This window comes from Mesoplodon mirus, assembly GCF_964341445.2.
Source record: "Mesoplodon mirus genome assembly, chromosome: X".
Lineage (NCBI taxonomy): Eukaryota > Metazoa > Chordata > Mammalia > Artiodactyla > Ziphiidae > Mesoplodon > Mesoplodon mirus.
Window position 1 is genome coordinate 102,628,814 of NC_138981.1, and position 60,948 is coordinate 102,689,761.

The 60,948-nt window shown below is 44.3% G+C and overlaps 2 protein-coding genes across 2 annotated transcripts; both read left to right on the top strand.

Moving 5' to 3' along the window:
* The first annotated feature begins 7,644 nt into the window (after positions 1-7,644).
* SLC25A43 (solute carrier family 25 member 43) lies at positions 7,645-49,755 on the top strand. Its single transcript, XM_082609666.1, has 5 exons — positions 7,645-7,969; positions 14,842-15,083; positions 18,568-18,740; positions 41,380-41,514; positions 42,354-49,755. The coding sequence occupies exons 1-5, from the start codon at positions 7,695-7,697 to the stop codon at positions 42,552-42,554; spliced, it is 1,026 nt and encodes a 341-aa protein (XP_082465792.1). The 5' UTR covers positions 7,645-7,694; the 3' UTR covers positions 42,555-49,755.
* Positions 49,756-57,032: 7,277 nt separating this feature from the next.
* Positions 57,033-59,919, top strand: SLC25A5 (solute carrier family 25 member 5). Its single transcript, XM_082610476.1, has 4 exons — positions 57,033-57,232; positions 58,269-58,755; positions 58,987-59,127; positions 59,501-59,919. The coding sequence occupies exons 1-4, from the start codon at positions 57,122-57,124 to the stop codon at positions 59,656-59,658; spliced, it is 897 nt and encodes a 298-aa protein (XP_082466602.1). The 5' UTR covers positions 57,033-57,121; the 3' UTR covers positions 59,659-59,919.
* Positions 59,920-60,948: the final 1,029 nt, after the last annotated feature.

Sequence of the window (60,948 nt, forward strand, 5' to 3'; positions counted from 1 at the left end):
GTGAAATCTGGCTGATTAGTCAGTCAGCTTTTCCCTTTGCCATCTTCAAAATGCAACAAACCTCATGCAAATTATATGCAAAATAGCAGCAGCATGGCAATATTGTGGGAGATATGGCTAGTCTCTGGTTGAGGATACTAAACACCAGAACCGTGCATGCCACACTTGCAGGAGGAGCTCAGCCCTGTGACACTCCAACCAGGCTCTCAGGCCCAATCTTGAAGAGCTTCCAGAAGACACGATGAAAACCACTCCCAGTGCCCCAATGGCAAAGGGCTACACAGCTCATTGCAGCCAGCTGCTGCTACTTTCATTGCTGCTGCCAACACCAGCTGATCTAGAAGGAACACTTTCCATGACAACAGCTGGACCTTACCAGCAGGTTAGGGTGAGGATGAGGGTTAAGTTAGTGTTCGGGTTGGATTAAGGTTAGAACTTCCTGTCTGTGATGGGCTAAGTCCCAGTGGCCTTGAGCCTCTCCTCGGGATGTTCCCTCCACATCCCACTGTAACTGAAACCTTGGCTGTCTGCTGACCCCTCTGAAGTGCAGGTTGTTTATTCTCTCATCTCCCCACAGCTAAATGCCTTAGAGAGTGTCAAGAGGCGGAGCTGGAGCTCTCCTTCCTCCCCAAGGCCACTTCCTGATCTTCGTTCCTCCCCACTCTTGAGAAGTCTCTGGCTCCTCCTTGACTCACACCATCCTGTTATTTCACCCTCTCCCCATCCTGCTGGTAGTCTTCTGTCACCTTCCTGGTCACTGCCCTCATTCATAAAGGCTTTAGTTCTTGACTATCTGTCCTCTTTGTCCCAACTTCTCTCATAATTCTCAGTGATTTCGACATTCACACGGTCAACCACCCAGCACCCTGGCCTCTTGTTTCCTCAATCTGCCCATTGCCAGTGCGTTTCACAATCTGGAGCCGCAGTATGGGGCCCTGTATCTTGAAGGTCCATGTACATCAATGCATTTTTTTCATTTACACATCCACACATGATTTCCAGAAGCTGACAAACCTTTAGTACAGGAATTATGTAAAGGCGCATATAATTTACTAGGAATTAGGCCTGTGCTTCACTCTTTTCTGTTTTGTTTTCCATTGAACTCACCATGGGTCAGCGTTTACAAATGGGATTTTAAAGTTTAACAGTGGATGAAAATAAACCCCCAACAATACAAAAATACACATGCAAAAGGTCATTGATTGTAACATTGTTTATAATTGCAAAATACTGGAAACCACCTAAATGTTCATTCCTAGGAGCATGGCTAAATAAACTATGGTACATCCATACAATAGAATACTATGTGGTTATAAATCAGAGTGACAACAAACCTATGAACTGAGTTGGAGTAACCCCTAGGATATAGTATACAGTGAAAAAAGCAAAGTACCAAAGTTATATCTATAGAATGTTACCTTTCATGTAATAAAAGGAGATATTTTCATGCAAGCACCTGTACACAAATGTTCATAGATGCTTTATTCATAATAGCCAAAAACTGGAATCAGCCCAAATGTCTACCAGTGGATAAGTGGATGACCAAATTGTGGTACATCCACACAATGGAATATGACTCAGCAATAAAAAGGAAGAAACTATTGATGAACACAACAACATGTGTGAATCTCAAAGACATTGTGCTGAGTGAAAGAAGCCGGTCTCAAAAGGTTACATGCTGTATGTTTCCATTTATATGACATTCTCAAAGGGCAAAACTATGAGAACAGAGAACAGATCAATGGCTGCCAGAGCTGGGGGTGGAGGAGGCCTTGACTACAGACAGGCAACACAGGAGAATTCTGGGGGCTGATGGAGCAATTCTGTATTCTGATTGTGAGGGTGGTCACGCAGATCTATACATGTGTTAAAACTCATATAACTAACTCTACACCGAAACAAGGTAATTTTACTGTACATAAATGGCAAAAAGTGTAGAGGTGGAGCTGGTGATTAAAATGTGATGAGTTTAGGGAATTCCCTGGAAGTCCAGTGGTTAGGGCTCCACGCTTCCACTGCAGGGGGCACGGGTTCAATCCCTGGTCAGGGAACTAAGACCCCACATGCCATGTGGCCAAAATAAAAAAAAATGTGATGAGTTTAGCCCTAGGTCTTCAGATAGATATTAAAGGTGTATCATTTCATCACCTGGACCATCTCTTAGTGCTTTAAAAATACCAGCTGCAAAGAAACTAAAAGTATTAGGTGACTACCATAAAAAACCATTGAAATTTGGATTACCATAGCCTGGTAATGGGAGCAAATTAAATTCCATTATGTGAAATATGTATCCCCAACATAGTTCCTGATACAGAGTAAGTATTCAATAAACATTTGTGGAATGAATAAATGAGTGAGAGAATGAAAGAAGGAAAAGGCTCACACATTTTGATATGAACCCTTCCTGCCTCAACATCATCACAAATTTTGAAGCCGAATGGAAGGAAATTCAAGCATTGCTTAAAGTTAAGTACAGTGTGCCAAGGGAGAGAAATGCAAAAGCTATGGAAGCCACACTTTATAGTGTTATATTTAACTGTAAAGGTCAGAGCTGCTGAAGTCATTGTTGACACACTTGCCAAAACTGCTGCTCAAGACATGGTGAAAATGATGACTGGGGACAAAGAGTCTCTGTCAAATATCACAGTTCACTTTAGAATTACAGATGTGGCTGGAAATTTAAAATGGCAAACATCCAATTTCTGACAAAGCTGATATTATTCACTGGGAATTGATAAATCTACCAATCTTGTGAATCTAGTTAATCTTTTGCTATTTGTCACATATGACCTAAATAAATAATTTCATGAAGACATTATGTTCTGCTAGTCTTTTCCAACTTGTAGAACTGAAGAAGATTTCCTTCCTTCTTTCCTTTCTTTCTTCCTTCCTTCCTTCCATCCTTCATTCATCTAACTAATGTTTACTGAGCACTAACTATGTGCCAGCCAGTGTTCCAGGCACAGGGGACACAGCTGTGAACAAGAGACAACATCCCTTCCCTCATGGATCTTACATTCTGATAGCTGGAAACAGACGATAAACCAAGAAAAGAAAAAGAGCAGATAGGGATAAATGCTCTACAGAGAATTGAAATGGGGCGATGTGGCAGAGTGAATGGGGGCTGTATAGACTGGGTGGTCAGGCGAGCCCTCTAACAGGAGATAACATTTAAGCTGAGCTTGGAATGACAAGGAACCAGCTCTGCAAATATCTGAGGAAAGAAATTTCCAGAGAGAGCAGCTAGAGCAGTGGTTCTCAAAAGGAATGGCACTATCTCCTAGAGGGCATTTTGGACACTGGGGAGAGGGAAGCCAGAGTGATTGGGGTACCCTACTGGCATTTAATGGGCAGGGCAAGGATGTTGCATATCTGCAATGCACCAGACTGTTCTGCGTCCTTCATGGCTTTCAAAGATCCCACCAGGCATCCATGTAGGTGGAAAAGCTGTTTCTAATTGTCAGAGTTGAAAACTTAACTCTGCTTAACTCTAAAATACAAATCATTTTTCTCACAGTGTTTATGTATACAGAATTTCCCAAGAATTCAATTACCATGTAAATAGAAAGCAGATTGTATTTTGTTTCATTCAGAACCTCACCAAGAGTTGTTCAACATTTCAAAACCAACACCTCCCTCATGGCAAGGCAAATATCACCAGAAACACTGCAGCTAATGGGAATGTTTCAGGGAAAATTGATGATGGCGGAGAGATTTTTTTTTAAATGGATAATACATACCCGTGGTAAAAAGAAAAGAGGGGAAAAAGCAAACAGTACAAAAGGGCACATAGTCAAAAGTCAATCTCCCTTCCACCTCTGTTCCTACCTCTCCCATTTTTCTTCCCTAGAGATAATCTGATTATCAGATTATCAGGGGTTTTTTTTATATCCTTCCAATGGAATTATCTTTTTTCTTTAGAAGGGAGGAAGGGAGGGAGAGATGAGGAAAATCCATACAAATGAATATTTGTCTGAGCATTAAAAAAAAAGATGAGGAAAGATGCACACAGCAGAGGGGGTATAGTTCAGTGGAAGAGCATTTGACTGCAGGAAAGATGTAGGCACACACACACACACACACACACACACACACACACACACACACACCAAGCTCTTAAGGTTGGTTGCTCTAACGTTACCTCAGAGGATGCGCAAGGGGACTTAATTTTCTTTAATATACTTCTATACTGTTTTTCTTGGTATGACAGGTATATTCTACTTTTGCAATTTACAAAATTCCATAAGGTTAAAGAATAAAATACAAATTAACAGAGCAGGAATCAACCAACATTGGCATAAATATAGCAAGATAAACTATAATCTTAGACACATCAGCAAGTTAAACTAAGGTAATGTACTAACAGAAGATTTAACTCAGTGAGAAGAGAAACAAAAAGTGAAAGTTGGAGAATCAAAAACTGTGAGCATCAGGCTTCCCTGGTGGCGCAGTGGTTGAGAGTCTGCCTGCCAATGCAGGGGACATGGTTTCGAGCCCTGGTCTGGGAGGATCCCACATGCCGCGGAGCAACTAGGCCCGTGAGCCACAACTACTGAGCCTGCACGTCTGGAGCCTGTGCTCCGCAACAACAGAGGCCGCAATAGTGAGAGGCCCGTGCACCGCAATGAAGAGTGGCCCCCGCTTGCCACAACTGGAGAAAGCCCTCGCATAGAAACGAAGACCCAACACAGCAAAAATAATAATAATAATAAATAAACTGTGAGCATCTCCCAAGGCCTGATGAGGAAGACAGGAGGCTGCCTACTGGCCTGAATCAGCCAGCCACCCTTTTTCCTCATATTACAATACTACTTCTAAGGTTACTTTACTTACTGCCTTTCCTGTTTTTCTTTTTTCTTTTTTTTAGTTATCATAAATTTATTTTTAACACAGCAGTCCAGTTTCACATTGTGTGCCTTTTCCAAAGTTGGAGGTCCTTAACTTACTAGGTTCTTCACAGACTTTTCAACAAGTATGAAAAAGAGGCAATGAGATTAGCTTGAGTCTACAAATCACAATCCAAATATAGGACACCCTCAAGGACTGATTTATGTTTAAGATCAATCTACATAATGTTCCCAATGCTTAGCAAATGAATGAGACTCTGGCTGAGTAAAATATGAACAAACCGTGTTACGTTAGCACATTATCATGAAAAGACAGAAGGCAGCAAATAAATACTTTGCTGTTACTCATTTTACTGTGCAAGGTTTCTGTTGTGAAAAATTACTTTCGAGGTTAAAATATACCATCAATTCACGATCTCTCCTGGCCCACAGCTGTGAAGACTAAACTGGTTCTTCCTGCCTCTGGCTCACTTGAACATCTTATTCCTGCTGAAGACAAAAAGAACAGCAGTGCTAAAGAAAAGGGTATACCTGGTTCCCAAGGTGGATGCAATTGAAAGCTTACACAAGTTGCCTTAAAACCAAACAAAACCAATACAACCCAGTTCAGCCAATCTCCATACAATGGGGTTATTGCATCAACTGTTCCATTCCCAGGGCAGAGCTCTCTTAAGGACCTTTAGGATCTAGTCCTGTTGTCCAACGGAGTGCTTTAGGACAGAACTGGTAACTGAAGTTTCCCTTACCGTAGTCCCCAAATTCCAATTCAAACCCTCTTTAAAGTCCAGTGTCCTCTGGTCTTTAGAGTCATCAACCTACTTTCTCCAACCTCCCACAGCCATGAAATTAGCTTACAGCAAGACAGGTGGGGGCTTCCCTGGTGGCGCAGTGGTTAAGAATCCGCCTGCCAGTGCAGGGGACACTGGTTTGAGCCCTGGTTCAGGAAGATCCCACATGCCGTGGAGCAACTAAGCCCATGTGCCATAACTACTGAACCTGCGCTTTAGAGCCCACGAGCCACAACTACTGAAGCCCGTGCACCTAGAGCCTGTGTTCTGCAACAGGAGAGGCCACCGCAATGAGAAGCCTGTGCACTGCAACGAAGAGTAGCCCCCGGCTCACCGCAACTAGAGAAAGCCCATATGCAACAACGAAGACCCAACACAGCCAAAAATAAATAAAAACTTAAAAAAAAAAAAAAAGACAGGTGAATTCACAAAACAAGAAAAATAAGCATCCCCAGTGGTTGAGAGCAGAGCTAGGCTTCTGTAACTAGAACAAGTCCTCTTTTTCCATTTCTTTTTTATTTTATTGAAGTATAGTTGATATAGTGTTGTGTTAATTTCTGCTGTACAGCAAAGTGATTCAGTTATATACATATATACATTCTTTTTCATATTCTTTTCCATTATGGGCTATCACAGGATACTGAATATAGTTCCCTGTGCTATACAGTAGGAACTTATTGTTTATCCATTCTATATATGATAGCTTGCATCTGCTAATCCCAGTCTCCCAAACCCATCCCTCCCCCACTCCCCATACCCCTTGGCAACCACAAGTATATTCTCTGCCTGTTTGTTTCATAAATAGGTAGAACAAGTCCTCTTGATCTAAACCCTGCAATGCCGTTTAGAAAAGGATCCTTTATCATCATGTGTGTTAGTAAATGTAGAATATAACTATACAAGCCTAAAAGCAACTGAGTACCTGGGATGTCTTCTACTGATGGACTGCTAGACTGCCTTTTCACCATTATTACTGATATGGCTTTTTAAGAAGAGAAAACACGGAGAAATTTGGAATTTTTTAACTTATCAAAATCCTTCTTAGACTCTGGCCAAGTCACTCCTAACCCTTCTTTGCCTCTGTTGTCCCCTTAGCTCGCAGAACCACTGAAAATGGTTGAGAGACAATCTGCAGTCGCCGTGGATGTGTTAGTGTAGCTGGTAGTGGATGTTGGCATAAAATCGACCTAGATTTGAATCCTGATGGCGTCTAGCAGCTGTGCCTAGAGCAAGTCAATCTCTCTGTCTTGGTCTCCTCTTCTGTAAAATAACATCTAATGGTGGCTAGCACATCTGTAGTGTTACCTGCATCATTTTTCATTTAATACTTACAACAACCCCTAGAGGAAGAAACTATAGATGAAGCAACTGTGGCACAGAGAGGCTGAGTGACTTCCCCACCAGTCACACAGCTGGTAAACTGCAGAGCCAAGATTCTAACGCATGTTGGAGTCCAGGCCCTAACCGCCACACCCACAGCCTCTCCAACTGAGAGCAATAAATGAGGGCACACCTACTAAGGGCTGTTTTGAGGATTAAAGGAGTAAATGTATGAAAAGCCTAATTCAAGTGTCTGATATCGTGTGTATGTTAAAGGTTTTTTTCCTTCTGCACTGGGAAATCCGTAAGGCTTTTTCCTGGGGCAGAAAAAAAGGTTGGAGGGATGAGAACAGAGGCGAGGGGAGGAAGGGGGCGAAGTGGAACGTGGAAAGAAAAAAGGGTGTTAAACAAGGCGGTGGGGGGGCACTGAATATTCAGGATGCAAGAAGTGGAGCGGGCTAGGCCCTGAGAGAACGCGGTGACTCCTCAACTGCAAACAGAAACGTACCGGCCGAAGAGCAGACATTAAACCGGCGCGGCCTCAGCCCCGAGCTGGCATCCTCCACCCCGCCCGGGCCCCAGGCCGGCTCGGCCGGGGCGCGGACCGGCTTCCCGTCCGGGCCGCGGGTCCGCCCTACGCCGGGCGGAGCCTGGCCCGCCCCCCGCACCGGAGCCCAGGAGCCCCAGGCTCGAGCCACGCGATCTGCCGGCCGCCTGGGGCGCGGGCCGGGGACGCGCGATGGCGACTTGGCGGCGGGACGGCCGGCTGACGGGCAGCCAGCGGCTGCTGTGCGCGGGGCTGGCGGGGGCGCTCAGCCTCAGCCTCACCGCGCCGCTGGAGCTCGCCACCGTGCTGGCCCAGGTCGGCGTCGTGCGCGGCCGCGCCCGGGGGCCGTGGGGCGCGGGGCTCCGCGTCTGGCGGGCCGAGGGGCCCCGCGCCCTGTGGAAGGGGAACGCGGTGGCCTGCCTGCGCCTCTTCCCCTGCAGCGCCGTTCAACTGGCCGCCTACCGCAAGTAAGAGCCGGGCACGGGCGGCGTGGGCGGGGCCCGGGAGGCCGCCGCCGGGGGTCCCGCGGCCCGACGCCACCCCGGTGCCCGGGATCCGGCCAGCGGCGCGCCACAGCCCCCTTCCGGAGCGCATGGGAGCCCCTCGGGCCAGAAGGCAACCTCTCCGGCCTCCAAAGCGCAGTCCCCACCTTTTCCTTTTCACCTTTTCTTGGGATTCCTGCCCCGCCGGGTGCAGTTTTGTGGGGACGCTGCTCTGGCCCAGAGAGGCTGACCGGGTTGGTCGGGCGAGGAGGTGGAAGGGGGCGAAAGGAGATTTGGGGGGAAAGAGTGAAGAGATCTCCGGAGAGATGGCCCCTAATCCTTCCCACCATCCGCCAACTTGGAAATTTTGCTTTGGCTGGCCTGGGAGAGAGACCCTTTTGAAGATGCATGTATGGAAGTGTGTCAGAGCCCCCAGAAGAACGTGCTTGGTAGGGGCACAGGGCCCAATCCACTGCGACAAAAAGGCCACGGAGTTCGGCGCTCCCCACCCCCAAGAAACTGGACTTTAGGGTCCTACAGAGGCTGCAGCTTCCCCTCCCCAAACTGCAAGCAGCTCCAGCCTCGCTGCTCCCTGGACTCCTTCTTTGGGCTTTTAACACCTCCCCCCAAAACAGCTGCATTTTAGGAAAACATCTAAAGAGGTAATGCCAGATGACTCTTAAAGCTTCCTCAAGAGCTCAGAGATATTTGCATTTTAACTGGAAACAAAGTCTAAAAGAATGAAGTGGTAATGATGCAATTTCAGGTAGTTCTGCAGCTGGGGGGATGTTCCCCGTGTTCCTCTTTCGCTGGGCACACTGCCAACTCCGAAGACTGGCCTTGGCTCAGAATTAGAGAAACACAGCCCACAGCCTTGACCACGTAGGTCGGCCTTGGAGGCTAACAGTCAAAGCATTTTGCCTTTGGCTCTGGGAGGCCAGAGCTGGCAGTCTCACCTGACAGCTGACAAACAAGCCCGATGGGCCTCCCTGGTGGCGCAGTGGTTGAGAGTCCGCCTGCCGATGCAGGGGATACGGGTTCGTGCCCCGGTCTGGGAGGATCCCATATGCCGCGGAGCGGCTGGGCCCGTGAGCCATGGCCGCTGGGCCTGCGCATCCGGAGCCTGTGCTCCGCAATGGGAGAGGCCACAGCAGTGAGAGGCCCGCATACCGCAAAAAGAAAAAAAAAAAAAAAAAAACAAGCCCGATGGAATCTTCCTTATCACTGAGTCCTCGAGGCCAATGCTCATTTCACCTGTGCCTGGGAATAGAGTTGCCTTCTCTTTCTCTAGGAAGGGAGGGTAGTGAGATCGTGGGGCATTTCTGTCAAGGCTCTCTTTCTTCCCCAGCCCCCTTTCCCTCAGCAACATCTGGCTTGCAGTCTGTAAACAGTTCTCCTCTGAATTTTAATGACTCAGTTTCTCCCCACTTCACTCTGCTCTCCACAAAGTATGGAACTCCTCCTTTGGAATGTGTACCAAGGGGAGGGAAGCAGAACTTCAAAGGCTGGTTTAAGTACTGTGGCTTTGCTGCTAACCATCTAGAATATATACAGTCATCCCTCCGTATCCGGAAGGGCATTGGTTCCAGGACACGGCCCCCCAACCAAAATCCCCAGATGCTCAAGTCTCTTACAGGAAATGGAGTAGTATTTGCATGTAACCTATACAGTCATCCTGTACACTTTAAATCATCTCTAGATTGCTTATAATACCTAATGCAATGTAAGTACTATGTAAATCACTGTAAATACAATCTAAATGCTATGTAAATAGTTGCTGATGTGCAGCAAATTCAAATTTTGCTGTTTGGAACTTTCTGGAATTTTTTTTCCTGAATATTTTCAATCCACAGTTAGTTGTGGAACCCACAGATACGGAGGGCTGACTTCATATCGTTGGATTTTTAACAGCTTTACTGAGATATCATCGACATAAAAATTGTGTATGTTTAAGGTGTACAACTTGATGTTTTGATATATGTATACATTGTGAAATGATCACCACAATCAAGCTAATTAACATATCCATCACCTCTACCTAGTTACCATTTCGCATGCATGTGTGTGTGTAAATCGTTGGATTTTTTTTTTTTTTTTTTTGCTGTACGTGGGCCTCTCACTGTCGTGGCCTCTCCTGTTGCAGAGCAGAGGCTCCGGACGCGCAGGCTCAGCGGCCATGGCTCACGGGCCCAGCCGCTCTGCGGCATGTGGGATCTTCCTGGACTGGGGCACGAACCCGTGTCCCCTGTATCGGCAGGCGGACTCTCAACCACTGCGCCACCAGGGAAGCCCAATCATTGGATTTTTACAACACCTGCCTCCTGCCCTGTAAGGTCCACAGGGCACGAAGTATTATGCCCACTTTACAGATGCACAGTTGGGCTCAGATTGGCCACACCACTCGTCAGTGACAGAGCTGAGCTCCACCACCTGGCCTTCTGACTCCAATGCCCATGCCCTGTTACTTCATGCTGCCTTTCTCTCTGCCTTCATTAAGTGACCATGGTGTGCATGATGCTGGGGACAATGCAAGATGAAAGGGGCATGGTCCCTGTGCTCCAGAGCTTACAGAGAAAAAGAATAAGACTAGTGTGTCCATAGCATGTGATTGCTAACGATAAAGTGCTATAGCAATTCACACCTCTGATGATGGAGGAGGCGGAGAAGATGTGAAGATGTCACAGTGGAGAAAAACCATCGGAGTTTGGTGTTGGGAGAATGAGTAGGAGTTTTCTGGCAAAGATGGGGAGAAAGATACTGTAGATAATGCCACAAGCAAAGGCACAGAGGTGGGAAGGCATGCAGCATGACTGGAGCATAAGGTGTGTCTCTGACTGTAATGGGAAATACAGCCAGAAAAGCAGGTTGGAATGAGATCTTGGAGGGCCAGATTAAGGAGTTTGGACTTTACTTGGAATGCAAGAGTAGCTGTGGGGGATTTTTGATGGGGGAGTGCTGTGATTAAAACAATTCAACAGGAATTGTCACCTGGTAGTAGTGGAGGACAGCTAAAGAGGAGGAAGGGTGGGGGGTGGCAGGACCACCCGTCGCACTAGTCCATGTAGCGGCTGGGGGCACCTGGAATAGGCTGGTGACAGTGGGAGTGGAGAAGAGGAGATGTGTGGGAGAGGAAGAACAGATAGTTACCCAGGCTAGGTTTGCTAATAATGTTTTCCTGCAAGATTAATTTCTTTCTGGAAATTAAAAAGAAATATTTCAGTGATAGACAGCAAAGTGGTTGATTAATCATGGTGCCAGCCTTCCTACATAAAGACAATACCTTGGGTCCATCATTATACTGATTAATCTCTACCCTCCTGACCATGAATTTGCAAAACAGTTGGTTGGGGGTAATGATACAGCCTATGATTATGGGTTTGAACTAAGCATAAACCTCCAGAATGTTCAGAAAATGGAGTGGTTCAGTGACTTGTCCACAAACACAATTAATGGCAAAGCTGGAGCTTGAAACCAGGTCTTCTAGCTCCTTAGTGCAGGGCTCTGCCCAACATTGTGATGCTGAAGTGTCTCCTTACTTGGATTTACAGTTAAAAGAATCCACTCAGTAGAGTCTATTAGGAGGTAGGTCCTTGTGCTAAACAAATAAAACCTAGCACAGTGGATGGCTTTCAAATATATCAAGTAGTAGACCCTCACCCAACTTTATGCCACAACTGTTTGTCTAGCTGTATAAACATTGGTTTGGGTCCCTGAAACTCTGAAATTGCTCATAACCAACACCATTTCCTTATTGTGTAATCGATTCATGAGCTTGTGTTTACCTGCTAACTTGTATTAGGTTGAAGTGTTGGCAGTTCTACCTACATACATCCAGGGTGTGTGTCATATCCAGGTGCCTGAAAGGAAGGGGCTACTGCTGTTCACCAGCTTATCCAGTTTCGCTGGAACAAGCTGCTGTGCAGTGTGTAGGAGTGGGAGGAAGAGCAGAAAGGGGAACACTGCTGCCCCACCCAATCAGACAAGCACTTAAGATGTGGGGACCAGGATGATGTAATCGATGGCCTATCAGGGGTGCCCTGCCTTGACTCTGACTGTAAGAGGAACGATTTGTAGTCTTTGTCTCCATATAGTAAAAGTCTGAGAAGAAGGACTTGCTTTGGTTCTTCTTTTTAATTTTGTATGTTTGATAGCAAGACCCTACATTATAAAACAAACTCATAGAAGACAGAACTCCTCGTCCTCCTTCATCAAGTCATTCAGAGAACCAAGAGCCTAATGCCTCTCTTGTTGTCCCTATCAGTCACCTCTTTGGCAGGGCTGTTGAGCTCTCTTAAGATCTATGCTGAATGCTAGCGCAGTGTCTGGCACAGTGTGGATGTTCGGTGACTGGGGAATGAATGCATTAACGCCCTGGGAGTGGCGAGCGGGATGGGGTTATAAGGAGGAGGCAATGAGAATGAATGGTGTTTCTTTTGGCATTCAAACTCCTGCTTCTTCTAGATTGTTCCCGCTTCCTGCAGACCGCCCCTCCAGCCAAGCATTTCCACTTCCTGTCTCCCCTCCCCTGGCTAAGGTTCCGCTGCCACTTGATTGGCCAGGGGAGGGAGGAGGGAGGACCGAGGGAGTGTGCAGGCAGGGAAACCGAGGCAGACGGCCCACTGGTGAATGCCAGCTTAGTTACCTGCATCTTTAAAAGGTTGCTGGTTCACTCAGATGACTGTTTCAGTTGGTGCAGTTAAGCTAGGGTGACAGAATGAAGTCCAGACTTTCCTACAGCTTGAAGGAGATGTTTTTAATCGACCAGTGTTTACTTGGGAGCAAAGGAGCGGTCCTAGAACCCCTTCAGTGGTTTCACCTGAACTCTGGCTCATCTTATTTATCAGAGGGGGGGCCCTGGCCTGCTGCCAAGCTGAAAAAGCAGGAAATACACAACTTCACTGGAGCTTGGAAAGCCAAAGAACTGGGGATGCTCTCATTTTTAAAAAGATACAGTACTTTTATTTTAGCCTAGCTCTGTTCACTTTCTTTTTATTCAGATCCTTGCTATCCCTTTCCCTCTCCCCCTCCCCACCCTCCAACAGAAAATATTATTTTTCCTGGTTTCCAAGCCCTTTTTTAAAATTTTGTCCTTATCAGCAAGAATGAGTAAAATTCCTTTGCTTCCTGGCCAGGGAACGTGCACCATGTAAAAGTCCCCTGAGAACAATTTCTGCCGAGGTAGGCCCTCATGACTGGGGATGCACTTCTTCCAGAAAGAGGGATTGTAACAGAGTGGCTTTCTATTCTGCATTTAGAAAAGTCCACCCAAAGCCATTTTTTTTTACTAAATTGTGAAACTGCAGAGAAACACAAAGAATAGTCTAGCAAACATTCATATACCCACCATGCAGAATTGACAGCATGAAAGACAATTAGTTTAAAAGATACTTCAAGTATCCTTTTTGTACACAAGAAATAAAATATTACAGATAAAGCTGAAGTCCCTTTCATTCTGATTCCCAGTCCCATCCACTCTCCACCTTCCTGGGGGTCTATTTTATACTTTTTTATATGTATCTGTATCTATCCATGATTGGTATAATATATGGTTTTGTGGATGTGTTTCTTAATTTAAGTGTAGTCAGCCCTCTGCATCTTCGGGTTCTGCATCCATGGATTCAACCAACCACAGATTGGAAATATTTGGGGGAAAAAATTCCAGAAAGTTCCAAACAGCAAAACTTGAATTTGCCACACTCCAGCAACTATTTACATAGCATTTACATTGTACTAGGGATTATAAGTAATCTAGAGATGACTTAAAGTATACGAGAGGACAAATAGTATACCATTTTATATGAGCGACTTGAGCATCTGCAGATTTTGGTATCCGTAGGGGGTCCTGAAACCTGTGGATATACAGAGATGGCTGCAAATGGTTATCATACACCATAGGTCACTCTACAACTTGCTATGTTCACTCAACTTTATGCTTTTACGATTTATCTGTGTAAATACATAGTTCTAAGCACATTCATTTTAACTAAAGTATCATTGTGTCACTGTTCTACAATTTATCCATTCCCCTACAGATGGACATTTAGATGGTTCGATTTCACTTACAAACAACGCTGTATGTGTCTTCATAGGTACCCGTGCAAGAGTTTCTCTAGGATATGCACCTAGAAATGGAATTGCTGGGTTGAAAGTAGGCATTTTTCCAATTTTACTAGATACTGCAAAGTGACCTACCAATTTACACTTCTCACAGCAGTGGGTGAGCGTTCCTGTTTCCACACTTTCTCACCATCACTTGATGTTATCAGACTTTTTCATCTTTGCCAGTCTGCTGGTTGAGGAGTGGTATTGTGTTATTGTTTTTATTTGTTATTTCCCTGACAGTTGGTGGGGTGGCACATCTTCTCTTATAATTATTAAACCAATATATTTTTTAAAACTCAATTACTAGGGATGCTCAAAGTCATCGTTTCAAGCAATTTCATTTACGTTGCAACAGAATCAAAGGAGCACATTCCAGTTCCGTATTTACCAAGTATTTCTGTTCATTTACACCCCACAGGCAAGCCAGGGTTGACAGTTTTGCAGATAAAAGGAGGAAATGCTTGAAATGAAGTGAGGACTTAGGGTAGATAGAAATAAAAGGGCTAGGTATCTCTTCCTTATAGCTGTTATATAAACTATAGCAGCTAATTTTATATAATTAGAATTATATTCATTAATATGAACATAATTGAATGTGTAGAATTGAATGTGTTATTCATTAATCCTAATACATTAGTAATTTTCATTTTTTAAAGTATTTCCAAATGCAGGGAAATGTTGCAATAAGTAGCATCGAGCACTCTAGCACAATCCATGGCTGATTCCCTTGGGCTTTTCTCCCTGTTTTGTCCCAGGTTTGTTGTGCTGTTCACGGATGACCTGGGCCACATCTCCCAGTGGAGGTCCATCATGGCTGGGAGTCTTGCGGGCATGGTTTCCACCATCGTGACATATCCTACAGACCTCATCAAAACCCGGTTAATTGTGCAGAACATGCTGGAACCATCTTACAGGGGGATCCTCCATGCTTTTTCTACTATTTATCAACAGGAAGGGTTCCTGGCCCTTTATCGAGGGGTTTCCCTTACTATTTTAGGTAAGATGGAACGTTTCACCTTGTCCAAGAAAAGACTGTGTTCTTTGATACATGCAAATGACTTGTATACCTTTGTTGGTAACCAGTTAAATCCATTTTACTGAGTTCAAGGGATATATATATATATGAATGTATTGTATACCTTTGTTTGTAACCAGTTAAATCCATTTAACCGAGTTCAAGGTCATATGGATTCAATCCACACAGAGTCAGTTAGCTTCATTCTATTCCATAGCCATACACCCCACTCCTAACTCTGGTCTGTTATATCCCAGGGAGGGAGTAGGACAGAGTGCATGTGGCTCAGCACAAATTGATAGGAAGACAGTCCCACACGCTCCCCATCTGACTGCAGGAAAGAGTCTCTGCGTGCATCGGTAAACGTATGAACACAACCAGGGTAGCAACTGTAGCTTCTGTGGTCTTTGGAACCTTTGCCAGGGCTACACGTGCACAGGTCACCAGGACCCCCAATTGCCAGTCCAGTAGACTTTTGCCTTTTATCCGACCTTTGTTGCAGCATTTGATGAGATCGATCACTCTATTCTGGAAACTTGGCTTCTAGGACCCCACTGTCTCCTAGATGTCTTTCCCACCTCTCTGCAGCTCTTTCTTATCTGGCTCATCTGACGATGCCAGCCCCCTGTGTGTCACTATCCCCCAGCTCCTGCCTTAGCTTTCTTCTCACCCTCCATACCCTCCCTGGGTGGCCTCATCTAAGCTAGTGGCTTGAACAAGCATCATTATACTCTAATGACTCCCAATCTCATCTCTATAATAACAATGACTAACATCTATTGCAGTTTACTATGTGCCAGGCACTGTGCTAAATGGTTTGCATACAGTTCCTCATTTAAGCCTCATTTTACAGATGAAATAGATGCTTGAGGAAGCTAAGTGACTTGCCCAAGGTCACAGATAGAAAGTGGAAGAATCTAGCAGTATAACCCCAGAGCCCTCTCTCTTAACCACTGACTACTACCACTTCCCAATGGCAGTACAAATGCCTGCTGTTGGACACCCTCACTTGATGCTCCCTTGGCTCACTGAAGTCAAGAGTAAACCTGATAGCCTCGTTAGTCGCACACCTGCCCCCTCCTGTGTTCCTTAATGAACGAGACCGCCTTTCTTTCACCCAGTGGCCCAAGACAGAAGAAACCTAGAATCACTTCAACTCCTCCTCTCACTCCACGCCCACTTCAGCCACAAGTGTTGTCAATTTCACCTCTTTTAACTCTCAAGTCTGTCCCCTTCTCCATCCCCATCTTCTCTGCCACAGGTCACACTCTCATTATCATCTTTCCTGCAGACACTTATGAGAGGCTCCTACCTAGTCCCGGTCTTGGGTCTCTGCTGCCCTAGTCTGCCCTGTGCCATGCTGCCAGGGTGTGATGATCTTTCTAAGTGCAAGTTGATCATTTCACCAACCTCTTTCCACTGCCCTCCTTAAAAGCCTTCACTGACTCCTGTGAGCTACAGGGAAAAGCCCAGATTCCTTGTGGCATACTAGATCCTTCAGACCTGGCCCTGCCAGCCCCTCCTACCTCATCTCCTGTCACGTTCTACCTGCACTCCTGCTTTGGCCATCTAGAAATACTTGGCATTTCTTGGAAACACCACTCTCTTTGTACATGCTGTTCCCTCTGCCTGCTCTCCCAATGTCTGATGAACTCCTACTCATTCCTCAACACCCAGTTGAAAAGTTCTCTCTTCTGTGAAGTCCTTCTTGATTCCCCCAGGCAAAATTAATCCCTCTGATCCTTGTGTACCTAAAGCACTTTGTATAGCCCCCTTACTATGGCATATGTCATCTGTCTGTCTCTCCCACTAGATGGTGAGCATCTCCAGGAATTAGCCTACTTACACCTCTGTATATTCCTAGCACCTGGCATAGGGCCCATCACATAGCATAAGCTCCATAGATGTTTTCTGAATGAAGGAAAATGTAGGGTTGGTGCATCATTTTTAATGTGTTTATTAAATAAATATTACATTTTTCTAAAGATGAGCAACCCCACTAGTGTTAGCCCCTCTTTTAAATCTCATTTTGAGGGAGAAATTTAGTCCCTGCATAAACTTCACATTGCTCCCAAAGTTTCCAGAAGTTTCGAGGTGCCAACTACTGCACTACTTGCTCACCATCTTTTCCTAGAAAGGTGAGGCTGCCATACAGTGCAGGGTACCCACTGAGCCCTGATATGGCCACATCTCATACTATCTCACTCTTCAGGTTTCACAGAATGTTTCCTTCTCAGCTAGAGATCAGTTCCCCCCTAGTCTCCAAAACTTGATTAAGTACCGCCCACTAACTTTTTTTTCGTGGGAGTGATTTTTTCCCCAACACTCTATTTTTTTTTAAATTCAAACACCCAGAAAAGTTAAGAGAATTGGAAACAGCCTGGATAAACAACAAGGTCCTATTGTATAGCACAGGGAACTATATTCAATATCCTATAAAAAACCATAATGGAAATGAATATGAAAAAGAATATATATGTACCACTGAATCACTTTGCTGTACAGCAGAAACTCACACAACATTGTAAATCAACTATACTCCAATAAAATAAATTTTTTTAAAAAAGAATTGGAGGGGCTTCCCTGGTAGCGCAGTGGTTGAGAATCCGCCTGCCAATGCGGGGGACACGGATTCGAGCCCTGGTCCAGGTAGATCCCACATGCCACGGAGCAACTAAGCCCGTGCACCACAACTACTGAGCCTGCACTCTAGAGCCCGCGAGCCACAACTACTGAAGCCTGCGTGCCTAGAGCCTGTGTTCCGCAACAAGGGAAGCCACCGCAATGAGAAGCCCGCGCACCGCAATGAAGAGTAGCCCCCTCTCGCCGCAACTAGAGAAAAGCCCGTGAGCAGCAACAAAGACCCAACACTGCCAAAAATAAATAAATTAATTAATTTTTAAAAAATTTAAATTTAAAATTAAATTAAATTTAAATTTAAAAATTAAACATTCCCATGTTTAATTTTTATTAAATTTTTAATAAAACATTAAATTTTAATTAAAAATTAAACATGGGAAACACCCATGTACCCACCATATACCAGCTCCTTCAATTAATGTTTTGCTTTATCTGTCCCTCTAACCATTCATCAGTCACATATTCTTTGATGATTTCCATGTAAGTTGCAAACATCAGTACACTTCAGCCCTCAACCCTTCAACATGCATATCATTAACTAGAGTGCAATATTTGTTTATGGCTCTTTTAAAAGTAAAATCGACATAGAGTACACACATATTTAGGGAATCTTTTGATGCATGCATTTTGATCAATGACACAACCCGTATCAAAATACAGCACGTTATCATCACCCAAGAAAGTGCCTGCTGCTTCAGTTGGAGTGACTTGTTTAACAAGCCCAGAGCCGGTCCTGTTTACTTTCCCTGGATTCCCCACAGGCATTTATGTTCTCAAGCCAGTGTTTCCTGAGACATCACAGCCTCTCCCTGGCCTTGTTTTTCAGGTGCTCTCCCTTTCTCTGCTGGCTCCCTTCTAGTTTACATGAACCTGGAGAAAATCTGGAATGGACCCCGAGATCGGTTCTCTCTCCTCCAGAACTTTGCCAATGTCTGCCTGGCTGCCGCGGTGACCCAGACACTCTCCTTTCCCTTTGACACGGTGAAGAGAAAGATGCAGGTGAAGAATTATGTTTGGGGGGGTTTGTGGGTATGTGGGAGGGATGGCTTGCAGTGTTTGTGGGTAGGTAACAACAGCAAAGAACATGGAGCCTGAGCAATGCCAGGTTTCCAAGGAGCTCATGACTGCTCATGCAAACACTCTGCAAACCCTCACTGCGTGGCATTTCTGCTGCTAACCTCAGGGCAATGGACTTGAGCCCAAGCCACCTCCCCATTCCCATCCTCTGCTTTTTTAGGTCTTTTAAAAAGCACTTTTCTTTCCTCTCTTCATAGCTGCCACTGCCCATTACATCAAGGCGGCCTCCACAGTGAGGACAGGACACCCTTGCCTTCAAAGCCTGTCCATAGTTCAGTGAAACAGACTGGAAAGAACCAAAATAAGCCAAGAACTATCAATAGCAAGGGGCCAGTAGTCCCTGATTCCCCTGCTGAGGAAGTAACTGCATTTGAAATGGGCCGGTGTCTTAGTGGGATTGGCCCTGCATTTTCCTAATTGTTACCTAGGAAAACTCACAGTTTCTCTACAGACCACAGAGACAAAAGCCTGATATCTGAGGTCTCAAAGAGAGGAATTGGCTTAGCCTAGAATCAACCAATTTTGATCAAAGAAAAATCAGAGTAGTCCAAGTAAGGTTGGGGGTTACAGGCAGGTCCACACAGGGCAGGGGTGGGAGTCGGTGGACTCAGAATCAAGCAAGGCTTCGCATCTGCCCTGAACCCTGCTCACTCTCCGCCAGCCTCCCTTCAGACTCCACATCCACAGGCTTGCCTGCCTCCCTGGCCTCTTCCGGGCAAATCTTGATTTATACAATCGATGTATTCCTGAAGAGCTGCTTGGATATTAATTTGGGGGAGTTGAATCCAATTTTCAATGATCAGTCCCCACTGAGTTTGCTTTTCCCCATGTCTCTAACTTGTCCTTCTGCTATCTCAGTGGCCCCCGGCTTCCCCACATGGTTTTCTTTGCCAGGCCAGGCCAGGCCTCACTTACCTCAGCACTAAAAAGCCTGCAAGTGCCTATCTCAACCTATAAAGAAAAGCTGCCTTCAGAACAATACACATCACAATTACACCCAATTCTGCTGCTCCAATCCATCAAACTTTTCATCTGTCTGGGTTGCGTTCCTTTCCTGTCCTTTGTCCAAACACATTTATAAATTGTCACGTTATTGTAATTTTAACGTAGATTCAAGTTTAAAGCCTGCTTAGAGCATGCTTATTTAGAAAAGCCATTATTCCTAATTTTAAGAGTAATGTACATACACTTAAAAATGGTTAAAATGGTCAATTTTATGTTGTGTGTTTTACCACAATTTAAAAAAAAGAAATGCACATAGATTATAGAAAATTTGGGAAATACAGAAAAATACAAAAAAGAAAATAATAATTACCTATAAGCCCGACACCTATGCATTATGATGATTAATAGTTTTACTTCTGTGTATGTTCATATGTGTATGCATATGTGTGTGTGCATAAATATAAGTATATAATATATACATATGGAAAGTTATTTTTCACAAAATTGCATTCCTACTGTATATAAAAATTAATATCTGTTTTTTTCACTTATTTTATAATGGATAGTGCTTCAGGCCATCAAGTATTAAGAGCATCTTTTCTAATTATCACATATATTCCACCATATGGATGTGCCATAACTTAAAAAAATAAAAAACAAATTTATTCTCTCAAAGTTCCAGAGGCTAGAAGTTTAATATCAAGGTGTTGGCAGGGCCATGCCCCTTTTGAAGGCTCTGGGGGAGGATTCTTCCTTGTCTCTTCCAGCTTCTGGTAGCCCTAAGCATTCCTTGGTTTGCGGCAATACAACTTCAGTCTCTGGCTCCATCGTTCCATAAATAACAATTTCTGTTTTTTAATATTCAGGCTGTTTCTAATTCTTCAGTATGATAACACCATAGTGAAAGCCCTTGTATTTTTTCACATTTGTGATGACACCCTTTAGCTGTATTCCTAGAAATACGGGCCACAAGATAAAAATAATTCTAAGGCTCTTAATGCAGTTTGCACCCCAGAAAGGCTGTAAGTTTACGCCTGCACCAGCAGTGAGTGGGATGGTCCATCTCAACTCCCATCAACAGTAATGACTATCACTTTCTAAATCCTTGTGAACCTAATAATAGCTGAAAAATGCTGGCACATTACCTTAATTTGAATTTCATTGATTACAAGCAAATTGCATGTTTTTCATATATCAGTTTGTCCTTTGTATTTCTTTGTAAACTTTCTGTGTCCATTGCCTATTTTTCTAGGCTATTCAGCTTTTTTTACTAATTGGTAAGAAGTCTTTATATGTTAAAGATATTAACCCTTTGTCATACACTGCATGCATTTTTCCCAGTTTGACAGTTGGCTTCTAATACTGTTTATGTTGTTATTATACATATTTTTAAATTTTTATGCAAATATATATATATATATATATATTACTATTTTTTGGTTTCTAACTTTGCTCTTCTGTGTAAAAGGCCTACCCCATCCCACAATCATATGACTATTCACTTATATAGTTCTTTAAATATTTTTGTTGTAATTTTTATACTTATCACTTTATTTAGAATTTACCTGAGGTATGATGTGAGGTCATCATCTGACTTTAAAAAAAATAGTTTACCAATTGTTTAAGCACCATTTTTGGAATAATCTCTTTTCCCCACTACTCCGTGCTGCGACTTTTACCACATCCTAGATATTTGTATATGTTCTAGAGTCTGTCTTGGGGCTGTGTGTTCTGAGCTGTAGATTTGTCAGTCTGTCCTCGTGCCAGTGCCACACTATTTCAATTCCTATAGCTTTATAATACCTTGTAATGTCTGACAGGGCATCTACCCCCTTATCACTCTTCTTTTCAACATTTCCTTGATTATTCTCAGTCATTTGTTCTTCCTGATGAACTTTAGAACTACCTTGTGATTATGACTGGAGTTATGTTCAACCTATACACTTGGAATAATTTATGTAAAATATTCTATCTTTATTCAGGAATACTGTATATCTCCCCTATAGCTTCAGTCTTCTTTCTTTACATTGAACCATATAACATTGCCAACATCCTACCTTTTCGACGTACCCAAAGGGCAACTTCATATGGTTAACTCTTATAAAAGTTGATTTCTTCATATGATAATTATGCTCTTTCTAAAAAAGATAGCTTCTTAAAAAAAATCCAGGGTGAGGTTGAGTGGGAAGAAGGTATGATATACTACAAGCTTTTTATTCATTTTTTTTAACATCCTGGCCCTAGGAATTTATCTTCCTGTCAGGAGTGTGAATGGGCTCTCGCTGGTTGGCCATCAGAAGATGGATGAAACTAAGGCGGCTTATATCACTGACTTCCATGCTTTGAGGATTGCTTTTTGAAATAGTAGAGCCAGAGGCGTCTCACCAGCACTTTCTGGCACCTCTTATAATTTAGTGTTCCTTATTCAGAGTTCAAGGTTTAGTGAGCTCACTTCCTCCCCATAGCAATCCTGCTCAAACCCAGGGCTTTGAGCCTGGGGGTTGGAGCAGTCAGTGAGAAAGGGTAAGAGTCTAGGACCAACTCCGGTGTGTGGGTTTTTTCCCTACACCAAGGAAGTCTCCAACGGCAGCTGAGTGTCCTACAATTCCACTCAACTTGGACACTCTCTACTCGGAGACAGCATCAGATTCCACAGGCCAAGGGCTCAGTCCCACAAGACTGTCCCCCCATTTCAAATGCCAATGTCAAGTCCAGGTTGTCACCTGTGCTTCTGAAGTATAAATTAGAGGTTCCCACAGCCCCATCCTTGGATTCAATTAATTTGCTAGAGTGTCTCACAGAACTCAGGAAACCAGTTAACTCACTAGATTACTGGCAACGAGGCCCCATCCTTAGGTGCTTTCCAAAAGTCGCTGCATTAACATAAACTCAGACGTGGTTGAAAGGGGTTTGTTATGAATATCAAGGCACCTTTATTGCTCTCATCACTTAGGTAATGTCAAGGATTTTAGGAGCTCTATGCCAGAAATGGGGACGAAGACCAAGTATATATTTCTTAGTATACATCACAATATCACAAAGGGTTTCAGATGAAATTCAGTGACATCTAAATGTGAGGGTGGAGGTTTCAGTCTTCTCTGTAAACTTTTAGCTTTCCTTTTTCCACCTGAGAGCTAGAACAATGACCTCTTATGGGGTAATCTAGCCACCACTACATTCTACTCCAGAATGTATACCTACCACCACAATCTGCTGTACACTAGAAGTGGGTATTTGGGGGTAAATTTGATCATATTTTCCCTTGTATGGAAACCTGATGCATAATGCATACACAGAGCTTCAACAAGAAGCTTTCAACTAAGTGCAAAGTCATGATGGTTGTAAAAAAACCCCAAAAAATCCAAAGAGGCAATTGCATGGTTTTCACAAAATATGATCAGCATCCAGTTATGAATGACAACATAAATGTCATCCAAAGATACGGGAAGTGAAATCTTACGGTTGCGATCAAAGTGTTTTTTACAGGAGTTAATAAACACTAATACATTGTCCCGCCTACTTTAAAAAAATTATTAACTCCCCAAAACAGAACCACAGACTGCTTTTAAATGCAAACGTGTGTTGCTTTCTCTGGCCATTAGATGTCGCTGCAGTAACGGAGCTTATCTGAGCACGACCTGAGGGTATGGGAGCCTTGCAGCTGGCGATCACCGACTTGTTAACAACCCCCTTATCCCTGCTCAAAATACATCTTCAGTTCGGAGAGTAAGGAACTTAGAAACAACAGGCTAACCGTAAATTGTATTGTGGCTGTTGTTTGTTCCTGCAGGGCACTCAATCCAACTTCTCCAAGAAGAGAGAGCTTTAATAACAGTCTCCCCGCCACCCGCTGTGGGAGCAGGCAGGGTTCGCCCGCAGAATTTATAAGGAGAGAGCTTTGCAGGGCAGCCGGGCTGCTCTGACCTGAACACACTTAATGGTAACATTTGCATTCCATCAGCTTTCCTCCTTACACTGTCCATCAGGAAGCAAATCAATGTCAGGTGTCTGTTGGATAACAAGCTGGACAGGGAATTTCTTGAACCCGCATACCGACTGGCCACTTTGTCTGAATGTCTCATTCTCCTAATGTATGCTTCATCCAGACACACACATACACACACAAAATCTGTCCGTTTAATGCCGCATCAGGTCGGAAGTCTCTTGACCACTAATGACAGTAATCGTAAGTCTTGTTGAACCAGCTGAGCCCTTCCTTCACCGTGCTTACACTCATTTTATTCCTTTTTCTTTTTCTCACCCCGGCTCCTCGCTGGCATGCTAGAGACTGGAGAGGTAAATCAATTGTGCATGTGCATGTTTTGATGGGATGGTTTCTGGTGGGAAGGGGGTGAGTCAGCCCTGCGCACAGATAGGATGAGGTGCCCCCATACCTGGGGCGCGTTCGTGGCCCCCAAGACCACCCTGCCTGAAATGCCCTTGGCCACACTTCAGCACACTTCAGCTCAAGCTCTTCCAGGTATATACCCGGCCTTTCCACGTTTGTCTCTCCCACACCTGGCCCTGAGCTTGGGACCAAAGAAGCTGGCGGCACTTAGTGTATTGGGAGGACAAGTAGAACAGTAAAATACTGATGGAGATTCGTTTGATGAATCTGTGGGCTCTCCACAAGGACCAGGGAGTCCTGAGCAAATGGTTCTCTGGACAGTTCATGTGGAAAAAAAAAAAAAGAGGAAGATAAGCTGCCTGGAAAATCCAGGGAGCAGCTGAGAAGGTGGAGCTTTGGAATCTGGTGGGCCTTCTGAGAGGATCAGGAGGGAGGCACCAGGCACAAGCTCGGTCTCCCACAACTCTGCCTGACCCCCCTCCCTGCAGCCCGTATTAGGTGTCTCTGTTTCATTAAACATAAAACCAAGTGTTAGCCTGTTGCCTTCTACCCAGGGGACTTCGACCCCATCAGCGCTCACAAGGCAAGCAGGATTAGGCCAGGTCAGCATTTGAACTGAAAGCACATAAGATGAAGGACAGAGGTAGTATCCAAGGGGCACAGCTGACTGAGCAGAAGAGGCACGGTCCCTGAGTGAAGAGAGGGCCCCAGCTGTTCAGACAGATGCTTGAACCTGCCTGAGATGCTGAACTGGGCACTCCCTCCAGGGCGCCCCGCCCCTCTCGTGGTTTCTCCTACTCAGATCCACATCCTCAGCCCTGAGCCACATTTCCCGAGCCCTGGCCCCACACTTCTCACTGTTTGCCGGACACTGCCATTTGGCTGTTGCCTCTCCAGGGTCACCTCTAAGTACGTATCAAACTGTTTTCCCAAGGTTCTGCATTTCAGAGCTGTCATTCCCCCAGCCACCCAGGCTGCAGACCCGGAAGTTGTCTTTGACTCTTTCTCTTCCCCCTCCCCCAGTCAACCTTGAACCCAGTTGGGTCTTCATTCCTAACGCTCCCACGTTGGTCTTTCTTTTTGTCACTGTCCCTGCCCTAATCTAGGACCTTATCAGCTCATACCTAGGCTACTGCAGTAATCCTCTAATTGGTCTCAGGATTAACTCTAAAACGGATCATAAACATTGGGTACTAATGTACCAGGCACTGTGCTAAGGGCTTTATGCTCATTATCTCATTTAATCCTGGCAATAAAACTGCCAGGTGGGCACTGTGCTTATCAAGCCCATTTCACAGAGGAGAAAATCAAGGCACTGAGAGGTTCTGTAGCCTGCCCAAGTTCACACACTCAGTCACTGAGTAACCTGAGATGTAACTTATCACCAGGGCCAATATTCATTTCAGTCCCCCCCAGCCCAGGCTTCTGCCAGACGAATTTTCTTAAGATCTGCCTGCGTTGTGTCCTTTATTGCTCTGAGAGAATAAAGGCTGAGCCCCTTGGCCTGGCAGACTGCCCTTACCAACTTTGCCGCGCTCACTGCACAGAGGCCCCCTATATCAGGAGTCGCAAAATCAGATGCCGGCAGGAACTTGGAAGTAACAGGAAAAAGAGAAAGTAGGGAAACCCAGGTAACATAACACTCACCCCCTAGAGAATAAGGATTTCGGTGCAGTCTGAGCCATCCTGGCTTTCAGAAGCATTCTGGAGCGCTAACTGCACGGTGCTCACAAAATGTGACCAGCATCTAAGTATGAATTGCAACGTGGAACAAAGTGGGCCAGGGGAAGCTGCAGCAAGTTCCTCTTCTCCAAAGGATAGATGCCAATTAGAAATGTTGGCCCACTTTTCAAGGGAGCCTGAAATCCAGATTTTTATGTAGGATCCCAATTTTTCAATGTTGGCAAATAAAAATTGTTAAATCCTGCCAGGGCTAAAGAGAACATGCCTTTTTCTGACCTCTGCTCTGTTCCAGCCTCCAATTCAATCAAAATTATCTTAGCCCCCCTCCCCCATCCCCCTGAAGGATAAGTGTATTTCACATTCCTGTCCCCTCTGCCTGGGGCATCTACCTCCATCTCACCTGACATCTGCCTCGTGGTGGCTTGTCTCTTCTGACCTACAACAGCACACATCTGTTGCTTTCGTTTTATAAAGAAGTTGGCTTTTCCTGCCCCTCAAACAGCTATCCTATCGTGATGGATAAAGGCAGGTGTTTTGCCTCTGTAGAACCACAAGTGGGGGTGTTCCCCACGGCCTCGGAGGGGATCCAGGGGTAGGAGAATCCAGGTTAACTAACAGGGTGCTCTGCCGATAACCGCAGATGCTGTTTTCACTGTCACTCCCACCCCACCCCCAAGGGCATATTTTGTTCCAAAAGCTTTGTGGGTGGACAACCCCTTTTAAATAATGCTCTTAGCCTGTATGTGCGCTCTGGTCCAGCTGGTTTATTTTCCACAGCATTTCTCCGCGTGCCCCACCTTCTGCCATCTCTCCACCATTGCAGCACATCCCCACCCTGTCTGAGCCCCCTCCTGAAGGCTTCTCTCCCCTCCTCAAGAGGAAGAAGTCTCCCCATTCTGAACGCCCAAAGCTCCCTCTCGCTATAGTTCTCAGACCCATGTCACATGCTTCCTTGTATCGTAATCTTCCGTGTCCATTATTCCTTCTAGACTTTGAGCTCTTTGCCTTTGGGACATATGTCTTACACATTTGTATGTCCCCACAGCACGTAGCCTCATGTAGCAGGCACTCGATACTTGTTTAAAAATGAATGAAGTTCAGGGCCGGCTTCTGAGATCTCACTGCCTTGTGAGTACAGAATTGAACCTTAGCTGCTGCTGGGTGAGCCCCAAGTCTGTGTGCTCGTCCCTACCCCCTGCTGAAGGTAAGAACAGCCTGCCCTTTCCCCGGCCTGCTGACCTAGGGAAACCTCAACTTGTCCCCTGTCTCAGACTGCCTGCAATCCTCGCTCTGAAAGGGCACTATCTCCCACCCCCTACCTTAGCTCTCCAGTTGTGTATCGCAGCTCCAACAGCTGTTACCATGTCAAGAGAAGTAAATATGCTAAAAGGACAGAGTAAAACAGTCTTGATGTACACCTCCGTCTTCATGGCAACCTCCCACCGCTCTGTACAGTACCTGGAAGTGCCTGATGAATCAGCATCATAGCACTTGTATTCATCAGTTTGTTGACTTCAGTAAATGTGATATGAATGAACAGGTCTAAATCTGTGCCCTCCTTTGGTGGGAAGGCTTTTGTCAGGGGACAAAATATGTCTGGAGGAGGTAACAAAAGGAAAGTTTTCCCTGGGAATAAGAAATTGTAATCACGTGATAATAACTACCATTTATTGGTCATGTGATACAGACCGGGCAGTTTATCATCTCATTCCATCCTCTTTATCGACCCTATTAAGTATTGTTATTATTCCTAGTTTCTAGGTGAGGAAATGTGCCTCTAGGTGAGGCACAGAGAGGGTAACTTGCCCAACAGTCACTTAGCTAGCAAGTGGGGCCGGGGGCTGGGATTGAACCTAGGTCTCTCCTTCAGGCCCATGCTTTATCCACCAGGACAATAGGGGCTTGGTCCTAGATGCTAGGTAATCGTTTTTTGTTTTTTTTTCCAGTTCCCTTGCCCTGGGTGTGGGAGTAGAGGATGAGGGAGAGGGAAACCTAACCTTGAGATCTGGGAACACTTGGCCTCGGTTGAAAAAAACAGTAGTGCGCAAGCTCAGAAACAGGCACGAGGGTGGCTTTGGCCAGGGAATGGTTAACTCAAGTTGGAGAAAAAAAAAAAAACCTTTGGTAAACCAGGCTGTTGGGGGCTCTGGCTTTCTTTGGTCACTGGCAGCCTGACAATGGAAGGCTTGAAGCCGGCAGGTTGGAATGAGAAGCAGAGAACATTCAGCAGCCATGGACCTTTGGCTGGCGCAGACTGGCCACGCCGCTCGGACGGACTGGGAAGAAAGCCCTTCTGGCTCACCGAGCCCCTAGCAGAGCAGGTGCAAAGCCCCAGGAGGGGAAAGTAGATTGTTCTCATCACACCTGCTAGGAAGCGCTAAGCGAGTTTCAGCTGTTCCGCCTAGTTCAACATTTCTTGGTTGACATCGTGTCTATTGTCAGTAGGAATAGAGTTCTATTTCCCCAGCACAGCCAACTTGCCTGATGATCCTGAAGTACAAACACTGCTGGGTTCTAAGCTCTCGGGGTCATGGGAGAGGATGGGAATCTTACCTTTTTAGTTCGTTGCATTTTTAACTCCTTGCCATCATCTTGCTCTGGGGGCTGGCCCCTCTGGGGACTGACTTCTTCTGCCTAAGTCAGTAGCATTTCCTTGGCAATTCTGAGAAAAAAACTATGCTTTTCGGATACAGGTAGATGTCTGGACATCCCTCAGGCCAGGTGGCTTCGTTTGAGCATCATCGTTAAGGTGTAAGGAAAGGAAGTCTCCCCTTTGCTTTTTCCAAAGGTGTAGAGTGCCCTAAATACTTTAGGGATGGCAGTTGTTGATCATGGAAACGAGACCGTCCCCTGGAGGGCAGGCAAGGAGGGAGCAGGGAGGAGCCATCTTAATTCCACTCACTGTGAAATCACTCTGCCCTTTCTCTTGACCTGAGCTGGCTTACTCCTTCCAAGAGATAAAGTCTGGGTATCAAAATGGCCACCCTCGGGCTTCCCTGGTGGCGCAGTGGTTGAGAGTCCGCCTGCCGATGCAGGGGACACGGGTTCGTGCCCCGGTCCGCGAAGATCCCACATGCCGCTGAGCGGCTGGGCCCGTGAGCCATGGCCGCTGAGCCTGTGTGTCCGGAGCCTGTGCTCCGCAACGTGAGAGGCCACATCAGTGAGAGGCCCACGTACCGCAAAAAAAAAAAAAAAAGGCCACCCTCTGCCAAGCAGACTTCTTTGAGCTCCAGCTAAACAATAACAGCAGCTAAGACAGGCGTTCCCCTTCCCACTGCCTCCAGAGTGGGGGTGAAGAGAGAGGTAGGGGAAAGGGAAAGAAAGGTCCCAAAAAAGGCCTGCTGTCAGCCAAGAAAGGCCTGCAGCTCTGAGCAGTCATCTGCGGCTCCTGCTGTCAGGAGGAGATGAACACTGGGGTTTGCCCATCCCTCTGCTGGCCTCAAGCCAGCTTTCGAAATGCAGCACCAGTTTTTACCTCCTTTCCCCCACAGAGCTGATGTTCATTTGTTTTTGACAGCTGTGTTCATCTTAAAGCTTTCATGGGCAGATTAGCTCATTGGTCCAGAGTGTGGGCTTTGGGTGCCATCCCTGTCCCTTACCCTTTCCGTGAACTTGGGTAAGCCACATCGCCTCTCTGAGCCTCATCTTCCTCATCTGTAAAACACGGGGAGAAGCTTAATGCCTGGCTCATATCCCCATGGAGAAGACTGAATTGGGTTAATGCAGATACAGAGGCAGGCACAAGATAAACACTCAATATAAATACTCAATAAAACCGAGGTACTATTTTTATTGTTCTTGAAGCATCTCTTCAGAATCTACACATGGCGTTGAAGGCCTGATTAGAACCACAAAAGCCGGGCCAGGTGTGTTTATGTGTTTCCTATGATCGCTATAAACACACAAGTGAGCTAGCATCGTAAGACCTCAAAAGATCTTCCGTCTCTATAGATAATGGTGATCAGGGATGGTAGGGGAGTGAATCATTCATTCATTGGGTTAATTTAACAGGCATTTACCTAGAGGCCACCCTGTGCAGGTACTGCCTATGTCTGTATTCCCAGCCTGCAGAAAACTGGCATCTGCCAAATCTTCTCCTGCACCCTTCCTACCCAGTCTCACTCCCAATCAAGGTGACACTAGGGAATTCCCTGGCGGTACAGTGGTTAGGACTCCGCGCTTTCACTGCCGAGGGCCTGGGTTCAATCCCTGGTCGGGGAACTAAGATCCCCCAAGCCGTGGGGTGCAGCCAAAAAATAAAAATTAAAAAATTAAAAATTAAATTTTAAAAGGTGACACTAAAAGTTGGCCCTTCGGCCGCTGCTATTCAGCATGCGCTCCCACGGCCTCCCTCTGCTGCTCTCGCTTGCATGCATCTCAATTGCTTTCTGGCCCAGCTGCACTTTTGATTTCCCCGCCCCGCCCCCAATCGGCACATGAGAACTGTTTCTCTTCTCTTCCCAAGCAAAATACTAACCTGCTGTCCATTTACTCGCTTCCCCCATGTCACTGCGGGCTTTCCGAGCAGGTCCTCGGGCACCTCGGCCAGGATGGGGAGTGACTTGTAGGCTTGCCAAGCCGGGGGCAGCTGCCTGCACCCGTTTCTGTGGACGTCCCCACCACAGAGCCAGGGTGCTTCTTGGCTATATGAGGATAACTCTTGGGGACCTAGCTCTGCCAAGAGAAACTTGGGCCATGTGGCTCACAGGACGTAAAGGTCCTTTTACTTCAATACCATTGGCTTTTTTTTTTTTGGCTTGTTTGACTATTGGGGATTTGCCAAAGGACAAAAGCCTGCTACCACAACTGCCTTCCACGCATGTATGTCCTCAGATGGCTTGGGGAGTGGACCACTTGGTCTTCAGGTTGCGTTCCATATGGCTACAGAAGATAAAAGTTGTTTCCAAATAACAAGTGAAAGATTCTGAGCTCCTGTTTGCTCCAACTAGCAGACTCTTTTTTTGTTTTTGTTTTCTTTCTTTGGTCTCTCCTTTTAAATGCTTTTTTTTTTTAATTAAGACTTTGGGGGGTTTTTGGAGCAGTTTTAGATTCACAGCAAAATTGAGAGGAAGGTGCAGAGATTTCCCACGTACCCCTTCCTCACACGTGCGCGGCCTCCCCCATTACCCACAGCCCCCACCAGAGGGGTGCATTTGTTACCAAGGATGAAGCTACACTGACACATCAGAATCACCCAAAGTCTGTAGTTTACCTTAGGGTTCACTCTTGGTGGTGTACATTCTATGGGTTTGGACAAATGTATAATGATGTATATCCATCATTATAGTATACAGGGTGTTTTCACTGCCCTAAAAATCCTTTGTGCTCCGCCTATTCATCCTCTCCCCCAAACCACTGATTTTTTACTGTCTTCATATTTTACCTTTTCCAGAATGTCATATAGTTGGAATCATACAGTATGTAGCACTTTCAGATTGGCTTCTTTCACTTAATAATATGCACTTAACTTTCCTCTGTGTCTTTTTGTGGCTTGGTAGCTCATTTCTTTTTCATGCTTAATGATATTTAATTGTCTGATACCACAGTTTATTTATCCATTCACATACTGAAAGACATCTTGTTGCTTCTAAGCTTTGGCAATGATAAATAAAGCTGCTTTAAACATCCATGTGCAGGTTTTTGTGAGGACATAAGTTTTTTTTACCTCCTTTAGGTAAATACTAAGATCTAATCTAATCAGTACAATTGCTGGCTCCTATGGTAAGAATATATTTAGTTTTGTAAGAAACCACCAAACTGCCTTCCAAAGTAACTGTACCATTTTGCATTCCCACCAGCAATGAACGAGAGTTCCTGTCACTCCACATCCTCACCAGCATTTGTTACTATCAGTGTTCTGGATTTTGGCCATTCTAATTGGTGTGTAGTGGTAATTGGGTTGTTTGTTTTCTTATTGTTGAGTTTTAAGAGTTCTTTGTATGTTTTGGATAACGGTCCTTTATCAGATATGAATTTCGCCAATATTTTCTCCTAGTCTGTGGCTTGTCTTCTCATTGTCTTAATGCTCTTTTAAAATTAATATTCTACCTTTTGCATAGGTAATATATGCATATGATACAAAATCCAAAAGGTACAAAGAGTGTCCACTGAAAAGTAAGCCTTCCCCAACCTTTGTCCCTGGGACTCCCAGTTCACTGCAGAGAAAACACTGGTTGTTTCCAGTTTCTTACCTGGTCATTCCAAAGGTGGTCTGTGCAAAGATACACATAAACGTGCACATTTATGTTCTTTTTGTTTTTAGATAATCAGCAGCATGCCACATATACTCTTCTGCACTGTTTTTTTCACCTAAAAATGTATCTTGGAGATGGCACCTTATCAGTCCAGATAAGCTGCCACATATTTTTAAATGGTGACATAGTATTCCATAGTCTGATGTACTGTTTCTTTAACTAGCCCCCTACTGATGGACATTTAGATTATTTCCAATTTGCTGCTGTTACTAACAATGCTGCAACAAAAATCCTCGTAACACATCATTTCCCACAGGGGCAAATATACCTGTAGGGTAGATTCCTAGAAATAGGATTGCTTTGGTCAAGGATATATGAGTTTTACATCTTCATAAATATTGTTTAATTATTTCAGAACTCATGGAAAGAATGAACAACCTAAAATGTTGCCTCTGTTGGAAGGCCTCTATGGAGTTTATCACAGAAACAATCAAGCACATTGCTTTGAAGCATTTACCTTTCATTTCCATCAACTGCAAGTTCGTTCCTCCTTTTCTTCAGTATGTATTAAGCACAGACTGGATGCCTGGCATATTGGTAGATCTGGGGGCTAAAACCACATACAAGATAGATAGACATGGTCACTGCCCTCATGGTATTTATAGTCTGTGAAGTGGGGGAGACATGAAAGAAATAATTATACACTAAATCATTACAAACTGTGGCACGTGCCAGGAAAGAGAAGTACAGGGTGACCAAAAGTGTTTACTAGGCTCCTGACTTAGGCTGGAGATCTGGGAAGACTTCTCTGAAGAAGTGCTGTTTAGTCTGATTAGTAAGAGAGACTTAGCTAGGCAGAGGGAACGGCAGATTTGAAGTCCTAGGGGCAGGAAGGAGCCTTGAGTAGGACCAACAGCATGGATTAGAGGAGCAAGAAAGGGCCTTCAAGTTCATTTAGTTCCAGTCTCCTTACCTGACGTGTAAGGAAACTAAGGTTCAATGAACTAAAGAACTTGGTCAAGGTTATGCAGATAGTGGCAGAGCCAACTTTCTCAGACCCGGCTTTCTCAGATGATGTCTGCTGCAGAATGCTGCATGCCCATCCTGGCAGCTTCAGATCTGAACTAGACACCATGGGATAGTTGCCCGGGTTTGTGTGGAGGGAGGATTTAACTTAAGAGCCTTGTAGCTCGTAACCTGACATGTTTTGTATCTCTTTGCTAGGAAGATACGGTTCGGGCAAATGGCGGTCTAGCATTCTAGTCTACTGGGTTGGTTTAGTCTTCAGCATACTTTTCTCCAAGTTTTGGTTTTTGATTTTTTGGGGGGTTTGGGGATTTTTTTTTTTTTTTTTTTTTTTTTTGGCCATGCTGAGCAGCTTACGGGATCTTAGTTCCCTGACTAGGGATCAAACCTGCACTCTCAGCAGTGAAAGCACAGAGTCCTAACCACTGGACCACCAGGGAATTCCCTCTTCTCCAAGTTTAAATACTAAATAATAATGATAATGGTGGTTACTATATGTCAAATGCTGTTCTAAGCACCTTACATATGTTTCATTTAATCTTGACAACAATCCTATAAGGTAGGTGTTATTATTATTGTCCCATTTTAGAGATGAGGAAATTGAGGTTCAGGAAGGTCAAGGCATTTGCTCAAAGTCCCAGAGCTAGTGAGTGGCAAAATGAGGTCTCCATCTAAGCAGTCTGGCCTCAGGACCCATGTGCTTTCCCCAGGCGTTCTCACTGTCAGCAGCAGATTGATGGGCTCAGGTCTCAGCCTGAGCTGCCTTGTGCTGTGGAGGGCCTACACCAGTGATCCTCAACCTGTCTGCATATCAGACTCATGTGAGGAGCTTGCCAAAAATGCTGACGTCCAGACCTCACCCTAGGTCAGTTAAATCTCAGTCTCTGGGGGTGGATCCCAATCACTGATGGTTTTCAAAAGCTTCCCTGTTTCGTCTAACATGCAGCTAAAGGTTGAAAAGCACTGCTGTATAGCTTTACCATTCCTTCTTTCTTTGGGGGTATTTTAGTTGGAGCTGCTGTAACAGAAATCCATAGACTTGGTGGCTTAAACAACAAGCACTTATTTCTCACAGTTCTGGAGGCTGGGAAGTCCAAGATCAAGGTGCCAGCAGATTTGGTGTCTGGTGAGAACCCACTTTCAGTTTGCAAATGGCCACTTTTTTGCTGTGTTTCCCCCGTGGTGGAGTGAGAGACATTATCTCTCTTGTGTGTCTCCTTATAAGGGCACTAATCCCATTCATGACAGCTCCACCCTGATGACCTAATCACCTCCCAGAGGCCCTCACCTCCAAATACCATCACAGTGGGGGTTAGGGCTTCAACATATGAACTTTGGGGGTGCACAAACATTTAGTCCAAGGGGCAACCAGCAATATGGTTTGCCTTTGTGATCTGGGTATCTGTTTAGTATGACACTTGTAGAGGTATTTATTCATACCACACCATGAGCTCCAGTCTTAGCATAAAGAATTCATTTGGTGTGCATGCTGTGGCACCCACATTCAAGGACGATGTGTGGAAACAAGTCTGTCGAGGGCTGAGGCAGTCATCTCAGTCCTGGGCATCAGGAAACAGTGTAGCTTAGTGGGGTAGAGCTTGAATCTGAGTCAAACAGACCCAAATTCAGGTTGATGCTTTTTTTCATACAGTCTGTGATTTGGGAGATTTATCCTTTCTTGGGCTCCATTTTGCCATCTATAAACTTGGGCTAATAAGATAATACTACCCACTGCATGGGGCTTCTGTGAGGATTAAACGAGCTGGTACATGTCAAATGCTCAGTGTAATGCCTGGCACCTAACACTCTGTAAATATTGGCCATTATTTTACTTCCTGGCCATCCATGTGGCTTACTTGAGCCTGGTCACGGGTAAACAGTTGTATTTGGGAAAAACTACTAGTGACACTGATATTAAGGGGAATTTTGTTTGACATTTAATGAGTGCCCAGTATGTGCAATGAAGGGTATTGGACCCCAAAGAGCTAAGACAGTGAGGAAGGCCTAGTGCCTGCTCGCATGAGCTTGCTGGCTGCCAGCCCAGAGACTGCATCCAGATAACTCATACCAGGTAGCCTGGACCACAGCAGAGGTCTAACCAATAACTAAGGGAGCACAAAACAGGAAAAGAACTTTGATTCAAACAAAGAAGCTATAAACTAATTATAAGGCAATCAAGGAAATGTGAACACTGATTAGATACATGATGATATTAAGGAAATATCATAGGTGTGGTAATGGTATTATATATTTCTATATATGTAATATAGGTTATTTCATATTTTAGAGAAGAAGCCATTGTATTTTCGAGAAACATAACTAAATTTAAATTAAACAGATAAATTAAAATTATGTCTTGCAAGGGATAGAGATGAAAAAAAATTGTCAATACACTGCTAATTGTTGAAGCTGGGTGGTGGAACTTTGCATTCATTTTACTAGCCTCTCCACTTTTGTATATGTTTGATATTTTCCACAACAAAAAATGTTTTCTAAAAAAAACAGGGACTTCCCTGGCGGTCCAGTGGTTAGGACTCTGTGCTTCCACTGCAGGGGGCGTGGGTTTGATCCCTGGTCAGGGAACTGAGATCCTGCATACTGCATGGCGCAGCCAAAAAACAAACAAACAAACAAACACAGAAAGAGGTAAATTTCAAGAAAAGTAAGGAAGGAGACAAAGGAAGAGGAAGCAAGGAAACAAGCAGTTCTAATCACAGCATCAAGAAGTTTCAAGATGAGGTGGCATCTGACCTGGACCTGGGTGAGGAGGATTTTGCCCATCAGAAAAAGTATATGTAATATTCAGGAGGTCATGGGTGTGACTGGATGTAGGGTTCCTGGGGTGGGAGTAGGTATTAGTCAAGGTTCTCCAGAGAAACAGAACCCATAGGATGTATATATGTAGAGAGAGAGAGAGATGGATTTTAGTTACTTGGCTCATGTCTGAAACCCGCATGGTAGGCCAGCAGACTGGAGATGTTGCAGTTCAAGTCCAAAGGCAGACTGAAGGCAGAATTCCCTTTTTCTCAGGTCACCTCAGTCTTTTTGCCTCTTAAGGCCTTCAACTAACTGGATGAGGCCCACCCACATTATGAAGGGTAATTTGCTTTACTCAAAGTCTAGTGATTCTTTTTTTTAAATTGAAATATAGCTGATTTACAATGTTGTGTTAGTTTCAGGTGTACAACAAAGTGATTCTGTTTTATATATCTTCTTTTTCAGATTCTTTTTCCTTATAGGTTATTACAAAATATTGAGTATAGCTCCTTGGTGGTTATCTATTTTATATACAGTAGTATGTATATGTTAATCCCAAACTCCTAATTTATCAAATTAACAAAGTCTAGTGATTTAAATGTTAATCTCATCTACAGAATACCTTTACAGTAATATCCAGACTGGTATTTAACCAAATAGCTGGGTACTGACGGCGGCCTAGCCAAGTTGACACATGAAACTAACCATCATGGGGTGATAGTGGGAAATGATACTGGGAAGACAGGTGGGGGCCAAACTGTAGAAAGTTTCGAATTCTGTTAAGTTTTCTTTGGAAAACACTCCTTCTGGAAGTCTTTCTTTGGAAAATTGGGGGTTGGTGAAGGTTTCGAAACAAAGCAATGACAGCATCTGATGAGTTTTGAGTGGTACCTGGCTGCTGTGTGCAGGATGGATTGGAGAGGGCAGAGACTGGAGACGAAGGGATGGGTAAGCAAAGTCTGGTCCTCACTCAAGAGAGATGAGAGGTACTGGCAGTGGAACTGCAAAGTGTCTGAAGCATAGAATGTAATGCAGGAAGGAACAGGAGATCAGACTGAGAAGTAGGCAGAGACCAGGTCATGGAGGGCCTGGTAAGCCAGATGAAAGAGTCTGGACTTCATTCTGAGGGCAACAGGGGCACCCTGAAGAGTTGAAGTCAAGGAGTAACCGTATCAGCTCACCCTGGCTGCTCTGTGGGGAATAAGGGCGGGTAGATGAGCCAGCAGCGGTTGTGGTGAAGGTGAGAGATGATGTGACTTGGACAAGGGCGATGATAGTGGGAAGAAAGAAAAGTGGACAGATTTGGGATACATTTGGAGCACTGGAACTAGCTGGTGAGAGATGAGATAGCAGAAGGTGAGAGATGAAGAGAACTTAAGGGTGACTCCAGTTTTGGGCCTGATCAAATAGGTCAATGGCGGTGCCATTTCCTGACATGAGGACAACTAGAGACAGTCAGGGTTGAGGTGGAGTTCTGAGTAGGACATACAAAGTTTGAGGTGTTTGTTAGACTTTCGAGTGGAGATGTCAAGTACATAGTTGGTTACACGATCCTGTGGATCAGAGGAGAGAGGGGGGCAGAGGAGAACAGAAAGAAGGCCAGTGCAGTTGAAGTGTAGTATGTGAGCAAGAGAGTGACACAAAATGAAACTGAAAATATGTACGGGGGCAGGTCACTCAGGGCCTGAGCCTTTGAGTCTTGAGTCGTGTGCTACAGCCATCTCCTACTGGCTCAGGAGAGCTGATTATTAAATTGCAGCAAATTTGGGAGCTGGTTGACCTCACAGTTGGTAGCCTGCAATCTGCCACGGTGGGAGTATTTACACCATTGAGGTCAGCAAATGCTACAAGTCAGGGCTTCCCCCACCCACAGAACCAGTTGTTAAATATTTACTACTATATTACCGCTGCAGCTTACAGACAACAGTAAGAAATTTATATTTTATCCTAAGTGGCTTTAATAAAGCCATTAAAATATTTTAAGCAGGTGAATAAAATGAGTTGATTTTTTTAAATCACTCTAGCTGCTCTATAGAGAGGGAGGGCAAGGAGTTTCAAACTTTTTATGTCCCAAGGAGACTACTAAGGAAGCTGCTGCGGTGGTCCATGTGAGCACTGATGGTGGCTTGGCGGTGAAGGTGGAGTGAAGGAGAGACATTTGGAAGATTGTTAGGGTCCTAAGATTGACTACAGATGGCCCCCGATTCATCACAAATTGATTATAACTGACCTGTCATATAACTCATGTATATGAGTTATACATGAGTTAGACACTTGGTTAGTGTCTTCTGTTTTAGTTATGGTAGGGGGTCTCAGGTTGCAAAATTATTACCTTGACTCATGACTGGGGGCTTTTTGCAATTTTACTGGAAACCGGCAGAAAATAAATCAATAGTATTATCTCATAGCAAGAATAAGACAGTTAATTTCCTACATGAACACAATCTCCTTTTTCCAATATTTCTTACAGTAGCAGGAGGAGCTTCAAGTCTTGTGATTAGGCTGATTCTTTCTAAGGGAAAGGAGGCTTAATATCTGTTTGACAGCAGTTCCTTCTCGATGGGGTAAATGCTTTAAAATAAGACATTCGCCAAAGCCCCCTGACCATTTTGGTTCCTGTAACTCCAGGCTGGAGACTCAGCTTGTTCATTTCATATCCTGTTTCTCATACTCTGGTCTGTGCTTGGTTGTTACTGTACCTCAAAGGGAAGGCCAAACCCCAAAGTTCACCCTTCGCCCTGATGGAGGACAGAAATCCCTTTTCCTAAAGAGCTGAACTTCTAGTTGAGGGTAGGAGCAGACCAGTAAAGAAAGTAAATAATTACACCAACTATTAAAAGGCAGGGAAGAGATATAGGTCTGGTCAGAATCAGTTCAGTGAAGTCATGGAGACAGATGCCACAGTGAGTGAGTAGAGCAGTGAGTGGGGAGGTGGGAAGGGTTGTGCCTCAGCAGGTGAATGGATAACCAAACATCCATACAATGCAATACGACTCAGCAATAAAGAAGAAACTAGTGATGAACACAACATGGGTGAATCTCAAAGACATTGTGCTGAGTGAAAGAAGACCATCTCAAAAGGTTACATGCTGTCTGTTTCCATTTATATGACATTCTCGAAGGGCAAAACTGTGAGAACAGAGAACAGATCAATGGCTGCCAGAGCTGGGTGGGGGGGAGGCCTTGACTACAGACAGGCAACACAGGAGAATTCTGGGGGCTGATGGAGCAGTTCTGTATCCTGATTGTGAGGGTGGTCACACAGATCTATACATGTGTTAAAACTCATATAACTAACTCTATACCAAAACAAGGTAACTTTACTGTATGTTACTTTGGGAATGAGCTTGGGCAGTGTCTATAGGACAAAGATTGGAGGAAGGAGTTGTTTTTAATTTGGGAGGGACTTGAGTTTATTCCTCTGCGAGGGGGGAAAATCAGGTCTCTTGAGAAAGGTGCCCAAGAGGTATTCAAAGGTGTGAGATCCAGGGCACCAGTGGGAAGAAAAGATGATCTATTTTCCCTACAAACTGGGAGGCAGGGTCGCCTGTCTAGGGTGGAGGACACGGTGTGGCGTGCAGGGCGTTGAGGGATGTGGTAAGGTTGGGAAGAGCCACTGTGAGGAATGGGAAAGGATGCTTCCAGGGCTCGCTCTGCAGTATGAGGATCCAGCAGAGGTTAGAGGCCTCAAAGCTTTGGTGGCACCGACCTGCCCCTTTGTGGATTCATGTTCAGAGGCTTGGAGCAGAGAAGGGGTTGGTGGGGAGGGGGGCATGGAGATCAGCTGAAAGACAAAGGATTTCGAGACTAGGAACAAAAAGAAGTGCTGGGAGGACAAAAAAGGAGGACCGTGAAGCCAGCAGGGAAGTGGTGGCCTGGGAGACAAGGGAGAGGGCGTGTGACTAGAGGGGTTAGTGATCTGAACGATGGCGATTAAGAGGCATCAGGGAGGGCTTGCCTGGTGGCGCAGTGGTTGAGAGTCCGCCTGCCGATGCAGGGGACACGGGTTCGTGCCCCTGTCTGGGAAGATCCCACATGCTGCAGAGCGGCTGGGCCCATGAGCCATGGCCGCTGAGCCTGCGCGTCCGGAGCCTGTGCTCTGCAACGGGAGAGGCCACAGCAGTGAGAGGCCCGCGTACTGCAAAAAAAACAAAAACAAAAAAGAGGCATCAGGGAGCGGGGCAGCTGGATGGATGAGGAGACTGGTCCGAGCAGTTCTGAAGTGTAAGATTTCAGAAGTGGAGACAGAGGACTAATAGGTCAGGTAAGGGATTTGATTGATATTTAAAATAATTTCTACATAATAGTAATAGCAGCACTAGCTCATATTTATTGATCCTTTCCATGTGCCTGACACTGCTGAGTGCTTTGCATTCACATCTCATTCATTCTCACAGCAGATACTTTTCTTATTTTCCAAATAACGAAACTGAGTCTCAAAAAGGTTAGGTGAGTTGCCCAGGGTCACATGGCCAGTAAGTAAGTGGGGCAGCCATGGGCTAGAACCCAGCCTGTCCGACTCCAGAGTTTATGCTTTTCCGACTCTTATACTCTACTGCCTTTCCCACATGGAAGAGCTTGATTCCATTGCAATAAAATGCTATACTAGCCTCAGCTAGACATTTCAGAAATGAACCAAAGTAGGTGCGTAGCTTGAGGTAAACTTGTCACCATTTCTGAAAGCCAGCTATGAGGGGCTGTCCCCCTCACAGTGAACAAATAGAGTCCATTTGCATATAGATGGTATAGTGAAAAGTTATTTCATCTGATCGTAAAATTGTTTTTCTAAAGGACAAAAAAGTTACTTTCAAAGATGGGGCATTTTGGTGGTCAGTCAGGATGGTACTGGGGGTGATGATGAAATCCATGGGGTGGCCAAAGGGGTGTAAAGGTGAGGATCACTGAAGCCGAGGTCCAGAAACTAGGTATGGGAAGGCTTGTGACTACAGATGCTGAAGTTCCCTACGACGGTGGTGAGTGTGGAAGATGGGGAGCTACCAGGTGTCACAGGCCTCAGTGAATGTGGAAGAGTGGCCAGGAGGCCAGTAGCTGAGAGCATGGACCAGGAGTGTGGTTCAGTGGCACGAGCCCCAGCTGAGAGCTTTTGGCATGAGAGCAGCAGAGTCAGGGTCTGGGAGCAGAAAGAGGGAGCTGGAAGAATGCCCTGCCCTCTGCTCCCCAGCCTAGGACATCTGTGATGTGGGAAGATGAGCAGCCCCCACTTGAGAACTTCACAGAGGAGGAATTGGTTAAGACAAGGAAACAGAAGTCACTTAAAAAAAGATGAAGGGCCTGAGAGGTGTCTACCACATCCAACGGGCATAGTTAGGGAGGCAATGATAAGTGTGAAGTTGAGTCCATCCCAAATGGCTGCTTCCTTCCAAGAAAAAATAGCCACAAATATGTGAATGGGGTGTCATGGCTTTACTGCATGTTAATATTCATTCTAAGCCCACGGAACCGGTAGAGCCCCGTGGCAGCCATTCTTTATCATCATCTTTGCCAGGACATTGCATCCAGAGCCCAGACTTGAGACCTTGAGTATTTGACTAGAACCATTATTTCCCAGTGACTAAATCACCTCATCCCATCTTCCGTTTCCTGCCAGGCTCAGAGCTCCTACCTTCCCCACTGTGGAGGAGTAGATGTCCATTTCTCAGGAGCAGTGGACTGCTTCCGGCAGATAGTGAAAGCCCAAGGGGTCCTGGGGCTCTGGAATGGATTGGCAGCCAACTTACTGAAGGTGAGAGGAGTGGTGAGTCTACTGCTTATCTGCCTCTTTCACTTCTACCCTGTTCTGTGCCTTTGCTGCTCCCCCTACAGTTTGCCTGGAAACATCTCCTCTAGCACAATGCAGGCTGGTTGTCAGCCCTGGAGAGTGGGGACCCTGTGCAGTGTTGGGGCATCTGACACCCCATCCCAGAGGAGCTGAGCATTTAGTGTAAAGGTTCACAACATGTATGTTCATGGACTCCAAAGGGAACTTAACCCCCATCCTAAAATTGTATGCAAAAATGTGTCTATATGGGCATCTGTGCATCCCTCTGCAGAGAGGATCCATAACTTTCATCATTTTCCCAAATAACTCCATGACCAAAAAAAAAAAAAAAGTTAAGAACTGTGAACTAACCTTGGACTAACCTTGATGCAAAGTGATTCCTGATTCCAATCAAGCCAAGCACATGTTGGGAATTCCCCAGCTGTCCAGTGGTTAGGACTCGGTGCTTTCACTGCTGGGCCCAAGTTTGATCCTTGGTTGGGGAACTAAGATCCTGCAAGCCGCGAGGCGCAGCCAAAAAAAAAGGACAAGCATATGTTGACAGGCAGTGTCAGACTGCCTACATGCATATCAACCCAGACCCAGGCTTCCCCAGGGCGTGCCCTTCAATGGTTCTGCCATTCCTCTCCCCAACCCTCACTGGGCCAGCTTGCATTTTGCCATCTTCCCTGATTCCAAAAAAGAATGACCATGTTGTACTGTCTACAGCTTTTATCTTAGTTTACCCTGATCCAAGTCGATTGCAGACGCATTGATGTTTTCTTTTAAGATTTTAACATGATTTTCATTTTCTTTTTAAACAGATAGTTCCATATTTTGGAGTTATGTTTGGCACCTTTGAGTTCTGCAAGAGAATCTGTCTTTACCAAAATGGTTACATCGTGTCTCCTCTGAGCTATAAATTGACCCCAGGGGTGGATCAGAGTTTGAAGCCCCAGGAATTACGGGAATTAAAGAAGTTTTTCAAAACTGGACAACTAAAGTCTAAAAAACCAACTCTTTAAAACTGAATGGAGCTAAAAGTGCACTGACTGAAGGTGTGTTGCAATCAGAGAGAAATGTAGCCTCAGAATTGTGCATGCGTGGAGTGACAAGAGGGTGCTCCTGTCTGCTGCTCTTGGAAATGAGAAGATTCAGCCATACCTGAGCTCCAAACTGATGGCCCCGTAAACACCTACGCCACCGAGGGTTTCCCAACATGACCGTCGCAGGATGGCATCCCACCAGGTTTTACAACAGAACCTAGCAGTAGTGAAATGTGCAATTTACACTCTGAATGTAAGTAGGCAATTTACACAACACCAAAAAAGGGCATTGCCATGACTCCTCAGAGCAACATGTAGTTGAAGTGGCTGGGCAGATACCACGACGGGAGCTCCACCACAGGCTCACAGATTACACCAACCCACAGCAGCCTAGTTTCACCCAGGTTCACTCCAGGCTTCCTGATACAGTCCTGGAACTCATAATCTTTGCTAATTTCTGAGTGCACACACCATGGTGTAAATTATGCCTTATCAGAAACTAAATGTAAACATTTAACATTTAAAAGTTACCACTGTCGAGGAGGAAAACAAGATGGCAGAGTAGAAGGACGTGCTCTCACTCCCTCTTACAAGAACACCAGAATCACAACAAGCTGCTGGACAAACATTGACAGGAAGACACTGGAACTCACCAAAAAAGATACCCCACATCCAAAGACAAAGGAGAAGCCACAATGAGACGGAAGGAGGGGCGCAATCACAGTAAAATCAAATCCCATAACTGGTGGGTGGGTGACTCACAGACTGGCGAACACTTATACCACAGAAGTCCTCCCACTGGAGTGGAGGTTCTGAGCCCCACATCAGGCTTCCCAACCTGAGGGTCCAGCAACGGGAGGAGGAATTCCTAGAGAATCAGACTTTGAAGCCTAGTGGGAATTGATTGAAGGACTTTGACAGGACTGGGGAAAAGAGAGACTCAACTCTTGGAGGGCACACACAAAGCAGTGTGCACATCAGGACTCAGGGGAAGGAGCAGTGACTGCAGGGGAGACTGAACCAGACCTACCTGCTAGTGTTGGAGGGTCTCCTGCAGGGGAAGGGGGTGGCTCTATTTCACCATGGGGACAAGGATACTGGCAGCAGAAGTTCTGGGAAGTACTCCTTGGCTTGATCCCTCCCAGAGTCTGTCATTAGCCCCACCAAAAAGCCCAGGTAGGCTCCAGTGTTGGGTGGCCTCAGGCCAAACAACCAACAGGGAGGCGACCCAGCCCCATTGATCAACAGTCAAGTGGATTAAAGTTTTACTGAGCTCTGCCCACCAGAACAACAGTCAGCTCTACCCACCACCAGTCCCTCCCATCAAGCCCCTTAGATAGCCTCATCCACCAGAGGGCAGACAGCAGAAGCAAGAAGAACTACAATCCTGCAGCCTGTGGAACAAAAACCACATTCACAGAAAGATAGACAAGATGAAAAGGCAGAGGGCTATATACCAGATGAAGAAACAAGATAAAACCCCAGAAAAACAATGAAATGAAGTGGAGATAGGAAACCTTCCAGAAAAAGAATTCAGAATTATGATAGTGAAGATGATCCAGGACCTCAGAAAACGAATGGAGGCAAAGATCGAGAAGATGCAAGAAATGTTTAACAAAGACCTAGAAGAATTAAAGAACAAACAAACAGAGATGAACAATACAATAACTGAAATGAAAACTACACTAGAAGGAATCAATAGCAGAATAACTGAGGCAGAAGAACGGATAAGTGACCTGGAAGACAGAATGGTGGAATTCACTGCTGTGGAACAGAATAAAGAAAAAAGAATGAAAAGAAATGAAGACAGCCTAAGACACCTCTGGGACAACATTAAACACAACAACATTCGCATAATAGGGGTCCCAGAAGGAGAAGAGAGAGAGGAAAGACCCGAGACAATATTTGAAGAGACTATAGTCGAAAACTTCCTTAACATTGGAAAGGAAATAGCCACCCAAGTGCAGGAAGCACAGAGAGTCCCATACAGGATAAACCCAAGGAGAAACATGCCAAGACACATAGTAATCAACTTGGCAAAAAATTAAAGACAAAGAAAAATTATTGAAAGCAGCAAGGGGAAAATGACAAATAAAATACAAGGAAACTCCCATGAGGTTAACAGCTGATTTCTCAGCAGAAACTCTACAAGCCAGAAGGGAGTGACATGATATACTTAAAGTGATGACAGGGAAGAACCTACAACCAAGATTACTCTACCAAGCAAGGATCTCATTCAGATTCGATGGAGAAATCAAAAGCTTTACAGACAAGCAAAAGCTAAGAGAATTCAGCACCACCAAACCAGCTCTACAACAAATGCTAAAGGAACTTCTCTAAGTGGGAAACACAAGAAAAGAAAAGGACCTACAAAAACAAACCCAAAACAATTAAGAAAATGGTCATAGGAACATACATATCGATAATTACCTTAAACGTGAATGGATTAAGGGCTCCAACCAAAAGACACAGGCTTGCTGAATGGATACAAAAACAAGATGCATCTATATGCTGTCTACAAGAGACCCACTTCAGACCTAGGGACACATACAGACTGAGAGTGAGGGGATGGAAAAAGATATTCCATGCAAATGGAAATCAAAAGAAAGCTGGAGTAGCTATACTCAGATAAAGTAGACTTTAAAATAAAGAATGTTACAAGAGACAAGGAAGGACAGTACATAATGATCAATGGATCAATCCAAGAAGAAGATATAACAATTATAAATATATATGCACCCAACATAGGAGCACCTCAATACATAAGGCAACTGCTAACAGCTCTAAAAGAGGAAATCGAAAGTAACACAATAATAGTGGGGGACTTTAACACCTCACTTACACCAATGGACAGATCATCCAAAATGAAAATAAATAAGGAAACAGAAGCTTTAAATGACACAATAGCCCAGATAGATTTAATTGATATTTATAGGACATTCCATCCAAAAACAGCAGATTACACTTTCTTCTCAAGTGCCCATGGAACATTCTCCAGGATAGATCACATCTTGGGTCACAAATCAAGCCTCAGTAAATTTCAGAAAATTGAAATCATATCAAGCATCTTTTCTGACCACAATGCTATGAGATTAGAAATCAATTACAAGGAAAAAAAACATAAAAAACAAACACACGGAGGCTAAATAATACATTACTAAATAACCAAGAGATCAATGAAGAAATCAAAGAGGAAATCAAAAAATACCTAGAGAAAAATGACAACAAAAACACGATGATCCAAAACCTATGGGATGCAGCAAAAGCATTTCTAAGAGGGAAGTTTATAGCTATACAAGCCTACCTCAAGAAACAAGAAAAATCTCAAGTAAACAATCTAACCTTACACCTAAAGGAACTAGAGAAAGAAGAACAAACAAAACCCAACATTAGCAGAAGGAAAGAAATCATAAAAATCAGAGCAGAAATAAATGAAATAGAAACAAAGAAAACAATAGCAAAGATCAATAAAACTAAAAGCTGGTTCTTTGAGAAGATAAACAAAATTGATAAACCATTAGCCAGACTCATCAAGAAAAAGAGGGAGAAGACTCAAATCAATAAAATTAGAAATGAAAAAGGAGAAGTTACAACAGACACCGCAGAAATACAAAGCATCCTTAGAGACTACTACAAGCAACCCTTTGCCAATAAAATGGAAAACCTGGAAGAAATGGACAAATTCTTAAAAAGGTATAACCTTCCAAGACTGAACCAGGAAGAAACAGATAATATGAACAGACCAATCACAAGTAATGAAATTGAAACTGTCATTAAAAATCTTCCAACAAACAGAAGTCCAGGACCAGATGGCTTCACAGGTGAATTCTATCAAACATTTAGAGAAGAGCTAACACCCATCCTTCTCAAACTCTTCCAAAAAATTGTAGCAGAAGGAACACTCCCAAACTCATTCTATGAGGCCACCATCACCCTGTTACTAAAACCAGACAATGATACTACAAAAATAGAAAATTACAGACCAATATCACTGATGAATATAGATGCAAAAATCCTCAACAAAATACTAGCAAATACAATCCAGCAACACATTAAAAGGATCATACACCACGAGCAAGTGGGATTCATCTCAGGGATGCAAGGATTCTTCATTATATGCAAATCAATCAATGTGATAGACCATATTAACAAATTGAAGAATAAAAACCATATGATATCTCAATGGATGCAGAAAAAGCTTTTGACAAAGTTCAACACCCATTTATGATAAAAACTCTCCAGAAAGTGGCCATAGAGGGAACCTATCTCAACATAATAAAGGCCATATATGACAAACCCACAGCAAACATCATTGTCAATGATAAAAAACTGAAAGCATTTCCTCGAAGATCAGGAATGAGACAAGGATGTCCACTCTCACCACTATTATTCAACATAGTTTTGGAAGTCCTAGCAATGGCAATCAGAGAAGAAAAAGAAATAAAAGGAATACAAATTAGAAAAGAAGAAGTAAAACTGTCACTGTTTACAGATGACATGATACTATACATAGAGAATCTTTGAAATGCCACCAGAAAACTACTAGAGCTAATCAATGAGTTTGGTAAAGTTGCAGGATACAAAATTAATGCACAGAGATCTCTTGCATTCCTATACACTAATGATGAAAAATCTGAAAGAGAAATTATGGAAACACTCTCATTTACCATTGCAACAAAAAGAATAAAATACTTAGGAATAAACCTACCTAAGGAGAAAAAAACCCATATGCAGAAAACTATGACACTGATGAAAGAAATTAAAGATGATGCCAACAGATGAAGAGATATACCATGTTCTTGGATTGGGAGAATCAATGTTGTGAAAACAACTATACTACCCAAAGCAATCTACAGATTCAATGCAATCCCTATCAAATTACCAATGGCATTTTTTATGGAACTAGAACAAATCATCTTAAAATTTGTATGGAGACACAAAAGACCCTGAATAGCCAAAGCAGTCTTGAGGGAATAAAACGGGGCTGGAGGAATCAGACTCCCTTACTTCAGACTATAATACAAAGCTACATTAACCAAGAAAATATGGTACTGGCACAAAAACAGAAACATAGATCAATGGAACAAGATAGAAAGCCCAGAGATAAACCCATGCACCTATGGTCAACTAATCTATGACAAAGGAGGCAAAGATATACAATGGAGAAAAGACAGTCTCTTCAATAAGTGGTGCTGGGGAAACTGGACAGCTACATGTAAAAGTATGAAATTAGAACACTCCCTAACACCATACACAAAAATAAACTCAAAATGGATTCAAGACCTAAATGTAAGACCAGATACTATAAAACTCTCAGAGGAAAACATAGGAAGAACACTCTTTGACATAAATCACAGCAAGATCTTTTTTGATCCACCTCCTAGAGTAATGGAAATAAAAACAAAAATAAACAAATGGGACCTAATGAAACTTCAAAGCTTTTGCACAGCAAAGGAAACCATAAACAAGATGAAAAGACAACCCGCAGAATGGGAGAAAATATTTGCAAACGAATCAACAGAGAAAGGATTAATCTCCAAAATATATGAACAGCTCATGCAGCTCAATATTAAAGAAACAAACAACCCAATCCAAAAATGGGCAGAAGACCTAAATAGACATTTCTCCAAAGAAGACATACAGATGGCCAAGAAGCACATGAAAAGCTGCTCAACATCACTCATTATTAGAGAAATGCAAATCAAAACTACAATGAGGTATCACCTCACACCAGTTAGAAAGGGCATCAACAAAATATCTACAAACAATAAATGCTGGAGAGGGAACCCTCTTGCCCTGTTGTTGGGAATGTAAATTGATACAGCCACTATGGAGAACAGTATGGAGGTTCCTTAAAAAACTAAAAATAGAATTACATATGATCCAGCAATCCCACTACTGGGCATATACCCAGAGAAAACCATAATTCAAAAAGACACATGCACCCCAATGTTCATTGCAGCACTATTTACAATAGCCAGGTCATGGAAGCAACCTAAATGCCCATCGACAGACAAATGGTAAAGAAGTTGTGGTACATATATACAATGGAATATTACTCAGCCATAAAAAGGAACGAAACTGCATCATTTGTTGAGACGTGGATGGATCTAGAGCCTGTCATACAGAGTGAAGTAAGTCAGAAAGAGAAAAACAAATGTCGTTTATCAATGCATGTATGTGGAACCTAGAAAAATGGTACAGATGAACGGTTTGCAGGGCAGAATTTGAGACACAGATGTAGAGAACAAACGTATGGACACCAAGGGGGGAAAACCGCGGTGGGGTGGGGATGGTGGTGTGCTGAATTGGGCAATTGGGATTGACATGTATACACTGATGTGTATAAAATGGATGACTAATAAGAACCTGCAGTATAAAAAAACAAACAGACCAAAAAAACAACTAATACTAAACTTTCTTTGGGTTATTTGTATGGAAATATGTTAATATAAATGTTTCAGACATTACACGAAATTTCTAAAAATCTTATATGTTCTGGTATAATGTTATAAGTCATAATTCTAGTTATTACTTTAAAATGTGTATCTCTGAAATAACTAAATTTCCTTGTCAATTGCATTATTATGAACTTTCATCAAATCTTTAACCGTGGTCATTTTTAAGTCTTTTGTCATTTAGAGACAGTTCTGGGTGTACTCTGATGCTTTTGCAAAAATGTTCCTATAAAAGGGTTTCATCTTCAAGGAATTCATGGAAAAGACTGACAAGTACAGGTTTCTGGTAACTGACTATACTGCTGAAATGAATGAAGCATTTTCAGAACTCTAATGGAAAACTGATGAATTCATAAAAGTGCTAACAAAAGATCAAGATGAAAAAGAAATTAATTACATGGGACTGAGTGAACTGATGAGGATGATTATAATTTTTGTGACTTTCTGTTTGAATAAAAAAAAATCCCACAAGGACTCAGAGGCAGAAAATATACACATCAGTTTTCACTGCAAAGTAAAGGAGCTGTTACAGTGGAGGATTACTGGACTGAATGGCAATATTATGACATAGTATGAGTGTGTTTCGTGTTTGGTAATTGCAATCATTGTTGCTTTTGTTGTGGTCATCCATTTACAATGCTTGGTGTCAGTTTATCTCTTGTAAAAATAAAATGCAGTGTGTGTGTGTGTGTGTGTGTGTGTGTGAAAATAAAAATAAAAATGAGGAACTGAGAAAAAAAATAAATTACAAAAAAAACCCCAAAAGTTACCACTGTCATAGTAGAACCATCCTTCTTTATTTAATTTGAAGCATCCTAGGCTTAGAATCTTGTGTTTCTGGAAGGTAGTTTATACCATGACTGCTTCATCATGACCCAGAAGACCTTCTTTCAGTTGAAGTCATGTATAGTTCAAGTGGCCTGAATTCTCTGCCTTTTTAACTTGCTTTACAAGCCTACCCTGAAAATAAATTATTTAGTCAACTTATTCTCACAACATGTCCCAGTTGCCTAGAAAGGATCAAATAGAACATTGGACGTACACACACACACACACACACACACACACAATGTAACTAAACAAAAAACACTTCAGTCTAATCATCTCTACTAAATTAAAAAAAATTTTTTTAAACCTTGGTGTTCTATGCCAAGTTTATGTAACTGTACATTTTGAATAGTGCCTATCTATACATTAAAAAACTATCTAATATTAAGTTGTTAATTTATACAGAGAGAGAGAGAGACTTGCAGTATGTTGAAAGTATTTTTCCCTATTAACTTTATTTTCCAAAGAAAAATGATGTTGGTCATTTATTACTAATCTGAGTTGTAAAACTATGGCTATCCGTATATACTGGCCAAAATATTTAAACTTCAGAAACCTGTCCTTATTGAAATATATCAAAATAACTCATTTTTCCAACCGCTGGGCAGACTGCGTTTTATGGGGAAGAGCAGTTAATACACACATGAAAATCTCATCTGTAACCCAATCTGTTAGAGTTTAGAGAGTAGCAAATTCTTAACCCAGAGTGACTCGTTCATGTTAGTTACTCTTGATTTTCCTTGAGGTGAACAACTTCTTAAAAAATTCTGAAAGCTACAGAAAAGTATTTTAAAACTCTAGTTCTGTTCCTGAAATGAACTTCCAGCTCTTTGCATTTTCTCAGAGGTATGAAGGAAGTGTTCTGCTTTTCCGCCTTATGGCTGGCAGTGGGCACCACAAAACTGGGCTAAGTGCTTTAGGAGGATTGTAAAGATGTGGGATGCAATATATATATTTTTTAATTTTTAAATAAATTTATTTATTTTATTTATTTATTTTTGGCTGTGTTGGGTCTTGGTTGCTGCACGCAGGCTTTTTCTAGTTGCGGCGAGCGGGGGCTACTCTTCGTTGCAGTGCACGGGCTTCTCATTGCGGTGGCTTCTCTTGTTGTGGAGCACGGGCTCTAGGCACGCGGGCTTCAGTAGTTGTGGCTCGCAGGCTCTAGAGCACAGGCTCAGTAGTTGTAGCACACGGGCTTAGTTGCTCTGCGGCATGTGGTGTCTTCCCGGAACAGGGCTCGAACCCGTGTCCCCTGCATTGGCAGGCGGATTCTTAACCACTGTGCCACCAGGGAAGCCCAGTATTTTTCTTACTATTAATAAAATCTAACATGTATTGAATGCTTACTATGTACTAGACTGTTTATGCATATATTATCTCATTTAATTGTCCCTATAGTCCTTCAAGGTACAGGTACCATTATCATTCCCATTTTACACCAGAAGTCATGGAAATCTGGAGAGGTTAAGCAACTTACCCAAGGCCTGACAGCAAGTGGCAGAGCCAGTATCTGAACTCTAGCAGTTTGGCTGCAGAGCCCACCCTCCTGACCACTGGGCCAAATTACCTCTCTCTTACTTTGTCCCAGATTCCCAAACTCAGATGCTCAATCCATTCAATCCTATAGATACAAAGGAACAGAGCCACAGAATCTTAGAATTAGATGGGTGCAGAACTCTCTTCCCAGCCAACATAGCAATCTCGTCTACAGTGTCCCTGACAAGTGGCCATTTTACCCCAACTCTTAACATTTCCAGTGACAAGAAGTTCCCCACATCGTAAAGCAACCCATTCCACCTTTAAGTCGCTCTTTTGTTTGTTTGTTTGTTTTGTTTTGTTTTTTTGCCACACCATGCGGCTTGTGGGATCTTGGTTCCCCAACCAGGGATTGAGCCCAGGGCCCCAGCAGAGAAAGCACAGAGTCCTAACCACTGGACCACCAGGGAATTCCTAAGCAGCTCATATTTTAGAAAGTTATTTCTTGTTCAGCTGAAGTCTACCTTTGTGACACTTCTACCAGCTGGTGTTGATTCCATATAGAATGTCTTATTCTCTTCCACCTGACAGCCCTTCAATTATGAAAACAGTCATGATGGCCCTCCTTCACCCAAAGCTCTTTCCCAGTTAAATCTCTCTCATTCATTCAGCCATTTCTCATATGACATGTTTTGCAGGTACTTCACTTTCCTGACTGCATTCTTTGAATACGTTCCAGTTTGTTAACGTCCTCTTAAACATGGCATCCAGAAGTAAGCACAAAGCTCTATGGGCAGAGAATGGACTTGAGGACACGGGGAGGGGGAAGGGTAAGCTGGGACGAAGTGAGAGAGTGGCATGGACATATATACACTACCAAACGTAAAATAGATAGCTAGTGGGAAGCAGCTACACAGCACAGGGAGATCAGCTTCGTGCTTTGTGACCACCTAGAGGGGTGGGATGGGGGGTGATAGGGAGGGTGGGAGGGAGACGAAAGAGGGAAGAGATATGGGAACATATGTATATGTATAGCTGATTCACTTTGTTATAAAGCAGAAACTAACACACCATTGTAAAGCAATTATACTCCAATAAAGACGTTTAAATATATATATACAGGGGCTTCCCTGGTGGCGCAGTGGTTGAGAGTCCGCCTGCTAATGTAGGGAACACGGGTTCGTGCCCCGGTCCGGGAAGATCCCACATGCCGCGGAGCGGCTGAGCCTGTGAGCCATGGCCGCTGAGCCTGCATGTCCGGAGCCTGTGCTCCACAATGACAGCGGCCACAACAGTGAGAGGCCCGCGTACCGCAAAAAAAAAATTTTTTTTAATGTATATATACAATAAAATAAAATGGATAACCAACACGGACCTACTGTATAGCACAGGGAAGTCTGCTCAGTATTCTGTAACAACCTAACTGGGAAAAATTTTTGAAAAAGAATAGATACATGTATATGTATAACTGAATCACTTTGTTGTACACCTGAAACTAACACAACATTGTTAATCAACTGTACTCCAACATAAAATAAAAAGTTAAAAAAATTAAAACTTGGGGAAAAAAAAAAAGCTCTATGGGTGGACCAGCAGAGGCCCAAATGGGACTAAAAGTCCCCTGATCTGTTGATGACCATCATTTTGACCCAACTCAAGACTCATTAGCATTTTTTGGCATTGCCAACTCACAGTCAAGTAAGACCCTCAGTTCTTTTTCACACATGCTCTAGCTCCTTGTCCTTAAATGTCCTGCACTAAACAGAGCATTAGAAACCTTTATTGTGGTCCTTCCCATTTTATAAGCCTGGGTTTATTCTGGACTTTAGCCCTTCTGACTCAGTTCCCAGAGGTTTGTAATACTCTTTGGTCTTTGTCCTTGGAAGTCTAGCCCTCAATGTGTCATCTATATATGTACTTTAAAAATTTGAGCTCATCAGAGGATAACCTGGAAGGGCATTTAATTTATTATATATCTCTCCCTTTTTAATTTCTCATTGGAATTTTTCCAAATTGTACAGGTCTGAATTTTATCTTGGGAATCTCTCACCCTCCTGAGCTATCTTTCTGTTTGGAACTTGGCCAAGAGATCATATCTATCTTTTCTCTGATCCTTCTGAAGTCTAACACAAACACACTCCACAGGTTAGTTAACCTATCTGACTATGCCGAGCCTTCTTTTGTTTGACAGATCCAGACCAGTCAGTCTTGGTCAGTTTCCCTTAGATTCTTGTCACTTTTACTTTGCTAACCAGATCTTCCTTATTTATTATCAGGATTAAGCCTAGTTTAGCAAGTTACCTCATTGCTTCTTCAGTGTTCTGAGAACTGTAATTATCAGCAAGAGAGTAAAGAATTTGTCCAGTGTGTTGCTATCAGAATAATGAAACCTACAGCAGATATTCAGATGGTTTTTGTCTAGGTGATCAACATTTCTAGTCTAGGTGATGGCTTTATGAAGTACTATTCATAGCTTTTATCTATCTAGGCAATCTCTAGATATGCTTCCACAATGACAATCACTTTCATCTCTCCCTTTCATTTTCATGGAATGTTTTTCACCCTCCCACCAATGAATTGTTCTCCTTCTATATGGTATCTCTCTGAACCAGGTTTACCCTTCCTTTTCCTGATGCCAGTCAGAAGTCCCATTCCATCAAGTTTGAACAATACCTATAAAATTGTGTTTTCTTGCTTGTATTGACATTTTACATTCACTTTATTACTCATACTCTGGGTGTGTTAGTACATAGATAACTGAGGCCTTAAGTATCATTTCTGACCCTCTTCCTTGTTTTTTCTGAGAGTTACTAGGCACTGCCTTAGCTTTAGTTTCTCTTTCTTAATTATACATGTATTCTACACAACTTCCAGAACACAATAGTTACTAACACAGAGCTCCCACTATGTCTCATTGGAGGAATTTGTTTTTGATGAATTGACTAGCCATATATCATTATCAACATCATTATCATTGACATTAATCTCTATTTTCCTGGACTCTTGCTACTGGTTTCTTTTTTTTTTTCCTTTTGACGTTTTCATTTTTTTAACTTTCAGAAATAAAAACATTGCCCCCAAAAAACCAGTATAAAGAATTTCCATGTATCCTTCACTCAGCTGCTCTAAATGTTAACATCTTACATAACCACTATAACTAAAAGTACTATTGGTAGACTATTATTAACTAATCTACAGATATGTATCCAAATTTCAATAGTACCATCAATGTCCTTTTTCTGGTCCAGGATCCAGTCCAGGATCACACATTGCATTAACCTGTCATTCTCCTTAGTCTCCTTTAATCTGTGACAGTTCCTCAGTCTTTGTCTTTCATGACCTTGACACTTTTGAGAACATCTGACTTCTTGAGGTACTACTGGTCATTGGCAACCAGGAGAGCTCCAGCTCACAGTAGATTTAGCAAAATACCAAGTCATGACATGGACTCGCTTTTAAATGTATTTCAACTTCAGTAAAACTACACTTAAGCACCCAAAGACTGAAAAGGGACAAATTCTATGTAATTATTTGATCATCTTTTTGTGGAGAGAGAGAAATCTAACAGAACAATAAATGTGGAGGTGCTTGAAACAGTAAAAGAGCTTTGGACTAGAATATGGTAGGGACATCATGCTCAAAGGGAGTAGCAGATGTGGCCAATGAAAGGTAGAAAAAGGTACGTAAGTGGCGGTAAGGTGGGTCAGGGTAATTAATATTTGAATAAAAATACATTCATCAGAATGTCAAGAGTTCAGACTAGAAAGGTTTTGAATTGTATTTTGAAATGCATTCTAAAACCCACCTCCCTCTAAACAAAATGCTCCAGCGATTTTTTGTTTTAGCTGTTCATTCTCTCACCAGTAGAGGTAGAGGATTGGCTACCACTTTCAGAGAACACACTCTGTCACTGAAATTGCACAGCAAGGTCATTTCTGTATCCAGCTGCATTTCTATTACAATCAGCTAACAAGAGCATAGCGGCCTCTCGAGAATACAGGTCAAAGATAGCCCCCAGGATCAACAAAGCTGGAGTGAAAATTTCTTCTTTGAAAACTTGCTGTGTGTGCTCAACCCTTCGGATTGCTGGGGATCTTGGGAAGTCTAAGGAATTGCAAAGTATACTTAGAGGAAGGACCTGACATTCCTGGAGGAATCCTAGAATTGGGTCCTTTAACGGGCAGATCTGGAGAAGGTGGGAGAGGGCAAGAAAGTAAAGTGAGGGGTATGCCACCTATGTTTTCAGTGTGCTGGGTACCTAGGGCTCAGCTGCAGTTGGAGTTTTCAACAGTTATCCTTACTTTTATAAACATGGTTGTGATTACTTACATAGGATTTGTGATGACACTCTCAGCTCCTGTTCTGAATCTGAGAGTGTACTCAAGCTAACAAGTAGGTTTTTAAGGACATGTGTGGCAAATGCTCCCCCAGTGCAGAGATTAAGGGACTCAGTAAGCACTTGTCCCTTGACACAATGGGTGTCAGTCTAGTTCTACTGATTCCTCTAAACTTTTCTGGAGTTCAGGAGTCTACTCAATTCAAGAGCACTTTACCTGGGGGTCCAGGAACCCAAATACCAATCTAATTCACACAACGTCTTAACCTTAACGGTATAACCTCTATCTTTGGCTTCTGGCTAAAATAATTTCCCCACCCACTACTGAGTTCTTTGGACTCTCCTCTGCCAATTCCCGGCAAAATCTCTGTTAAACTGCATTTGCAAACCGGGGTCTGGGGCACGCTGACGGTGTCCCACCTCTGCTGTTCCCCAGTTTCCTCTAGCTTCACCCATCAAGCTCCAGGGCAGTGATAGGTCTAGGGTGAGGACAGTGAGCCACTTGCCTTGGTACCAAATGTAAGCGGGTGCTAAACAACTCAGTAATCAAGACGAATGATTATTTTAATGCACTATTTTATTTATTTATTTATTCTTTTGCGGTACGCGGGCCTCTCACTGTCGTGGCCTCTCCCGTTGCGGAGCACAGGCTCCGGACGCGCAGGCTCAGCGGCCATGGCTCACGGGCCCAGCCGCTCCGCGGCATGTGGGATCTTCCCGGACCGGGGCACGAACCCGTGTCCCCTGCATCGGCAGGCGGACTCTCAACCACTGCGCCACCAGGGAAGCCCTTAATGCACTATTTTTAAATATCAAAAGGAATACAAAAATCCATGATGAACAACGTTTCGAAATTTATAATAAAGACAGGCTCCCATCTTGCACTTGTAGGGTCCTGCCTCACTTGCCTCACCCTCATTCCAGCCCTGGGGCTGCAAGTAAACTTTATTTACAAAAACAGGCGACTGGCCAGAGCGCCATACTTTGTCTATACGTATCTTTCTTTAAAATATTGCATTAAATATTATTTATCTTGACTACCAAGTTTGGGAGGGGGGTGTTTGTCTGTTCTTTGGAGTCCCCTTAAATATCGCGCCTCACCCTTGTCCAGGCACGTCGTGACCTCCCCCTCCCTCCGCGCCTCCAGGTCTCCCCCAGGGTCCCGCGTCCAGGCCGGGTACTCTCTGGGGCCGCCCCTTCCTCGGGCCGGGTCAGGCGCTGCGGGCGAGCCGGGTAGACGCGGAGGGCTGCCGGTGCCCGACTCCACGGCTCCTCCCTCCGCGCGCTGAGCCACTCAGCGGCCCCGGCGTCCGCCTCCGACGCCGGCCGCCCGGGCGCCGGCCTCCCGTATATAAATCGGCCATTTGCTTCGCTCCGCCCCAGAGCCCCGGAGTCCAAGCCGGTTTCTTGCTGTTCCCGCAGTCGCCCGCCTCCTCTTTCCTTCCAACATGACAGATGCCGCCGTGTCCTTCGCCAAGGACTTCCTGGCAGGTGGAGTGGCCGCGGCCATCTCCAAGACCGCCGTAGCGCCCATCGAGCGGGTCAAGCTGCTGCTGCAGGTACGTCCCGGAATCCGAGAGCCCGACCAGGAAGTGGGGGGAGGGGGTCGCGCGGGAAGTGGTGCCCCAGGGCCTGGGGAGAACGAACCCTCTGGACCAGTCCAGGGAAGTGGCAGCGTGGGAGCAGGGGTGGCCGCAGGGTCGGACCAAAAGGCAGACTTGAGGGAGATGCTTTAGTGACCTGAAGTTCAGGATCTAGGAAAGGGTCAGGGTCGGAGGGTCGGGGGAGGAAGCCCAGGGCCTGGGCATCCCGGAGGCAGCGAATTTGGATGGGACAGCCCGGGGGTGACTGGCTCCCGGGCCTTGAGGTCAAGGGCTAAGCCTGAAAGCCGGCACTGAAAAGAGGGACACCTGCCCTTACCGAAGACCTCAAGGTCGCGGCAAGGAGATAGCAGCCGTGGAGGCCGTGCGGCTGGTGGAGCTGCCTCGCAGCCGGCCGCCGCGCTCTGACCTAGCCGGGCCGGAAGCCGGCGCCGGGAAGCGCGTGTCCCTTCTGCGTCCTCCCCCGCGCAGCCGCCGGCGCGTCCCCGCGGCCTGGCGTCCTCCGCGGCGCGCTCTCCCGCTCCGGCTCTAGAGGGCGCGCCTGCACGGGCGTAGGGGTGGTGGCCCACGGGTCACCTCCAGGAGAGGAGGGGAGCCAGATCGGGAGGGAAGCCGCTTCGGGGACCCTGAGGTGTAGGCCACGGTCACCAAGGTGACTGCGCCCGACGTGGGCCTCGCCCTGATGCTTCTGAACCTGGGTCTGAGGTAATGACTTTTCTCCCAGGCCTAAAGGTCACGGGTCCGCTTGAGTGTGCCTCCTCCCCATCCAAACGGATGGAGGCTTAATGCTTCTAAGGGTGCAGATCACCTCTTCCACCTGTGACAGCGTCAGAGGTTTGGGGGGGCGTCCAGCCTGTGTGATATAGAAGACTAGATTTGGGGAAAGCGGGAGCCAGCTAACCTTTAAGGGTGTCCATTGAGATGATATATTCTCTTCCCTTTTCCCTTCTCCGTGGTTATAACTCTCCCTGTTGGCCTCCTCCTTGTCTGTCAGGTGCAGCATGCCAGCAAGCAAATCACTGCAGATAAGCAATACAAGGGCATCATAGACTGCGTGGTTCGTATCCCCAAGGAGCAGGGAGTCCTGTCCTTCTGGCGTGGTAACCTGGCCAATGTCATCAGATACTTCCCCACCCAGGCTCTCAACTTTGCCTTCAAAGATAAATACAAGCAGATCTTCCTGGGTGGTGTGGACAAGAGGACCCAGTTTTGGCGCTACTTCGCAGGGAATCTGGCATCAGGTGGTGCCGCCGGGGCCACATCGTTGTGTTTTGTGTACCCTCTTGACTTTGCCCGTACTCGTCTAGCAGCCGATGTGGGCAAAGCTGGAGCTGAAAGGGAATTCAGAGGCCTTGGTGACTGCCTGGTTAAGATCTACAAATCTGATGGGATTAAGGGCCTGTACCAAGGCTTTAACGTGTCTGTGCAGGGTATTATCATCTACCGAGCTGCCTACTTCGGTATCTATGACACTGCGAAGGGTAAGTTTGCTGTGTGCTTCAGAGCTGTGTTCTCATGAGATCATTTATAAGATCGTTGTGCCATCCTAATTTTCTAGGAGCCAGAGATTTCTTTGTAATTGCTGACGGAAGCCAAGGTCACGCAGTACAGCCCTTTGTGTACAGATGAGACACTGGGGATGAGGGGATGTGGCAGACGACAAGTCAGGAAGACTCTGCTTTCTGGTAAAAGTGTCTCTTTTCTATCCTCAGGAATGCTTCCAGATCCCAAGAATACGCATATCTTCATCAGCTGGATGATCGCACAGTCCGTCACAGCGGTTGCTGGGTTGACTTCCTATCCGTTTGACACAGTGCGTCGCCGCATGATGATGCAGTCAGGGCGCAAAGGAAGTAAGTTCCGCTTGAGCAGAAGACGAAGATGTGGGCGTGGAGCATGGGCACAAACTAGCCATGGCAGTCTGTTGAGATCGTAGATGGGGTTGGTTGGTCTGTGTCTACTGCACAGTTGCCTTTGAGTGGGCCCCTTGGGTGCCCAAGAGGCATCCATGGTATTAGAGGTTAAGACCAGCGGGTAGTCTACGTATACCTGTTGTTCTCTAGTCACCAGATTAAGATTTCAGTATTGCCCACACTAATGTGTCAGTGTTGGATTTTTAAAAAACTGACATTAGCTCTTAGAGGTGGGGCTCTGGTTTAGTCTAGTCAAACCTAAGGATTTTTCATCAGCCTCAGGTCACCAGCTCCTTGTCTTTGTCCTTTGCAGCGGATATCATGTACACAGGCACACTTGACTGCTGGAGGAAGATTGCTCGTGACGAAGGAGCCAAAGCCTTTTTCAAGGGCGCGTGGTCCAATGTCCTCAGAGGCATGGGTGGTGCTTTTGTGCTTGTCTTGTATGATGAAATCAAGAAGTTCACATAAGTTATTTCCTAGTTTTTCTTCTTCTGTGAACAGGCATGTTGTATTATATAACATATCTTGAGCATTCCTGACAGACTGTTGGCTGTCTATTTATCAATGGCAACTATTTACTGGTTGAAAATGGGAAGCAATAATATTCACCTGACCAGTTTTCTCTTAAAGCCATTTCCATGACGATGATGGGACCCAATTATGTTTTTTATTTTAGTCACTCCTGATAAAATAACAGATTTGAAGAAATAAAAAATACCTGAAATATAATTTTGTTTGTGGTTTATTTTCATATAAAAGTACATTTTATAATTTAGTAAGTGCTGTGTTTGAGTAAAATGCTACATGTTTAATAAATGCTACAGTATCTCCTGAGATGAAGAGCTTTCTTCTACTTAGCAAAGAATAGCTCAGTCGTGTGACCCATCAACATTCCCAATACATTAGCAAAGTGAAATTCAGACCCAAAGCATCCAAAAAACCATTGGTCCATTGCCTGCAGACAGTCATAGCTGATGAGCTTTCTCTAAAAAGTACTATGTACCCACCTTTCCTATCTTGTGGTTATTAATCAAGAAATACAAGCTGAATTGTTCACTTTAGAATGGTGGTTCTATGAATTTCACCTCATTTCAACAGAAGTATTGTAAAGTATAAGGTGGTAACAGCTAGCAACTTTTGTCCAGTTGCCTTCCCTCATCTATCTTCACCTGTCTCAAGTCATTTTAATTTAATCCTGTTCAAAGCAGAGGATTAGAGCTGGCATAGCTACATGGTGCTGAGATGGCAGTGCTGTTAAAGATTATGGAGAGAGCTGCCACGACCTCAAAACTCATTTTACAAAGAGGAAATGGAGCATCTGCATCTTGCCTAACATGCAAATAAGCCTAGTCAATGGAGGACATTTGGTTTTTTTGGATAAACCCTTACTTGGGATCCATGTGAGAGTGTGTTTGCAATTTCTGTAGCTCTTGATAAGGCCTCAGAAATCCAGTGGATCTTACCTGTAACACGAGATTTGTATGAAGAATAAAGCACCATGGCTGTCAAGCCACAACATTTCAAAGTAGAAAGTGATAGGATAGGTGGTCCATGTGCACAGGTAAAACATTCCTGAGGAACATCTCGCACACTGGCATGTTTAAGTGCCACTCACAGACGGGGTCTGCAGCATTGGTGCCCAGGGGATCGTAGAGTTTGTTATGTGCCCACTGGCCAAGCACCTTAATTGTACTATAGCTTAGTTGTTGAGAACTCTTTACAATGTATACATATTGAATCGTCAAGTTGTATACCTTA

Excerpts from the sequence above, each read along its gene's own strand:
- SLC25A43 (XM_082609666.1), top strand. The coding sequence starts at position 7,695 with ATGGCGACTTGGCGGCGGGACGGCCGGCTGACGGGCAGCCAGCGGCTG. Across the intron at positions 18,741-41,379 it reads CGGTGAAGAGAAAGATGCAG|GCTCAGAGCTCCTACCTTCC; the intron begins GTGAAGAATTAT and ends GTTTCCTGCCAG. Across the intron at positions 41,515-42,353 it reads TGGCAGCCAACTTACTGAAG|ATAGTTCCATATTTTGGAGT; the intron begins GTGAGAGGAGTG and ends CTTTTTAAACAG.
- SLC25A5 (XM_082610476.1), top strand. The coding sequence starts at position 57,122 with ATGACAGATGCCGCCGTGTCCTTCGCCAAGGACTTCCTGGCAGGTGGA. Across the intron at positions 58,756-58,986 it reads TATCTATGACACTGCGAAGG|GAATGCTTCCAGATCCCAAG; the intron begins GTAAGTTTGCTG and ends TTCTATCCTCAG. Across the intron at positions 59,128-59,500 it reads GCAGTCAGGGCGCAAAGGAA|CGGATATCATGTACACAGGC; the intron begins GTAAGTTCCGCT and ends TGTCCTTTGCAG.